Here is a 72,089-nt window from a genome sequence, read left to right on the forward strand (position 1 = left end):
AGGAAGCTGTTAAAAGTTACTTGAAGCACCGGTTTCCAGGTTCACAAACAAACAAAACTCTCTCATACTCAACGCAACTTAATGACGACGACAAACTACCTGCACATGGCGGGTCGGCACTAGCGCTGCTTGCTAAACACCGTTCAGTGCTGCTACATGACGGCAACATTTTAAAACAACTGGTGGCCCATACTTCCCGCCGGCCCATACTATCCGCTTTCCCCCTAACACTTCTATGAATTAATAAAAAATATACCCATTAACGTACTCACATATATCTTAATAGAAAATAACAGCAATAAAACTATATTTTTAACAAAGGTATTGAAACCGCACATCCCGTTCGCACACCCAAGTAGACAATAAAATTAGGAAGCGAGCACCCATGGTGGCGAACGGTTTGGCAGATCAGAACTAAACCTAGAAGGAAAAAAAACACCTATTAGAAGTCACCACCAAAACACAGAGTTAAAAAAAATCACATCTTTCACCAAGACCTTCTCTTGTGATAACATTATTGGCCTGATAAATTAAAAACAACAACAAACTACAGAGTTAACCCAAAATGTGTCATGTGTCTCAGGTGCACCTGGATAAATAATAAAAATTAGGAATAGCCATAATTTAAAAACAATAACAGCCAATTCCACCGGTATTCTTCGGCTAAGGGCGGGCTCCTAATAAAAAACAAGAAATAAATCTAAATGGAATTTCAACTAAATAACAAAATATAAACTATAATAACTGGCAACAATAACAAAATAAATCAATAAACAGATAGCACGGTATCACAGTTGTTTGACGAGGTATATTCAGCTCATCATGGAGGCCAGTTTTCCAGCCGAGCAGGAAAACCCTGGAATCTGATATCTGCGACCACCCATGATGAAAAAGCAGGAAGAGGCAAGAGTACCTCTCCTGGACCTCGTCAGTGAGAAACGTAGAACTTTCGCGTTAGTGGGAAAGTTAATAATGAATTAATATTAAAACTTGAAAAGGTAAAAAGTTACTACAATTACTTCCACTAACGAGCAATGATTTCAGAAGTTTCTTGCCACTCTAAAAAGGATGTGCAGAGCGCTCTGAGACAGTACACTCAGTGCCTTTTGCAGCCACAACGAACATTTACAAGTAATATATAAAGACACATACATGAGCCGGGGAGATAACTAGGCTCAAAACTTTGAACCGGCTCAGTATTACAACTACTTTCTGTAATACTCCGAGGGGACCTTTGTTTCAAGATAAACCGGTATCAATATCATATGGGCTTATTAGTGAAAACTGATGTTTGATTAATTTATGATGCAAGACCACGTCATTTATAAAAGCGGTATCTGCACAGTACCGCAACATGCAACCTCTGCCCGCACCACCGCGTCGCTCTCCCTCGCCCACCTACAAACATCCCTTAGCTCGTAATGACCTGTTTTTGTCATTACGTAATCAGGGCCAAGGTGTTTTGCCATGATAGGGCTTGACCCTCCATCTAACTCTGGAGCGTTATCGTCAGTGATAACTTTGTGTAGTAAATAGTTGTTTTGCCTCATGTAATTTGCAATTTAGAATCTTCATGTGTTGTTTATTGTAATAAATTTAGATATTCCCAAAATTAGATATTCCGAAAAGAGCGAGCCGTGGCGGGCCTCGCGGCCCCGAAAGGGACACGCTCAGTTCATCTATCTCAAAGTATTTTTCAAATTTTCAAAGGGCATTATTTATTGTCTGAACGGTCATGGGGGCTATCACTCGAGGGGCTGCCAAAATCCATTTTTGTCTATATATCTAACTGTCCGCATGGTCTCGAAAAAAAAAACTGACCTACAGACTTGAAATTATGCATCAGCTTTATTATACTACTGGCAACAATGAGTTCAGTAGTAGTGAATGTAATTCCATGGAATTTAGTTGTACTGATCCTATGAATATCCGAAATAGCAATGACAAAATAGCATCAAATAAATAAATTGTAAACAAGTTGTGTACAATAATAAGAGATTTTAACATGTGAAATATTTATTAAAAAATATTATAAATTTATTTATGTGATTAAAAATATTAAGTAACCAGATATAAATGATATTATTGCAATTATTATTATTTATATTATCATTACAACATAAGATAAAGAAGCTAAGATTATTATTACAAAATGAAGATTATACTCACCTTTAAAATATATATCATTTTAAAAATTCTTGATAGTTTTAGAAGATTTTCTACGTTAATTTATATCCTTATAGTAGAGGACACGTAATAGGTGTGTAAACCAAACTCAATACGGAAAAGTAAATAGATTTTTAAATCTTGAGCTAGGTCCAAATTAGTTATGTTTAACCTAAAATAACATAGATTTAAGATATTTACATTAAACGTCACAAGAAAAATTAAATTTCCAAATTAAAAAATCCACAAAAGGACATGAAGGAGAGAACTGAAAGGACATGGATGAAATAATTTTAGAAATTAAATACCTTATTTTACAATTACACACACACTGTGGACCTTATTGAGAAGAAATTGTATCAGCAGCCTCGAATGTTTGCGTAGGTTTATTAGCTTTCAGTCGTGTTTGTGTTTGGTAAGATACTAATTGGAATGCACGCAATCAGCAGACAGGATACACGCACCAATGTGTTCATATATTGTGGCTTTTAAAGAAAGCAAAGTAGTTTACTTTTACTTAATATCTCATAATTAGTACCGTATATTTAATACAGAATATTATCTAATGCAAAGTAATCTAAATGGTTTAATCTTTTGTTGTTATGTATATAGGATTGTTAAACGATCATTACATTATATAAAAATTAGGGGACAATGTTTCAAAGAAGGTGGCTAGAAATATAGTTCATCGAAGCCTCTCATCAACATTTATCATTTGTAGTATAGTGTTACTGATGAGCCATTCCATTTATAGAAATAAACTATTCGGGATTAACCACCACTAAAAGTATTTTAATTGAACTATCAAGCCAATATTCGTATACCAATATTAACTTAAGAATGGTGGTCGTCATTGGTGTATGGAATTGGGAGATACTCTTTATATTAAACTAATTTCGAGTCATTTCAATATAAGTAATACCAAGTAAATATTTCAAATTCACGATTTTTAACGATGAACAGATGATATTAAAACTTAAGTAACTTATTATTCCTTATATATATACTTAAGTAGAATGAGAATCACCCCCATGAGAATTTTGGACGTTCCCTCAGTCAAGACAAACTTATCTACTTACATGGGCGCTTTTCTCCTTTCTTCTGTCTTCAGTTTCCATTCGCATAATAGAATCAGCCATAATTTCTATTTAAGGAATTATCATAATCTATGGAGCATGATGTTAGTAGTCTACTAGAGCATGGTTTTCTTTAACATCGCATCAAAAGTTACGGGCAATGTTTAGAGAATACGTTAAAAGTTGCTGTATTGTAGTTTTTAAGTGTACTTAATTCATAAAAGTAATACATGAAACAAAGTATTTAAATTTAGATTCAAATCTTAACAATTTGTATGCTTAAACAAGAGATATATAATAAACCAAACTAAGTACAACCATCGAAGTTCACTAATAAGACATAATATAATGCTAAATCTCCCACTGCCAGAATTTAATTAGTTGTGACATTAAAATAAAACGTGTAAGAAGTTGTTCGTAGAATATCTTGAATTATTAGTTTATTTTTAATTTAATTTTAATTTTAACCTTATTTTCATATGAAGTTTAAAAAAAAATTGTCTAGATCACTACAATTTTTATATCAGCGTTTCACAAGGATTCACCTGATAAGTCCCTTAGAGCGGAAATGGGGTTTGTTTGAAAACACTTTCAAACATGTAAAATTCCATAAACAACTTGAAAACGTTGATATAAGAATAACGATTTTCTTTGTAAAATTTTAGCTACTATTAAACCGAAATTATGTTAGTAAACTAACTAGACTAACAAAATAAAATTAATATTAAAATTAATTAAATTAATATCTCACTGTTCAATTTAATACTTCTATAGTTTGAACCGCCAAACGACCACAATTAAGTAACGTTAGGAGTTCACACTAGCCATGAAATATAACAAGCAAAAAGGAAATTGATTATTCTAAGCTACGAAAGGTTGAACTTCGGAATAATCTTGTGTTATGTTTCGTGTAATTATTTTGGACTAGGAAATTCAGAATTAGAAGTAATAAGCTTGAAGTAGTTTTTTCCTAGAAATATAAAAATTAACACAGACATTTTTAGTAGTTCCTAGGTAAATTTTATATACTTTTCCGATATTTAGTATTACAAAATACACTTGACTAAAATACAACTGGAAACATTGGGTGGCAGACTAAAATAGCAGGTCAAATTTTTAATGCTACTTCAACTATACAGATATCTCAATATAAAAGGAAAAATTCCTTATTTAATTTGATTTTACGAAAATCCATCTAAAAAGTTGGTACACCTGTAAACAAATGGTCAACAGTAAAATATTTAAAAATATAAAAATATCTAAATTAATTGTGACACTTCAAGTACCGTACATAAACACTATTTTAAAGTTTCGCGGCAAAAGGTTTTAGTGTTTGAAATTTCCGGGAAAGCGTCCACAGTGCTGCAAGCAAGTGAGTTTTCCACCTAAATAACTCTGTCAGTCGTGTTTCTAAATATAGACATTGATAACGCTGTCTGAGGAGTCCGGTTCAGTAGCGTCGTCTGAGTTCGCGCATGCGCACTGAGCGTTCAGGTGCGACACCGGCGGGGAAAGGATTCTCCCGCATTTTCCCCCGTTGCTGTGCACGGCGGAACGGCGTCGCTGTAAATTAACACGAACGCCTTCCGTTTTTACTCAGGACTGTTTCATGCATTGCGGTGATAGCGGCGGCAAAGGTTGAAGGAGTTTCTCTTTCCCAGAATTAGCTAGTCCGCCTAGAATCAAGTTAAACAATTGCTCTTATTTGTTACCTGTTGTGCTATTACCTGGCACTACACACCAGTCTTGGTGTCATATACTCAGAAATTTCAGCCGCAAGAAAATACTGCATTTGAAAGTGATGACTCGTAGGGTACGGGGAAACCTAATGCGAGGGGGCCAAGATGAAATCCTCAATCTGAAGGAAGACTTACTAAATGAAGAGGTAATTGATCAAGCCGTCCATCTGTATTGAATATTAAATACAATATCGGATAAATACACAACTGATGCCATAGTAGATCTAATCCCCCACCTAATGACTTTATTAAATCGGCTTGATAAAACAATAAAAGCAAAAAATGACCTTACAGAAATGAGTGATGAAATCTGTCAACTCAAAAGATGTTTAGAAAATGAAAAGATGAAACAACAAGATTTAGAAGAGTCTCTAGTAATGGATGGTTGGAGCTTGCTAAATTGAAAGAAGAAGTTGACAATCTAGAGAAGCAAAAACACGTTTTGAAGCAAGAAAATGACTCACTAAATAAAAAAATTGTTACATTACAATCCGAACACAATAAATTGGAAATAAATTTTAAACTACTAAATGAAAAAAAAAAAATGCCAAGAATAATGAAACTTCTGAAAATAAGTCGATCTTTCTAACGCCAAGAAGAACATTCAGACAACAAAATGGATCCTCAAAACGATTTACACTTGAAACATCAAATCAGTTTTCTTCTTTGGACAGAGAAAATTCCTCAGCGCAAAAGGGTCGTCAGGACTGTAAGGTTACTACTAAAGCGCAAGTCAATCGATCTGAAAATGCCCCACCACCATCTGTAACACGTGAGACATGTGATCCAAAACACTGTAAAAAAATCGTAGTGTTGACGGACAGCCAGGGGAAGGATATACATCCCTACATTCAAGGCATTGTTAGAGATTATGATGTTTTTGATACTGCATACAGATACGAATATAATAATTAACAGTGTTCCTTATCGTTATGATTTTAACCATCTTAACGATGCAATCTTCTATGCTAACCTGGCAATAGCAAAATTCATCCAAGAATACAAGGGTAAACTCAGATTAACGTATGGCGAGTTGAACTGCATCCTCTACAGAAAACACTACACACGCCACGGACTCCATCTAAACAAGCATGGAAAGAAGGTTCAGAGCTGTGCGATTGCTAAAACTGTCCAGTCACGAGTCCAGTCTTCTGTGTACTCATCTTCAGGACTTTGTCCGGCCTTGCCTGCAGAGGCTTCAAAATCTACCAGCACGACCACCTGCCGCAGAGAGACTGTGGATCTCGACCGCATTGAGCCCTGCCCCGGCCCCGACCCAGTGGGACCGCCCTCTACCACCCTGCCGCTGCCGATGGTCTCCGACTCTTCCACTACGGTGTCAATAGATTCGCTTATGGACTTTCCTCCTCTTGGACTAAGCCCTGTAAATGTGAATAGCTCTCTTACTCTAACAAAAAAATACTCATCGTGCAACCAGCTTAATAATGAAAAAAACTCTTCTTTTTTAAACAATCTGTACTTAACAATCTAAACTTGACTTCATCTTCACAAAAAAAATGCATTTCTTATAAAAAGCAGAATGAACATTTTAGCTTAATCCATTTCAATGCTCGGAGTATTTGTAATAAAATTGATCAAATAAATGTTTTTTTGGACGACACGAATCCCGATATAGTTTGCATCTCTGAAACATGGTTACATGATGATAACTTAAATAATGCTTTTTCATAGTTATAAATTAGTTTCTTTTGAAAATAGAAGAAACCATGTAGGTGGAGGCGTTGCAATTGTACCGAATGACGTTAACACATGGGGGTGGTGACTTCTGAGGTCGTAGTAATAAATACTCGAATTGCAAAGTTTACTTATAAGTTCAATTTAATTAATGAAACTTACAAGCACCACTTTTAGTTGGTATATTAAATGTACGCCTTGCCACGTTGCTGCCAATTAGAGTACAAGAACTAAAAACGTATATCTGATAGGTGGGCCTAAAAGTCGGCCCTGCAGAAAAGTCGAAGTCGACTCGTGGGTCAGCAGGACTACCAGTGCTGAGTGACAGGTCCAGTAAAAGCCCTTAAACATAATCACTCCGAAATAGTCTTCACTCCAACAATATCCATATACATAGCCTACTCATATATTTAATCTCTAGATTACCTAATATTTATTTCAATTAGTTTACATTAGTCAGCCCATTTTTGTTTTGTTTTTATTTATTTTTTTTTTTTGTACTAAGTAAGCACTAGCTTTGAAGTTTTCAACAGTAACATATTTGCAATACAATAACCTAGAACTTTTCTTTAAAGGCAAATATAATAACAATCATTAGTATGATTATTATGGATATAAAATACGTTGTTTAAAATTTTTACAACCACAAGGACATTACCTACTCACAGGCAATAAAGATAAATACATAAATATATACATATTTACAGAATGTCTGTTTAAACTTCCAAGATTAACACAAGAAATTGTTTTCATTCGGGAACGTTATTATTTACGCAGATAAACCCGTAATAAACTATGAAACAGACAAAAGCATCTCCATGCTACAATTTTAATTTACTGTGCTATACATAATTATTACGTGCACTATGAACAGACTATAAGTTAAAATAATCAGCAGGACGAGTATTTGTTTACTAACGTAAATGCATCTTTAAACACATTTCTAGGTCCGATGTAAGCCTGGAACAATAATACCACTAGCCTGATAATAGTAGGTTTCAAACAGGCGTTGAGAAATAACTTAATTGCCCTACTCAGGAAAATGCCGATATGGTCGGTTGTACGGAAAATAATTGAACAGGTCTTGGAACATTTAGCTTGGATATAAAATATTGGTCTTAAACACAAAGCATAATTATTCTGGCACAGGAAAAAATTAATTACGTTTGTTCTTACTTAAACTAATTAATTACAATAATTATAGTAAAGTGTATTGAAGTATTAAGATAGTGTAATTATGTATGCACTTTCACGGCAATGGTAGGTATAAATTTCATGACAACTGCCTTTACATTATTCTGATTAAAACTAAATAATATACAAACATTAGGACATAAAGTTACCGATTCAATTATTTATAGAACAGTTAACGAGTTTAGTAAGGAAATTTATGAGAGACGATGCAATTGTTACGAGATAATATCTCGGCCTAATTATGTACAATTTACAGAAACAATTTGTGGTTACAGTATTTGACACTATTAATACGTATTTACAACTATTTATCTCCGTGAATTATTAAAAGACTAGATTAGTATTAATTTATTACAGATAACTTATTAATTTCCTACGTTTATCGACAGGACTTGACAATCTTACTACGAGGCCCAAGGCTTAGTTTACCGCAGATATTTAATTCTGTAAAAACAAAATTATTAAACCGAAATTTTACTAACTGACATACGCAAGCGACAAAATATTAATGGCATGGTAATGGCTCACCTTAGCCTAACTCCTTTATCCAGGCTCTCAAAATCCAGCGATGCTGAAGGGCTTGATATCGGCTTCACCACGCACTAGCACAGCCAAATCCAGAACTCAAATCCAGTCCGTTGCCGACTTGTCGCACGGCATGAGTCCCACAGAACAGCTGTCGGTGATCAACGGTCATGTCATTGGCGTCCTTATCGCTTACCGTAGCAGCAGTCGAACCTTTATTTGATTGGCATCTAATCAGTGACCGTTCTGTTATTGCAGCAACAATGAATGCGCACTTCTTCATTTGGATGTAAAATTTCGTTATGTAGAGTGATCAGTTCTACATAACAATTTCTCAGGTAAAAGAGAAAAGTACACGTCACAAGGTTTCCTGCTTAAAACAAAAAAAATCAATGTTAGAAAGAAACAGCCACAGAGATGGATAACTCCGGATTTAAAACGTGACCATGAGAACATTCATTTTTTACTCTCCTTATCACGGACACCTGAAATCGAACAAACAATTAATGAGAGGAAACGTGAGTACAAAATTGAGGTTGACAAAGCAAAGCGATCTTTTCATGATAATCGAATCATAGATTCAAAAAATCGTTCAAACTCAATGTGGAAAACAGTCAATGATACCTTGAAATTGAAACCACAAAAAGATAAGGAAAATATTGAACTAAGTGTCAATGACAAACGAATAAGGAATTGCAATGATGTTGCAGAGTATTTTAACAGTTTTGTTTTCAGGACTGGGGCGGCAACCCTTATCACAGCCTAGTGGGGCTTACAACCCTGTGGATGGTATCACTGCACGCTTGAATAATATGTATCTTTCTGAGGTGTCAGTTTCAGAGGTTGAGAGGGCGATGAGACGGCTGAGGAGTACAAATGCCGCTGGAGTGGATGAGATTCCTTTCACAGTGTTAAAGAAAAGTTTTCCTTCTATAAGTGTTGTATTCTCTCACATTTGTAATTCCAGTTTATCTTCAGGTATATTTCCAAACCTCTTAAAAATCAGTAAAATCATTCCAGTCTACAAATCTCATAGTAAACAACTACCAGAAAACTATGGACCGATTTCAATTCTATCGTCCTTCTCAAAAATTCTTGAATCAATTATATAGTCTGTCAAAAACTTGTGGCTTTCCTAGAAATCAACAACATTCTCTCTACTCAGCAGCATGGCTTCCGCCAAGGGAAATCCACTACATCAGCCATCTTCAATTTTATAAACGAACTATCGCTTTCTTTGGACAATAGACTTCATACCCTTGGTGTTTTCTGTGATTTAAGCAAAGCGTTTGATTCCGTTGATCATAATATTTTCCTTGTAACACTAGAAAAATATGGAGTTAGTCACTCTTTTCAATTCATGAAGTCGTATTTGTCTGATAGGAATCAACCGTCCAAATCCACGATGGTCAAAATAAAGTTTTCTCATCATATAGAGCCATTACTTGTGGTGTTCCTCAAGGCTCTATTCTTGGTCCTGTATTATTTCTCATTTATGTAAATGATCTTCCAAAAATTTCAACAGACCTCAAAGTTACGATGTTTGCTGATGATTGTTCTTTTCTTGTTTCCAATTAATCCCCACATTTGGCTATATCGAATTCAAACATCCAGTTTCAAAGTTTAAATAAGTGGTTCAATTTAAATAAACTTAAATTAAACATTAGCAAAACTAATATCATCCAGTTTCATCTAGGGAACACAAACCAGTTTAATATTCAGGGTCTTATCAAACTAGGAAGCGAGGAAGCCAAGCAAGAAACCTCAGTAACATTTCTGGGTTTATATATCGTTAATAGGCTCACATGGAGAGCCACGTGGAACATGTCTGCAAAAGGCTTCGAACCATGGGATTTGCTCTAAACCGTCTCTCCAAGGTCTGTAGCCAAGATGTTCTACGAACAGTATATTTTTCTCATGTTCAATCGATTTTGAGGTACGGGTTAATGTTCTGGGATCCATCCAGTGTAGTAAATTTTAATAGAGTATTTGTCCTCCAGAAATGGTGTTTGCGAATCATCTCAGAACGTAGGAGATTCGAAACTTGTAAACCTCTTTTCGGTGAATTAAAAATACTTACTCTGGCGGGTCTGGTGGAGTATGCTCTTTTGTTAAGGGCAATCCAAAGCTTTTTGTAAGCAATTTATACTACCAGGTATCCGACCAGATCAAGAGGGCTGATATCTGTGGCTGCACATAGTACCAGCGCATTAGAGAGGGGTCCATACCACTTGGGTGCAAAAGCTTTCAATTCATTGCCATTTAATATTAAAAATGAGCAAAATCTACGTTTATTTAAAGAAAAACTAAAGACACACTTTCTTGACAAATGTTTTTGACTGTGTAAGAGATTTTTTAAGTTAGATATAGTTTTTAGTATTTGACGTGTAATGTAAAAATGTATTTTGCATTTACGAATAAAGATCTTGAATCTTGAAAAAGTTTTTCTTCACATGAAATATACAATAAATCTAAGGGTCTATAAAAATCGTAAAGCATCGTTTAATGGAATTTGATGTATACGAATTGTACATACATGAAAAATAATTAATCAGGAATTAACATTCTGTTTAACTTATTAATATAAATAAGTGGCTCTCGGGTGAGGAAAGTTGAATGCCCGGGAGGAACATCTGAAAACTGAAACTCATTATAATAACTAAGGTGGAAGCATGTTACATAATAATCTGTATACACGTGTGTGTGTGTGTGTGTGTGTGTGTGTGTGTGTGTGTGTGTGTGTGTGTGTGTGTGTGTTATATTAATGAAACATAATGATAATAGATAAATTAAAAGTTAACTTTACACCCAGGGTTGACCAAATTAAATATTCATTTCCTAAATCATAAATCGTAAGTAAAGAACAATAAAAGTCTAAGGCAAAAACATGATATTATAGTGTGTGTATCTTTCCTTCAAAATCTATCTATTAACAATCACAGGTAAACATTTTTATTCAGAGTTGGGTAAGGGACTGCTGGCTTGTGTAAAGATCCGACTAAGCTGACATTAAGCACCCACGTCAGTGACAGATTCACTGGTTTTACTAATGATAGCTCATGTCATAGGAAAGCATTGTAATTCTGAAAAATGTGTACTGGAGAATAAACTGCTGGCTTATGTGTAGTTTTCAATGCTCAGAATGTTAATCACCCACATGAATATCAATATTAGTGAAAGACTGACTTTCCTAATAATCAGAGACAGCTGACTTCTGTATATTACTCACTGTTCTAAATGTTAAGCACACACATAAATAATAATTATTAATAGAGACACTAGCTTTACTAATGATAGCTCACGTCACATTTAATCATTGTAACAGTAGATGGTACTAACTGGAGTGAAAGGGAGAAAGCTGACTTCTGTATATTACTCACTGTTCTAAATGTTAAGCACACACATAAATAATAATTATTAATAGAGACACTGGCTTTACTAGTGATAGCTCACGTCACATTTAATCATTGTAACAGTAGATGGTACTAACTGGAGTGAAAGGGAGAAAGCTGACTTCTGTATATTTCTCACTGTTCAAAATGTTAAGCACACACATAAATAATAATTATTAATAGAGACACTTGCTTTACTAATGATAGTTCACGTCACATTTAATCATTGTAACAGTAGATAGTACTAACTGGAGTGTGAGAGAGAAAGCTGACTTCTGTATATTTCTCACTGTTCTAAATGTTAAGCACACACATAAATAATAATTATTAATAGAGACACTGGCTTTACTAGTGATAGCTCACGTCACATTTAATCATTGTAACAGTAGATAGTACTAACTGGAGTGTGAGAGAGAAAGCTGACTTCTGTATATTTACTCACTGTTCAAAATGTTAAGCACACACATAAATAATAATTATTAATAGAGACACTGGCTTTACTAGTGATAGCTCACGTCACATTTAATCATTGTAACAGTAGATGGTACTAACTGGAGTGAAAGGGAGAAAGCTGACTTCTGTATATTTCTCACTGTTCAAAATGTTAAGCACACACATAAATAATAATTATTAATAGAGACACTTGCTTTACTAATGATAGTTCACGTCACATTTAATCATTGTAACAGTAGATAGTACTAACTGGAGTGTGAGAGAGAAAGCTGACTTCTGTATATTACTCACTGTTCAAAATGTTAAGCACACACATAAATAATAATTATTAATAGAGACACTGGCTTTACTAGTGATAGCTCACGTCACATTTAATCATTGTAACAGTAGATGGTACTAACTGGAGTGAAAGGGAGAAAGCTGACTTCTGTATATTTCTCACTGTTCAAAATGTTAAGCACACACATAAATAATAATTATTAATAGAGACACTTGCTTTACTAATGATAGTTCACGTCACATTTAATCATTGTAACAGTAGATAGTACTAACTGGAGTGTGAGAGAGAAAGCTGACTTCTGTATATTTCTCACTGTTCTAAATGTTAAGCACACACATAAATAATAATTATTAATAGAGACACTGGCTTTACTAGTGATAGTTCACGTCACATTTAATCATTGTAACAGTAGATGGTACTAACTGGAGTGAAAGGGAGAAAGCTGACTTCTGTATATTTCTCACTGTTCAAAATGTTAAGCACACACATAAATAATAATTATTAATAGAGACACTTGCTTTACTAATGATAGTTCACGTCACATTTAATCATTGTAACAGTAGATAGTACTAACTGGAGTGTGAGAGAGAAAGCTGACTTCTGTATATTTCTCACTGTTCAAAAACGTTAAGCACACACAAAAATAATAATTATTAATATAGACATTGGCTTTACTAATGATAGCTTACGTCACATTTAATCATTTTAATAGTAGACAGTACTAACTGGAGTGAGATAGAGAGAGAGAGACAGCAGACTTCTGTATATTTCTCACTGTTCTAAATGTTAACCACACACAAAAATAATTATTATTAATAGAGACATTGGCTTTAATAATGATAAGTCACGTCACATTTAATCATTGTAATAGTAGATAACTGGAGTGAGAGAGAGAGACAGTTGACTTCTGTATATTACTCACTGTTCTAAATGTTACAGCAGACACATCAATATTAATTGATAATTGATAAACTCTAGCGTCACTAATTATAACTCATTTCACAGGTAAGCATTTTAATACTGAACAATGCCAAGTGGAGTGATTGCTGTTCTACGTTTAACGTACCTTTTATTATGGATATGTTCTAATTTTAAGTCCTATCCTGGTATAAGAAGAAAGGTTTCGGTTCCATCAATGTGGAATTACCAATCTTATCCATATTTAACTGACATTAAAAAACTCTCGAAACTTTCAACAAGTAAAATGTGCTGGAATATTTGTTTATGCTCAAGTTTGATAAAATTAAAGTATACAGTGCTTCATCAGTAGTGTAATCCGAATAGCAAAGACAAAATTAATATCTAACTTTTACTCTAGATAGCACTAGTGACAAACTAAACATCTAATGCATTGTAAATAGTCTACTATTAAAAACTGTTATAAAAACAACTATAATGAACAGAGCTTTAAATTTCGATAAGGTACTCCTAACTGGTGGTCTTCCTTAAAAATTGTGACATGAAAATTTAACAGTGCCCTAAGGGAAACCTGTGAAATCCACAATAACATGCCCCAAAGATCCATTCTTCACAGACAACAGTCTGTAAACCACCAATTCTTCTATTTTTGGTTTGATTTTTTTTTACGATGGAATAATTGTGAAGTAAACAGGATGTTTTGTTACGTATTGTTACTGATTTTTTGTCTCACTGAACAATTCCAAATGACCGAAAAAATCCTGTTTCCTTCACAAATACTCTATAACTCTATACCGTATAAACTAGTATTTTGAAATTTTGTATGAACTTATGTTCAAATAAGTATTTCCCCTTTATACCGAATATAGGTAAGAGTTAGGTCGGAGTTCTCTCTAAATAGTAATAATCTTCGATTTTCGAAAGTACATTGTTCTTTTATCTAAGGTCCCGACCATAAAAATGTGGCACAACTATAAGTGAGTTTAAACGGAAGTAAGTACACAAATTTTAACCAAAGCACGTTTCTCACCTGTAAGTATGTATATTTATATACATACTTATATATTTGTATATATTATATACGCATTGTATTGTATGATGTTAGTATGTTGTTCGTCGAAACACCAGGGCAAACTCCTCTACATTGGAACTGGAAATATCTAAGACTGGAAATATGTGACAAGGGCTGAATGTAAACGTTTTTTAACCAAAGTAGATTTCCGAGACCCATGTATTTGTATTTTCTTGATCAGGCCAACAAGGCAGACTCAGCTATGGTGATGAAAATTTAAACCCAACCAAAATGCACATATACGTGAAAATATAGTATAAGTTTCAGGTTAAACTCAAATTATTTTAACATTAATTACTAAAATTATACGTACCTGATGTATGTATACGTTTGGAAACTTCCAAAGGATTGCATAATATTACATCATAAGCGTTTTTATTACGTACTATAAGGAGTTCAATTTGGAAAATCGCGTTGGAAGCCGCAGGTTTTCAATGTTGTTTATTTTTTTCGTGTCTATACATTTTAGGTACTCCTAATTTGTTATACAGCATTGCATCTAATTTTTGCCCAAAAATACGGAACGTAAAAAAAGCCCAAGTGCCTTGGATTTAACTGTCTACGACCACAACCAGAATTTTTATTTGCCCAAGTAAGTTAAGCTTGAAATAAAGGCAATATTTAGAGGTCTGGTAGATACTGGAAAAGTATGAGCAAGGGAAGACTCAAAATCCCAATGAGTTAATCAATAATGTAGTTCGGTCTGTAGTAACAAAATAGGTATTTATTAGGATATCTGTTGCCGTAATGAAATATATTGTAAAAATGTGACTGCGCAAAGCTGATATACCCGTAAGTGTCCTTGAAAAAATTAAGAAGGCTACAACTCATTTGAAGAAGTTATAGGACCATTTTTAAAAGCAGGAAGCTGACAAACCAGCGTAAAGCGCAGTAAATTCATGATGATACACAATATTTATCTTACTGAGTCCAACATTTTCTCAATTACGAGTTGTTTAAAAAAGATTTGATGCCACTTACCTCAGTTTCCATAAGGGGGCTAGTAACATTTTTACAGTGTGTTTAAATGTTAAGCTCTAGTGTTTATCACAGGGATTTTTCAGTATTTACTTCTTGGGTTTGTGTGTATTTTCTATATTAAATGGTTTGTTTAAAGATTTCTAAAAAACAAATATATCCAATACAACATATTTCTTAGTTAAAAACTAAGTCAAGAGGTTTCTTAGAAAAGGAAATAAATCATTAGGTGTAATAATTTTTATTAAAAAGTACATAACGTTCATATTATGATCAGGGGCTTCCGCGGTAGCAGCTGGTTCAACGGCATCTACTACAGTCACAATTAATAGTCCTGCAAAACTCTGTATACATAAAAATAATAATAATAGTTTTTTAAATATACTTATAATCTTTTTGTTTCCTAGTATTTTATAAATGATAGCAATAATTATGAATATATACGAAGCATATACGAAGTGCTGATAAGTTTTATCAGTAATCAAATCTATATTTTAAATGTAGATAGGCTTATTGATCTCTCTTAGTTCCAGATGAAGATTAACGCTAATCATATTTATATTTACTGTAGAGTTATATTTCTCTACAGATAGCGCGCGCACGTATGTATGTGTGTGTGTGTGTGTGTGTGTGTGTGTGTGTGTGTGTGCGTGTGTGTGTGTCTCTATGGACGCCCGGGGCTCAAAGTATTAAGGGATGCGTTTGAATGGAGAAAAAGCTTTAATGTCAATGGACTAAGAGCTGAAACTGTTACAGTCGTTATTTAATAAAACGCAGGTAACGAATACGAGCACTCGACAGGCACTTAATAACACAGTGACAATGCCATCGCTTGTTAATCGCCAGGACACTGACACGCTTTACTCCTCACGTCATAATCAATCATACAATTCCGCATAACTGTAGACGATATATTATAATTAATTTTCGCAATGGATAGGATAAATGTGTAGATTTAAAACGTAACATTGGTAATAAAAGTACCTGCTGTATTTGACCGTTGTAACCTATATAGTTTGAGAAGAGTCCATACAAATATATAGAATATTTGTTTTTTACGTAGTTTTTTTAATCCATCACCTGAAAAATAAGTAATTGGAAATTTAAAAAGATTTTCACACGTGTATTTTGTATACTTTAGAATCAATTAGCCAAAAAGTCATAAACTTTTCCAATGCATAATTGGACAACATTGGTTAAACAGGATTCGTATGATCAAAATATTAATTTTTTCCTACATCACGTGACTTTCCACGCACTTAGTTGTAATTCTCGAGATTGGAGACGTGACAAAAAACCGTACTGAGGATTATAATATGTGACACTATGAGATTATGCCATCAGTGCTCGAGCAAGATGTCTGACCACTTTCGTCTATTGTTTAACGTTTGATACTTACAATGGATAATAAGAAAGGATAGTATGATTCCGTAAATTTTACATCGTTATAATGTTGCAAAAATATGAAACTACGTTTCACAAATTGAAATCCATCGTCTTCTTCAGGTTCCACAAACAAATCTGACGTAAGGTTCAACACAAAATATAAAATCTGCAATGTATGGCAACGTCTTTCCACGTCTCTGCTAAAACATGTGTTGTGTTGTACTCTTGATCTGTGCAGAGGACATCGTTTGGATTCATTCTCACCAGTTTTGACGGATATATGTTTAGTTGTCAGGCATACAAAATGTTGTCAACATATAATGCAGTATATTTAACTTTCAGTTTAATCATTTGTCTTTTTTGACACCGGAAAAGAGGATTTGGTTCAGTTCTTTATCCGTAGGTATTCTATTTTAGCCACCAGATCAAATTTTACAAATTCTATTACCCTTTTATTTTATCTTGCTCCATACCAATCAACAAGATGAAAGAAGCAAATTATTCATGTATTGTTAGTAATACAAAATAGTTTACCGCCCAGTGGTCAAAGGCTAGAGTAGAGAACAGCTAAATCTTATAAAAGGATGTAGAGTTTAAGATCCTGTTAGAGAGCAACTAGTCCTAACCATAAACGCTAGAAATTTTAGAGAGCTTGGTGAGTTCATGTTTGCTATTTAGTAGAAAAGTTTTTTTATTAATGTTTTTAGTAAAAAACTTTTAAATTGATTAAATTTTATTAAGATTTCGAAGATTTTTCGTTTATTCGTAGCAGATTTGACAACATTTCCAATATATTTTACATTAAAACAGCTTAAGAAAGTAGAAGCAAACAGTTATAGATTCGGTAATTTTTCATTCGTGGTTTACAGATTCGTTTATTGTCCTTTAAACAGTATTTTCCATTGATTTTCTGTTGGCTCCAAAAGTGGTCTAGAATCGGCATATTCTTACCTACTTATATATATATATATATATATATATATATATATATATATATATATAATGAAATTATAAATTATGACATATTAAATTACATTAATATCTCCCCATATCACGCAGAAATCAAGGTCATACTATACGTCGCATGACAATATTTGCTTTAGTTTATTAAAAGTTTACGTGTATAGCTTTTTTTAATAACTGGATATTCTGCATTAACATTGAAATTCAGGTACAAAATAAATGTTTACAGTCCCCAGGCAGACAGAACACGACAGATTTCAACTATCCTGATAAAACTTGTAATGTCTTGTCTATTTTTTCTCCTGGTATATTGTCTCAACATATGATCGGCATCTCGGTATCTTTTTTTGATAATTATCAGAACAATAAGAAAAAACCACGACAAAATAGTTTATCAGATCAAGGGTGAGATCACACCTTAGTCCTTCTCTGTCAACATCGAGCAGACTAATACACCTAAAAACTCTCCTCCAAGTCATAACATCAGACGGTGTAACATGTATTCTGTCTTCGCCTGGATTTAAAAGCTTGCATTACTTCTCCTTTGATTACTCCAAAATATGCAGAAGAACACTTTATTAGTTTTTGTAAAGGCCCAGCTGACATTATAAAATAAATTCACCTTTAATGCCCCAGAGGAAATTTATATGTCTCAAGTAGCTCAATTCTAAGATCCAGAACTTGCTAATAATGAAGAAAACTATAAATAGGGTATTTGAGCAAGGTGAGGAATCTTACTGCTATAAACAATTCAAGCTTCTTAAGAGATAATACAAGCAACCGACTAGTGAATGTTACCTAAAATGCACTAAATTTGTACAATATACCATATAAAACAATATCAAAGTATTTTGATCTCACCTAAAAAGCTTGAAGATATATGCGACATCAATAATCGAAACCTACGTGTACAATCACAGAAAGCTACAGACATTAGAACTCAGTGAGAACTTTTGCGAACTTTTAAAATCTGTTATATCTAATAAATCATTACCAAGTTTTAATTTATACTTTGGTAGTAACGTATTATGGATACGTTGGTACCACCTACGTCATTGGAAACTTTTAAATACAAAATTTCCCATCTCTCTGTAACTCTTCAGCAAGTTGAAGACAATCTTACTGTTGAAAAACGGAACCTATCCAGAAAACTTGAAGTTCAGTAATGTGGTTCCCATCCTCAAATCTGGCAAAATTTGGCTGATGTAACGAATTATCGTCTAATTGCTATTCAACCTGCATTTGAAAACTTGGAACTTGTCAGGATTTCCTTCATTATTATAATTGTCAACGAGCAGCATGGGTTCCTATATGGGAAGTCAATATCAACTAATTTGAGTCTGCTGTAGAATTAAATCGTCGCGGCTTTTGACAAGATCAATCACGAACTTCTTATGTATGGTATAGTGCTAAAGAGTATCATCAAATCATCTCTATCCTTCTTGATTTCACGAAGGCCTATGACAGAATCAATAAAAAACTCCTTATTTAGGTATGCTAAAGAGGTATGGTATGCTTGCTACTCAACTGGTTCTGCAGTTGTCCTCTGGTCATCGCAATAGCATCCTTCGACTGATGAGGGTTTGTAACGAGGTGCCAAGGAAAAAAGAACTGTATGCGTCTCTTCATCAGTCGTTTTGAAGCTATATATAGTTGTTTATTGAATTATTGAATGTTTAGAATGAATGGAAGGTTGTATACTTTTTTTGTTTCTACAATTAAGTGATAGATATAACTACAATACACATTTCATCACTAGTTGTTGCATTGTTATACTTTACTAAATAATATTACTGCATTGTTGACATTTTTATCCTTAAAGTCGTAAGCATTCCAAAATATTGCATACAAATACACAAACGATAACAATATTGTTACAGATAAGCTATTAATATAATATTAAATATAAATAAAAAAGTATATGTTACGACATTATAGGTATAGTCAAATGTTTCATGTAGAAAGCTATTATCATAAAATACCGCTTTGGAAGTAAAGTGGTAATTTAATAAAGGTACAGAGATTTTATATTTCATCAGGGGATAATTTATGACACCGATAGCAGTGTGGCTTAGTTTTAATGTTTTCCCCAGCTTATTAACTTTCAGATTTAACCCAAGCATCAGCCCAATTTATTCTTCTGCTTCTGCCGAAATTATTTTGTTTCAGTACGTTTAACTGAACTTCCCATTCATGTTTACTGACTGTGATGTTGGTTCTTTCCCAATGTTTAGCCATTAGATCTTTACAGAAGTATATCATTCATAATCTAACCTTTCATAAATATAAAATTAAAAGTTAGGTTTTAATTGTCTCGCTAAATAACAAACTTACAGTTGTATAAATATTTGTGAAAGTGTTAATACAAGTATTCCAGAAGATCTTTTAATTAAAACTTATTAGCGAAATCCCATTCTATGCGCAAATACAGTCGTTATTATCTAGATCCAGGAGGATTAAATCTGGATTATTCTTAGTTCATAGCACATGTTTAAGGGTTATTTACACGGACAACTAGGCTATTCTTATTACAATTTTGAAACTACATTTATTAAAACTATTTCAAACGTCTTAACAGACCGAAATCCTCAGTTCGTGAACTATCAATATACTAAAGGAGTAATTTTGGTTTTAATTATTTTAATCAAACATAGGGAGATTCGGAAATTAATGAATGTTAGAAATTTCCTTAGGTGTAATAATTTTGTAATGAATTTAAAAGAAGTGGAATGTATTGCTTTCAAATCTTAAACTATAAAATTTCCAACTTACATTTTCTTTCTAATATATCTGTGGCATAAGAATAATCCAATTCTTAGCGAATATTCAACAGTTATGCATGTCTTAAGGAAAATAGCAAATTAAGCTTTTATATTAAAACAAAGATATATATTTAAATTATTTCCAACTCCAGTAACTGAAAATTTTATTAAATTAAATATTTAGTAATTTTATTAAATAATCTGTGCGTATATTACTGAATAACTGCTATGCACTTCTGCCTACATGATGTCGTGTTCAGGCTTAGAATACACTACATACACTACACAAACTATAGTTAATAATTACCAGTAGATTAAAGTTGCAGAACATCATAGATCTATATTCTAGTATCTTTTTGAAAATCTTATAATCAAATCCTGCTAACATTCTTGTGCTTTTTTGGACCTTTTTATAGGATAAGAGAGATAAAACCTTAAACAGTTCAACAAAGATGAATTCAACGAATTACCAAAACATTTTATAGAACAGTTGATACCGTCTTCGACACTTTCCGATACAGAATTCATTGAACTTGTAAATTCTTTTGCAGAAAGAACGAATAATGGAGGGCTGTTTTTTCATCATAAAGCACGAAATGTATTGGATTGTTTATTTAACTTAATTACGAAAGATATTGAAAAGAAATTCAAAAAGAAACAAACAGAGAGTTTTCATCGATATTTTATGAAATTGTTTAAATACTGTACGTTTTTCGAATACAATCAAGACTTAATTGTTGAATTCCTTAGGATTTTTTGTGAGAATCAAGATTTATCAACAAAATTCATTAAAGAGCACTATCAGATTTTTCTTATAAAATATCACTATATTTTGCGTGAAACAAAAGGTATTACTATGGATAATATTCCATGTGATTCTGATGAAGAGAGACACCAACTATGGTTATCAAAAGAGTACTATGAAGTGGGGAACTAATGATAATCTTCTATTCTACAAAATTGATAGTAACACAGTCTTTATCTTTAATAGTCTTCTTTCCAGTAACAACCAAGTGTAATTTATCATGTTTATTCAATTCTTTAATCTTTTTTTCATCCAAAACAGTCAAAAGTCTGTTCGGTAAGTGTACTTTATAATCTTCCAACTCGGCAATTATTGTAAACCCGAATTTATCTTTTATTTTCTCCAAATTCAAAATTTTGTATTTCTTATTTTCTTCTAATTCATTCAACTTCTTATATTCTTTAAACTTGAATTCACCAACCGCGTTCAACTCTTTCAAGAACTCCATTTAGATAAAAAAAATTTAAAGACGGAAAAAATGAAATTTGCTAACAATCACTCGAGAAGTCGAGGGAATTGCCAACATCTTCATTGTTTGACGAGGTTCTTCATTTACTTTCTCCAAATGTACTATAAAATCATCGAGGATTTCTGGCTTAAAATCGTAGACAAATTCAACATCCAGATAATGAAAAAATACAGGTAATATCTTTTCATAATAAACGTGTGTATCGATACCCACAAACCTAATGTATTCTTTGAAAAGGAAAATAATTTTGTCAATGGTTCTAAGAGATAAGTAAAAATTTTTATTCTGTTTTCTAAATTCTGTAACAAATTGTGTTTGCTTCTTGTCTCCATATTGTAATTTTCTAAGCAGGTTATTCAAATGTGTTAATTAATTTCGAAATTTCTTAGGTTTAGGTCTTTCATACAAAATTAAATTACAACCTCTACAAACTAAATATCTTTTATCAATAATTTCTCCACTATTACAACACTTGTAACAGTTGGCATTATACTCTTCCATTTATATAGAAAGATTTTTTGTTATAAATGGAGATTATGGAACTAAGTCTGCCGAGATATAAATTTTTCAGCGCAAAAGTTTTGGTTTATATTTCAACTACCGAGATAAAAAGAAATAATTTTATGTTATTATTCAACTATTTAGGATATTTTGTCTATGATTACAAAGATTATTATGGAAGAAATCGAGATTTTTCATCAGCGAAAGAGTATATTTTTGAAGTTTTAGAAGGAATGAAAGAGAACAATATGAACATCATCAATTATTGTTAAAGACATACAAAATGAGTGTTGTTAGTGTGCGTGTTTTTGCGTTATCTACTTAACTTCTAAGAAATTGGGAATGGGAGAAGAAGAAAGGTATCATATGTTTTATTTCAATCAACTCTAGATTTGTAACGTCGCGTTCCACGATGACCTTGGTTTGCTCACGCCGTGAACAATGACCTTGCTTTGCTCACACCACAATGACCTTGGTTTGCTCACGCCGTGTGCGACAATGAAATCACTGTAAAACACTTAATTCTGTATTACAAATGAACACTATTTTCACACAATGTTTTTATCACAGTTTAGAATGTCTACACAAATTCACAATCTTCTTGCAATTTTTCCTTTCTTCGAGTCGCAAATATAAAAGTAACTTATAAAATATAATAACACTATGAATGGCAACGCCCAGTGGAACACTTCACTTCACTTTTAACAAGAAACACAGAACATCACACAATCTTCTTACTTCATATAAGGTCCATTTCTTCTTTCTTCAACTTGCAAATACATTAGAATCTTCTAAATGATGATATATCTTGTTAAATTTCGTTAAAATAGAGGAGGATCACACATGGCTAGCTAATACGTGGCCAACGCCCAGCAAGAGATGAAGACGAGATGTAGTGTTACCAACATGTTAAAATGAAATGTCTCAATTCCCTAGAACTGGTATAGTTTCCAATGTATATTAAATAAGTGAAAATCAATATTTCTTTCAAACCTTGTTGTTCAAAAACTACTTAACCGATATTAATGAAATTTGGTACACATAATATAGTAAATACTTAACTCTTTCGACTTAACTTATCCATAAGGGTGAAATCATCCCCTATTTCTTAATATTCATAAAAAAATATAAAAAAATTATCAGAAAAATCTGAAACTTCAAAAACAAGCGAGTTCAACTTAAAATTTCATGAAAATAACAAAATGTTCAAAATCTACCCCAATCATCCCTTATCTTTAAACTCTTATATCTAGAGAACTATTGTAGCTTTTTTGATGACATTTGGTATATAGGATCAGTAAATATTAAAGTATTTTTTTAAAATCACCACTTCCGGTCCATGACCTTGAAATAGTTTTTTTCCTAATATCATGCCTATTTTTCAAAATTTTTTAATGCAATTTAAAATGAATACTTTTATCAATGTCTTTAACAATTCTGTAAAGTTTTAAAATTATCCGATGAATAATAGTGAAAATAACGCGATTTTTACTAAATTTCTCTAATATCGTTCTTAATCACATCATAGGCTAAAAATTTCTCAGAAACCACAACCACATAACAAATCGCGTTTGTAACAGCTTTTTGAAAATCCATATTGATAATTATATCGTTCTTTGAACCAGAAATATTTGTCAAATTCTTTGTTGTATCAATGACATAAATAGGTCTATTCGCTAAAAATTCTTTAGGATTGTAATACATTTCCTTATTATTACAGTAAACTTTCTTAAAATCTTGATACATCTGATACATGATTCTGAAAAGACCTCCTGAAATGTTTAAATTTTGTAATTCATCTGGATAATAAGAATCGTTCAATTTTACTCTGATATTTTTTACATTCAAACTATCAAACTTTGAAGGATTTTTTTCTTGATTATTCTGTCTATCTGTTTGAAAACCTATAATAACGAACTTGGGATTGAAGATATTTCTATAAATATTTGTGATATCGAACGAATAAGTTGTTCCGGAAATACCTTTTTGTTCAATACATTGCCAATCTAGAAAATTAAACATAATGTTTTGACTTTTTGTAATTTCATCAATCAACCTAATTTTACTCGTGGTTTTATAATCAATCATTGGAACTCTAATAAAAAAAATCTGTAATTGTTATTTTTCCATCAACAGGCATAACATTTCCAGTTGCAGTCTTCAGAATCACATCATCGTCTTCTGCTCTTATAAAACTTAGATAAAATCCTCCTTTATAGATCGGAATAGTAACATTTTCAAAAAATCCTAATCCAAAATGAGATAAATTTCCAGCTGCTTCAAAAACACCAAATTTAAAATCTGATTCAAAACTGTTTGAAAATACATCACTTTTTGAATACGAAATAGTTCCTTTAATTGTGCTTGATTGGCCACAGTTTTCGACTTCTTCTATCAATTTATTGTGTTTTCTTACTTCAATCTTAGAAAATAAAAACGGTATAAAATTATCGATTAATCTAACATTATCAGTTCCAAGATATGCTTGACCATCTTGTTTTGTTAAAGTTCCAGAAATATAAAACTGGAAGTTAGACGAGCAAAAATTATCTCCAAAATCAATATTAAACTCTGTTCTTTTATTCGGTTTATTCAAATGTTGTTTACTAATTGGATAGAAATTTTTAAACTCCGCCCTTTCAATATCACTAGCATACTTTCTGTAGTCAGCCATTTATATAGAAAAAATTTCAAGATTTTTTCACGAAAATTTTAATCATGTTTAAGTCGATAAGAATAGATTTTAGTCATTTTTTAATGATCTACTTCGTCATATTCAGGATTCTCTTCCTTAAATTTTGCAATTTCGGCCACATATTTCAATAAAATCTGCACAGGATAGTAACCGCTATCTATAATATTGTTCCAATCAACTGTATCTTTATTTTCATCCAAAAACTTTATACTCAAGTGTTGATAGAGACAAAGAACAGACATATGATCTTTTAATTGATAATGTATATTTTCTTGAATGAACTCTGATGATAAAGTTTGATATTTAGCAATGTTATACCAATTCAATTTGTTTACGTATAATCTCATCATATCTTTGGATAATTAATATTTTTGAGAAATATCATCCCAATGTTCTTTTTTCAAATATCTTTCGTGTTGCATTATAAAAAGATCGAAAGCACTGTAATGTCCCGCCATCTCTATTTATTAAGAAAAAATTTCAAAATCAAGTTTTTATAAATTGGCTCTTTTTAGCGTTACATTCAGCACATTTTCCAGATATTCTCTTAACTCCATTTATGTTTGCATAGTATTTTATATCATTTGTTGCAGTTTTTTCTTTACATCTCACACAGTATATGAGCGCCATTTATATAAGGAAAATTAGTCATCATAGCCGCCTAATCCATTAAATCTGTTATCAATATTTTCAAAAGTTTTATTAACATCTTCCTCGAACTTATTAATTTTTTCTTCTAGTTTATTTACTTTATCGAGTTTATCATCTATTCCTTCAAGTAATTCACCATTACTTTTTATTTTATCACGAACATTATCTTGATATGTATGAAAATCTTCCTGAATTTTTCGAACTAGTTCTTTAACTTCATTTTGATACGCAATAACACCTTGCGCAATTTCTCTCAACTGCTCATTAACAGAATCTGTAAATGAATTATAATATTGCTCAAATTGTATAACTTTTTCATTAATTTCACCAACATCGTCTACTGATCTTTTACTACTTTCTTCAAGTTTTTCATAGACTTCTAACTTGTCCTAGACTTCTGTTGTAAAATTTTTAACATGCTGTTTATGATTCTCATAATTTTGTTTTAGTTCATTAAACATTTTAAAATGATCTTCTAATTGAATCATTACAACAACATCAAATGGATTAATTCCTTTACTAACACTGCTAAGTCTTTTTCCTTTAAAAACTAAGGCATTTTTAACATTCGGATCATGTACATCAACAATATCGATGTTTTCTGATAATTTTAGAGGTTTTAAAATTTGTTCTTTAACAACAACGTCATGTTTGTCAATACCAGGTCGAACACCGACAATTCTTTTCTTTTTAGCTAAACTAACATAATTCTTTTCAACTTTGATCGCTTCAGTAATTTTATCAGCTTTTTTGATATGAGACATTAAATTGGTAAATAATTTTTTTACACCATCATCAACTTTTTTTCCAATGTTTTTATTTTATCAGCAACTTCATTTGAACTCATGAAATTTGCAAGTTTGTTATCATATTCTGCTTTAAAATCTTCAATCTCAACAGCAAACATATCTGAATCTGGAAGGTTTTGTAATAAATTTTCTAACTTGTTATCAAACTCATTTCTCAAACTATCAAAATTCAAACTATTATCTACATTTTGAATACTTTCTGTTTTAATTTGTGTTCCAAATACATCAAAAATATTTTGTGAATCATATTTATTAAGTAATAATTTGTTAACAACTTCTTTAAAATCTTTACCATCAGTCAACTCATTCAAAACAAAAACACATAAATGACCACAAATTGGGGGATCTTTATAATCTTGAATCTGAGAATTATTGTAGTAGACGCTTGATCTTTTCAAATATTTAATCAATTCTATAGGTGGTTTGTCCTCAATTCTTCCATATGAATCAAAATAACATGCATTCTTATCATTTTTATAATAACAAATCCAATGCGTTCCATTTCCCATAATCGAGTCTAAATTCACAATTCCACATTCAAATTTCTTAACTTTTTCAGGTAATGTATCTCTCATGAAGATTCCTCTAAAATGTTTAATATTTTTGCAGATTTCTTCCAATTCCCCGAATGTTAAAGGTTTAAATTTTTTTTCAATGTATGATTTCACGTAATTCAAAGTTTTTTCATCTAATCCAGATCCTGTAACATCTTCCAACTCTTTATCTAACCAATTTAAAATGTTTCGAACAATAGGAATCACATCTTTTTTAACGATTGGAGCAGCTTTACGAACATAAGGAACAACATTTTTAACAACTGGAATATGTTGTGACAACATGTAGGTTGTGATTCCTGACTTAGGCGTGCCACAACGCTTTAGTAAGATTTGTTTATTTTAACTTAGTTTGTAATTATGTATTAGGTTAGTTCTTTACCTGAAGAAGAGATCAGATTGCAGATCTCGAAACGTAGTGTTACTGTTTTCTTGTTTCACTGAACGATGGCAAATCTTTCAAAAGTCCACCATTTTTTAGTTCTTTCAACTGATTATAAGAAAATTCTATTCTGGTTCCTTTATTGTTTTTCTTATGTTTTTCGAGTTTATTGTATTGTCTATTTGTTAAAAATATCTTATCTTCACCATTTTTTAGTTGATCTATTTTAAATTAAATACTAACGGGTATTTTTTTCTTAAAAGCGGATTTTATTTTTTTCTTTCTGATTTTTGCTGAAATTTACGTTCACCTCCATTTATATAGTTAAAATTTCAAGTTCTCTTCGATTCCCATTCCTAGTTTTCTCTTCAAAAACATTGCTCCAGCTGTTGGAAGCGCAACAAATCTTTCACCTAAACTAGCATCTTTTGTTAAAAATCTATCCATTGCCTTATCTTGCAAAACTTTATCTGCTATATGTCTGGAATTTGTGTCTCTATGTTTTTCATAAAAAATATCGTGTTCCATTGCAGCTTGATCTAATTTATTCACACCAGGATCTCCTCTTTTTAGTCTTTTTTCGAGTTTTGTGCCAGGCCCCAGATACTGATAAGTTGGTACGTGTAATTCAAAAGGTAAATTTTTGATAAAATCATTCAAAAGTCCGCTACCCTCAATCATAGATGAACTTATTGCGGGCAAAATTCGTTTTAAATATTTAATTCCATCAGGTTTTTCAATCACCTCATCAAGTTTGTTCGAAATAAAATCTTTAATCGCTTTCTTTTCGTTCAAAAAATTGTTGTTTCCAGCCTTTTCTTGAGCATAAATATAATTAATAATTCCATCGAGTTTTGTCAAATCGTCGATATATCTGTATTCAATCTTATTATCACTGTATTTTCTTACACCTGATCCTTCGATTCGTTTTTCCCAAATTGGTTTAATTAATTTCATTTATTTTTTACCTCTACTTGACTTAGGCTTCTTAGTAGATGGATCATTATTTTTGTAAATTGAGTCAGATTCCCATAAAATTTCTGTATACTTTTTCAAATCTTCTTCAGAATATAAATTATCTTTTGGAGCGTTATGGTCTGTTAATAATCTCTATAAACCTTGAGTTCCTTCATATTTTTTTTCATTAATAATGATATCATTATGTTCAAAATTCACGGGCAAATTTCCAATCATAAAACTGTTCTTTTTTTATCCCAATACAAACCAAATTTATCATATTTTACTCTAGGAAAGAATTTTCTACCAATTGGACCAACTATTATATCCATTGTTCTAGGACTTATTGGTTCAACTATTGTAGATTCTTCAATGATTCGAGGTGTTGAAGATGGTAATTTTGGCAATTCAAACTCTTCTACTTCAGATTCTGGAATCGAAATATCAGCAAATTGTCGTACAACTGGAACCAAATTCATCAAATTTTGATTATCGCTTAAAACGTTTTCAATTTTACCTTCAACATTTTTAATTGCAGAAGTTACAGGTTGATTAATTTTTTGAATAAATTCTTGTTCTTTTTCATCAATTCGAATCTGTTCTTTAAATTCTTTGATTAATTTCTTTTCGATTTGATCAAGTTTTTTCGCTTCTTCAGAAGTTACGTTCATCATTTAATTAGAAAAATTTTGAAACGTGAACGTGGAACGTAAAACGTGAACGTGGAACGTAAAACGTGAACGTGGAACGTAAAAACGTGGAACGTAAAAACGTGAACGTGGAACGTAAAAACGTGAACGTGGAACGTGAACGTGAAACGTGGAACGTAAAAACGTGAACAGATTTACCGTTTTTCAGTTGTTTTCATAATGTAAATAAAAAGTAAAGATAATGTAAAAATAATTGTAACAAATATTTTATCAAGTATATTTGTGAGACCACTGAGCAGCATTTATATTAGAAAATTTATTCATATATTTACCATTTTTAGGCTTCAAATTTAGATTAATAGTTAAAAATCCATAGTCTTCTTTCCAAATTTTATCACATAATTCATTAAAGTGGTTAAAACTCATATCAGATCCCACATAATTATTGTAAATATTTCTCGAATAGTGATCATCTTGCTTAAAAACACACAACATATTCAAATTATTTCTAATAACTTGTTTATCAACCTTTAAAAAGCATTGGGAAAGATAGATACAAGATATGTTTTTGTGACGAGACATTACGAAATATTCCTTAATAACGTCCTGATTTCCCAAAATACTATCATCAAAAACGATTAACGAATTGGGTTTACATTCGCTTAACGGAACTATGTCCTCAGAAGCATTATAAAAATGTGATATTTCTTTGCTTAAGTTCTTTTCAATATTTTTGAATCTTTGTTGTAATTTTTTGTATCCGTCTTGTTCTAAAGATTTACTAAAAACATACAAATTGGAATAAGGAATCAACCTATTGTAGATAAATTTTAATAATAAAGTTGTTTTTCCACATCCACTTGAACCAACAATTAACAATCTGATTGGTTGATCTTTCTTATTTTCTTCAAACGTTTGAAGTTTTATCTGATCTTTTTGCTTTAAAAATTTCTCCATTTAAATAGCGAAAATGAAGCTGTTCAAGTTGACTTCAGAAAGCTCTAAATTAGTTTTAAACTTAGAACATCCTATTCATTTAGAGGAAGAATCAAATTATTTTATCGGTTTAAGCGGTTTTTATTCTGACAATTTTGTAATAAATATTAGTGAAAGTTCTCCTTATTGTATAGGATTTAGTGAGAAGAACATAACAAAATGTTATGGTTTAAACAAAGGATATTATACCTTCGATCAAATAAAAAATTCCCTTAAAAATTATCTGAAAACATTCAAACAATCAGATAAATCTTTAAACTTTGACGAAAACAAGTTTGAAATGCAAAAAAATTATCTCTATAATAAAATTCAAATAAAATCACCAGTAAGAATAATGTTTTCAGCAATTATAGTAGATTTATTAGGGTTTGTTCAAGAAACTATTGAGCCAAATCAGGTATATTTAGGAAATAAAACGCCAAAATTTAGACCGTTTGATGTAATTGAAGTGCACTGCAATCTCGTTGAACCTAGTTTTTAAAATCTTACCGAACATTTACACAAAGAATCTGAAATTTTCTACACTTTTTTCCCAAATGTTGCTTATGGATAAAAAATCAGTGAAAAACCGAATGAAATCGATTATATTCCAATTAGAAAAAATATTAAAAGAATTCAAAAAATCGTTCTAACTATACAAGACTCTGAGGGAAATTTATTAAATAATGAGAGTAAAACAACAATATATATAAGATTGAAAAAGGAATAAAAATGAGTTGATGATGACAAAATTCAATATTTTTACATAAAAAACAAGGGGCTATTCGAATGGCCCCTTAACAATCTTCATCCTGACACTGTTTTTTATCAATGAATCTGGCCTTTATTCTCGAAATAAAAATTACTAGTTAAATTTCTTTTCTATCTAAATGGAGTCAGTTGTAGACCTACTCAATAATCAACTTAGATTTGAAAACAAACATATCTTTACAATTGTGGATGATAATAATGAATTTTGGTTCAAAGCAAAAGATGTAGCAGAAATATTAGAATTTAAAAATACGAATAATTGACTATGTTAAAGAGAAGTACAGAAAAACATTTACAAACAAAGGGGGTAAAGAATCGTTACTACCTTCAAATTTTAAAGAAAACACTATTTTCATTAATGAACCGGGAATATATTCTTTAATATTAAAATCTAAAATGAAGAAAGCAGAATTATTTCAAGACTGGGTTTTAGAAGAAGTATTACCCTCCATTAGAAAATTTGGTGAGTACAAACTTGAAAACAAGATTAAATATTTAGAGGATGAAGTAAAACACTTGCAAATTAAAGATGAAATCAAAACGGAAAAATCGCAAAACAAAGTGTAAAAATTGACTTAATGAAACCAGACCTTGTTTGTAAAGATTTTTATAAGAAAAAACACCATGTTTTTGTATTAATTAAGAAGAATCACATGTGGGAATATCCTTATTACGTTATCAGAGCTCAAAAGAGAGAAATACCGAAAAGATTGAAAGAACTTGAAATTGATTACCCAGAAATGGAAATTTTATTAAGATATGGAGATCCAAATAGTATAAATTTCTACAACCAAATAAAAGAATCTTTGAATATTTTATACAACGGAAATCATTTTAGTACAAATGTGGCAGAATCTCGACTGATTTATAGAATATCTAAATTACACGATGAAAATGTTACTACATTTTATTAAAAACTCTTGACTTATGATATTTGGTTTGTAAATGTTTAGCATAACTAGGTAACCATTGAAGAACTCTTCCACATTCGCAATGAGTCGGTTTATTTTGACTTTTTCGAATAATTCCTATAGCACAATCTTTACAATATGTATGTTTTTTATCTTTACTATAATGCCAGTTATTAAATTCAGAAATATCCTTAATTTCTTTACAAACACAACATTTTTTCTCTTCTAACGTTAATTTTTCTATTTTATCATATAATTCTCTGTTGTATTTACTACGACAATCTTTACACGTAGACCCTATTCCTCCTTTTTTAGTCTTATTTTTATGAAATTCTTCAAAATATTTTTATTCTTGACAAATTGTACACTTTCTTTTTTGAGCCTCCATTTATACAGAAAAAATTACAGCTTTGACTTTTTCAATTCATATTCGTAAAAACTTCCAGTTATTTCTTCATTATTTAAATCTTTTATACTATAAGTTACAGGATCTGTGTTATTAATTTGATAAATCACAAAGATTTCTCTTGACCAATTGTCCTTATATTTGTTTGAAAATGTTTGTTTTTTACTAACAATTCTTACATGATCATTGACTTTAAATTTAGTTTTCGTGTGAATTTCTGGTGGAACATACTTAAAAACCGTCTCTAATAACTCCTTTTCAACATCCTTATCCACGTCTTTGGGCTTCATTTTGATCGTGCTGTGAACTGTATCGTTATATTTGTTTACGATTTTTTGAAGAATATCGATCCATTTAAAGGTTTTATTAATCTCAAAAATTACTTTTATTCTCTCATTTTGAGTTCTGTTATATCTCTCTACAATACTTGATTTCTCTTCGTTTTCAGTATGATAAATCTTAATGTTGTATTTTCTCAAAACATCATTAAATTCTTTATTTTTAAACTCTAAACCCTTATCTGTATGAAGTAGGTTTGGAGGTTTGTGATTGATCCTTATGGCATCTTTTACTATATCTTCGAAAGCTTTTGAAACATCCTTGCCGTTTTTTCTTTTGATAGCTCTTGACCAAGCATATTTTGAGAAAGTATCAATAACATTTAACATTATACTCGAATCCATCATTTTGATCTGAATAGTTAGACATTATTACTAAATCTGCTGCCCATAAATCATTTATTCCTAAAGTTATAATTTTTCTCTTTTTAAACTTTTTTCGTACTGGTGCATGAATTTCTCTAGCTTCAATCTCTATTTCTTCTTTATTCTTCAATTCTTTCTTTACTTGTTTTTCATAAGGATTCTTTATAAATTTACTCTTATTTGTCTTACATTTTGAACATTTTGCTGCAATTCTATGCAATCCGTTTTGAGTTTGAACAATTTTAGAATCTATATTTTTCGTTTTCTTTTTACATTTGTGACAGTGAATTAAATCATCTTCCATTTATATATCAAAGTTTCCAAGTTTATTTAATTCGCCTAATATATCAGATTTTGCTTCATTTTTACAGCCATACGGTACTGTATCGATCTTATTTTCTAGGACAATTCTCTTATCATCTTTAGCGTTCAGTGCCAACTTGTTTATAGTAACGGTGTACAACTCATGTTTATAACTTTTGATGACTGTCATCTCTCTAAATTCTTCTTTATCTTCGAACAAACATCTCTTCAAGTTTTCGATATTTATTGTTTTACTTACAACGCTTCTCTTAATTCCTTTGCACCTAACTGGCTTTTTGTCAAGATATTTGTACGAGTACATTTTTGATCTCAATCCACAAAATTCTTCTAAAACTTCGCTATTTAACTCATCTTTGAATTTCCCTATTACCTTCTTATTTTTAGTAGTGAAACATTCATGATCTTTTGGATAATCGCTCGTATCAAAGTCGTCTATATTTTCTTTAATAATTTTAAAAGGATCTCGTTTCAATTCTAGGAAATAACTGTCTGTATTCATGTAACACAGATTCAAATCTGGGTCAAACTTCTTTAATTTATCGTAATAAAACTCGTACATTAGCAATTTTGATAGGTCAAGAACTGAAAATCCTATGTAGATTGGCTTGTTAAATTTAACCTTTTGTTTGTACATGTGACTCGCTATACAGTTGTCGTCAAAGATATTAAAGCATTTGAAGTTTGTTTTCTTAGCTTGTTTCATTGAAAACTCTTCATTTCCTAGTTTGATATCACATCTATTTCACACATTTTCCATAGATTTTCCAAAAACAGAGTTGTTCATGAGCTTGTAAAAATCTTTCTCAAAGTCACTCGTAGCTTTGGTTCTCATGTTTGTGTTAAAATCAATGTACTTTTTCATAAAAGGCTTCTGATCGAATGCAATAACCCTATTCACATGTTTCAACACCATCCCTTGTTCGAGGTAAAATTTCAAATTTCTTGAATGAACAACGTATTCAGTTTTATCCAGTAAAGTTGTGCAAAGTTTGTTTTTATAATATTCGGGAGCAAGAGGCAAATCCTTGTGATGTTCATGTAAATTTGTTGGATATCCTAGATCAACTTCGAGAATATAGCCATAATCTTCGTCGCCAGTGAGTTCCAAAATTGTTTCTTGCCACTCTTCTTTTGTATATGTTTTAGGATTCATCCACTTGATATCACTAAACGGCAGTTTTTGCATAAGACCATAACCATAAAGGTTGTTTGCATCGACATAAAGTAAATAGTTTTCGGGCTTTGTCTTATCGAAATCTTTCAAATATTTGTTATTTGCTTTCACATATCGCTTAATACATTGAGAAATACCTCCACGAATACCTTTTTCAATCATTAAATACATATTATAATCACTAATCAATTGTAATTCTATTTTCGTTAATTTTAACATAGCGTCCCATGCGAGACTTGGAGCAGTTAGATAATGAGCTGGATCAAGTTTGTAACAATTTAGACAAATGTTTCTGAAATTTTCAAATATATCAGCGAGCAATAGTACATCTTGGATATTGTACAAATCACAGTAATTTCCAAGATTTTTATCTTTTAATTTGTTCCAAACGCTCAAGTAGTATTGATAATCTTTCTCAGATATGCTCTCATCTGTCAAAAGTGAATAGAAATCTTCAATTTTCAGCTGTTCTGTGTAATCAAGTTTTTCAATACTATCGATAAATTCGTAAGGAAATATGCCTTTTCCAGACAATATTTTAAAAATCTCGACTTCGTCATTTGGTTTTCTTTCTAGAATTGCGTTCAGACCATCTTGTATGAAATGATTTGTATGTTTGAAGTCTTCTTTCTTGAGGTTTTTAGCTAACTTTTCAATAGACGATGCCATGAATCTAAATGTGTCTACGAAAGAAAACTTGATAAATTTTCTAGGTTTATCATTATCAAACTCATACCCATATCCTGAATTTACTGAATAATTTATATATTTTTCATCTGTGTTTGCGATCAAATCAACATTTCCATATTGTTTAGCCAATTCTTTTATGTACAAATGAGTATCGTAATTTGACATATTGTGACAGAAAACTGGAATATTTTGAGGAAATTTTAGATTCAAGTTACAAGATAAATGAGCTGAACCTCTAAATTTACCTGTTAAATGACAATGATCTCTTACTTTTAATCTTTTTTCATCATCAAAACCTTCTGTTTCACAGATATGACAAACTTTTGAGTTTTGATAGGAAATTTCTTCTTCTTCAGTTAATTTCATAGGCTTCATGTTCCTTGAATTATATTTTTTAGCTATGTATTTCGATAATTTATTAAGCTCTTCAAACAATTTTGCAGGAACATTAGGCAAATCGTCTTCATTTTTGGCTCGATAACATATCGGTTTATACATGCGATTGGTCACATTCGACACTAAATATAGAGTAAAACCATAAGGAATGTGCTTCTGAATCTTGGTTGTAGTCGATCTTTGTGGATTGTTCTTGCATGTTGGAATTTTTTCTAATATACTCTCAAAATCCATATAAATAACGTACGGATGGCTAAACTTTTTTTGATAATTAGTAAATTTAGTTGTTTGACCTGAAAACGGCATAATTGGCTTACAAACTTCATGTTGCTTGCAAATTTCTAAATGATCTGTTAAATCTCCAGATTTGTAGAAATGGCTTAAACACCTTCTACATAGAATATTTTTATTTTTAAGTTTGGATGTTTGAGAACTCACTAACCTACTTAAATCGGTTATCAAAACAAAATGAGATTTGTCTTCTTGTTTTACATACAGTAGATCAATATTTAATTCTGCATCATATTTTTCAGAAATTTGTAACGGAACAACCTTAATACTTTCATCAAAACTGTAGACATTGATAGACATTTTTGAATATTTGTACTTGGAATTGTAACTTCGTTTCTCAAATAATTGTATATCTTTCAAAGACATTGGGTACTCAAAGCCCGAAAATATCTCGTCATTTACAAATTTTTCATATTGTTTTGCTCTGTCAACATGAGTCTCGGGTTTTTCAATAGCACATCGGATAGAATAAATAAAGCAATAATCATCTTTATTTTTGATATTTATACAAGCTTTTTTATCTTTGATTTTCTTTGGTAAATCGATATATGATCCAGCATTCATCATTTCGTGTTTGTTAAGGCTCAAAACTAGTTGTATGCAGCGTTTAAATGTCCATCCTGAACCCCTATTTGGATGATTTGTCTGTTCTCGATGTGATAATTTATTAAATTGCTTAGTAATAAAGTCATTTACGTCAAAGATTTCATCTGCTTTTATAGTAAAGTACATTGGACACGTTTGTGTTTCACCGTTCACTAAAGTTCTTTCGTATTCACATTCCAAAGAGAGATATCATTTCATATTTTTAACATTTTCTTGAAATTTCTCGATTAAACTTTTAATTTCTGACCGCATAATTGAAAGATATTTGTAAATTGACATAAAATTTTCGCTCAAATTCGTTAAAATATATTGCTTGAAAAGACCTTGCATAGAGGATAAAACTTCAACATCTATGATATTTTCAGGTTTTTCGTTAAGAGTTTTATCAATGTTTTCAATGAATTCAGACTTGGTTTTATCGTTAGTACCGATAGCCAACTTTTCAGCTATTGAATGAATTTTTTCATCATTAAATAGATTGAGATCTTTCTTTTCCTTTTTAAAATGTCTCTTCAACTCTCGTAATTTCTCAATATTATACATGTTTTCGTGATCGGCAATTTGATTTTCTCTAGCCCATTGTCTTAAATAATTTAGTTAATTATCGTAAATTTGCTTGTTTTTTTCGTGACTTTTAGAATTATAATGGCGATCATAGTTTTTTCTTAAAATTTCTTTTTTGCAGAACGGACATGATATTTTTTCGCGCTCCATTTATATAGAAAAAATTTATTTATCTAAATGGTGATTGTAAACCAACGATTGTGCCTCTCACGGCGTGATATCACTAACGGATATGACGCGGGCGAAGCGATTATCGTGATGGTCGGTCTGGAGTGACTGTCATTGATACTGCGCATTCTTTCGGAACTAAAATGTCGGTAATGCAGATTGCTTTAAAGAATAAAAATTTTGTTTCCGTTAACTATTACAACATTTTCTTTTTTTAAATGTCAGATAATTTTACCTATTTTAAATATGTGTACATTTTGTTACTTGTAATTTTCAAATTATATTTTTAAATTATTTTCTTAAATTTTACTTCTCGATTGGATGTTGTAGTTTCTTGCTCAGTATAAATGATCGTGAATTCGGTTTGGTCGACTAGGAAGTTTCTTCTGAACTGTTTCAATGCGAGTGGCCATAGCGGAGAAACACCAAGTTCAGAAGTATTCAGTACGTATTCCGGAACCATTTCTCTATCCGTATGTCGCTCTTCTCTCTCTCTCTAGCCTGAATATAGATCCTAGCCTATAAACGGCAGATGTGATCGTGTCATAGGCATAAAAAGAGAGGGAGAGAGAAAGAAAAAGAGGGAGGAGAAAAGGTCGACCGAGAAATGGTTTTGCACTTTTTGACTTTGAATTTTTTCTATCTGCGAAGATTTTTCGTTTATTCGTAGCAGACATTTCAAATAGATTGATTTGACTAGACAGCTTAAGAAAGTAGAAGCAAACAGCTATAGATTCGGTAATTTTTCATTCGTGGTTTACAGATTCGTTTATTGTCCTTTAAACAGTATTTTCCATTGATTTTCTGTTGGCTCCAAAAGTGGTGTAGAATCGGCATATTCTTACCTACTTATATATATACTAGCAGACCCGACAGACGTTGGCTTGTACACACGTCTTTAATTCGAAAATTTTAAACTTTGATTAATTTTTAACAATCTGGGCTGTTTTGATAAAAATGTCTATCAAAAAGTTATTACAATATCTAACTTGGAACATTACATGTACATTTAATCACACTTCGACCAACCGATAGTGTGTGAGTATAACATGAGTGAAGTGAAATGTAGAGGATGTTTTAAATGAAAACTTAAACTTATTTAAACTGAACGTCAAAAAGTTAAAACAAACTATTTTATAACAGGTATATTTTTTCAATTTACAACTTAATTTATCATAATGCCATTGAATGTACAATATTTTTTGTTAATCCTTCAGGAGTATACACAAACAAACTAGATGGTTTTCCGATAGGGCTGAAGTAAAGCGGCCACCATCACAATCGAATTATTGATATTTCTGATTAGCCTATCTAAACTACCGAATTTCATTATCTTTATATATTTATATTTCTTGAGTGCGTGTGTATGAGTCTGAACTACTCCTAAACAGGTGGACCATCTTGGAATGTTTTACATTGGATCCAGCAGAATGCGCTACGATCACAGTTTCAAATGTTTTTCTATTGTAATTCCAGGTTTTCCCGACAGTTTGTTCTGCTAACAAATTTGTGTGTTGTTTTGTAACATCGTATAATTATTGTGTGAGTGCTAACTGTAATAATACATTATTAGAGATTGAAGATGTTTGAAGTGCATAAAAAACTATAGTTATTTATTGAAGTTATTGAATTCATTTTGCAAATTTATTGAAGAGAGTATATTGGTCGCATAACCTCAAACAATCTAAGTAGCATACAAACCAAAAGGTTGTGTTTCTATTTGTGAATAACTATTGATAACAGTTTAGATATCTAAGTTTTTTTTAATATAATTTGTTGTAATTTACAATTTTAATCTGTAGTTAAAATTGGTCACATAAGTTCAAATTAAGTAGCATACAAATCACATGTGTGAATGAATAACTATTGTTAATAGTGTTAAATTTGTTTGTGTATACTCCTGAAGGATTAACAAAAAATATTGTACATTCAATGGCATTACGATAAATTAAGTTGTAAATTAAAAAAATATACCTGTAATAAAATTAGTTATTTAAAATTACAGCATAATATTGGAACTGGCCAACAGAATTTAATTTAAAACCAATTCCTACACTAATAACAATTTAGTTATTCAAACATGTGATTTGTATGCTACTTAATTTGAACTTATGTGAACAATTTTGTCTGCAGATTAAAAATGTAAATTAGAACAATTTTTTTAAATCCAATTAGTTTAAAACTTGATTATCTAAACTGTTAACAACAGTTATTCACACATAGAAACAACCTTTTGATTTGTATGCTACTTAGGTTATTTGAGGTTATGCGACCAATATACCCACTTCAATAAATTTGCAAAATGAGTTCAATAACTTCAATAAATAACTATAGTTTTTTATGCACTTGAAACATCTTCAATCTGTATTAATGTATTATTACAATTAGCACTAACACAATAATTACATGATGTTACAAAACAACACACAAATTTGATAGCAGCACAAACTGTCGGGAAAACCTTGAATTAAAATAGAAAAACATTATGGCAGTGTTGTAATATTATAATTTGTACATAGAATAATGGTGAAACTTCATCTTTGCAATCTGCATTACACTACTGATCAAGCACTTTATAATAACGTAATATTTTCTACAATTTAAATGTAAGAAAATTTTTCTGCCTCTTTGCTGAACTTAAGCTGAAAGTGTTAACAGCTGTTAAGTAACAGTTCACTTTGTATTACGTGTCGTAGCGCAGTCTGGCGGATCCAATGTAAAATATTCCAAGATCAACCACAATTTATTTGTAAATAAAAAAATAATTAAATAAACAATTTAAATTGGACCGAATTGTGAATCTAAACCATTCTCGGATCCACCTAAAGACACACAAAAAGTTTCATTAAAATCGGTCCACCCGTTTAGGAGTTCAGCCCCATACACACGCACACAAGAAATACATTTATATAAAGATATAGTTATTTTTACTATAGTAAAATGCAATTAAATCTAAGCCCTGTTTGAAATTAAATATAAATAAAAATAATATTTGGTTATCCAGCAGTAAAGTTTTATTCTATGACTACATTACTTCTTTTTATTCTATATTTTGTATTTCAGATAAATTTTAAATCACTTTTCTTAATGAAAGAAACCACTATGAATATATAAATTTCGTAATGGCTTTCTGCAGATGTCTGTACTCAAACAGGCGTTATTTAAGTTAAAACAGATTTCAACTTTTTTATTGTAATTTGATAATAAAAGAACAGCAGAGATTGGTTTCAATGTAACAGTTTTTAATTTATAAATAAAAAACTAGATGAAAGAAATGTGTAGGTTATTGTAGAGAATATTGCAAACATTATAAGGATCTGCAGGCAATTTAAGTTACAATATCAGAAAAAATGCTTGGAGAAGTTTTATTACAGGTCTATATACAGGTATATTAAGAGAAAGGAAAGGCCAACTTACGTAGTCATCACAAACAATAGGATACTAAAGATTCGCACATTTCTCCATATCACATTCCATGTTTGTTTTCTAATAGAGGCGCTATGGTTTATTATTTCCACTATATTTCCGGTGCCGTAATTGAAATACCGATCAACAACTAGGTCTATGAAGCTAGTTCGGGGAAAAAGTCTCTACTTCTGACAAGGGTAGAACCCAAATTAATTTTTCCTCCAATTTAAGGGTTGGAATGAAAACTTCCTGATTTTTATTTTTACTTAGACCAAGTTTCATGATAGATCTTTCTGTTTCATGTAAGACTACACTCAAGATAATGTGTTGACAACCTCAAGAAAGATAATCTACTTCTAGGAAGGTCTAAGGAAGGAATGACAAATCCCAACTTCTGGATATACCTTACATTTCAATAGATTCAATTCCTAATTGTGAAGCGCGTTACTTTTTTTTACAATTTGGAAAAAAGTAACTCCAGATGTTACACGTGTACTAATGGTGAAAAAACTCGTAGTTGTCCTATATCTGTAATATACATCTCTGAAACGCTAATAGTATGAAGATTTCTTAAAAAACCAGAGCTACCTGCGGATTGATCCAATCTTTGTAAGCATTTTCTCGCAGAACAACAAAGGTCTACAGTGACATAACATTTTATAAAACATCTCCCTCATGTATAAAATTATGGTCTTTCATCTCTCCAAATCTCCTAAACTAATTGGAAATATCAATCTTCAGGTTTACTTCAACTGGTTTAAATTTTACACCCCCGGTAGTGTTTAAAATTATTTACAAAAGAGGCAAAATATAGTTATGAATATCACCTATTTAAGATATACATTTTGAAAAAAGTATTTTTATTATATTAAAAAATATTTAAATCATAATATAATAGCATTTAAGTTTACATACAATCATATGCAACATCGTACATTTATTATTACTTTAAGTAGATTGCTAGGGTTCATCTGAATGATTGCATAAAGACCAGAGATGATGGGATTGCTGAATGTTGGCTATGATACATTCGGTAGGGCATTAAACTATCGTACACAAGTGTACATTATCGTACTGCTAACTCAGAACATCGTCCCTACAATCACTATTAGTTAGTACTCCACCCTTATCATATGTTTTTTTTTTCATCTAACATAGTTAGGTAGGGTACAAGTAATAATACCGCTCTGCTCCTATGTGTATAATATAGTGGTCAGGTTCAGTGAACTATCATACACCAGTGTACATTAGGGTATTGTTAACTTAGAACACCGTCCCTACAATCACTATTAGTTAGTACTCCACCCTCAGCATATGTTTTTTGTCATCTAACATAGTTAGGTAGGGTACAAGTAATAATACCGCTCTGCTCCTATGGGTATAGTATAGTGGACAGGTTCAGTGAACTATCGTACACCAGTGTACATTACCGTACTGCTAACTCAGAACATCGTCCCTACAATCACTATTAGTTAGTACTCCACCCTTAGCATATGTTTTTTTTTCATCTAACATAGTTAGGTAGGGTACAAGTAATAATACCGCTCTGCTCCTATGGGTATAATATAGTGGACAGGTTCAGTGAACTATCGTACACCAGTGTACATTAGCGTATTGTTAACTTAGAACACCGTCCCTTCGTAATAACTATTAGTTACTGTTCCATCCGTAGCAGATGTTTCTTCCATATAACTCAGTTAGGTGAAGTACAAATAATAACGCTGTTCTGTTTCTATGGGAATGATATTACGCTGCTGTATAATCAATCTAGTGACAGTCACATAAAATATAAATATCAAGTTAGGATATAAAATTGTGACGCATTCTACATTAAACTATGCAGTTATACAATGAATGAAGTGCTCCTACAAGCGTAAGAGGCTGATATAAGAATTACTCACAGTTTTGCTCAACCTAAGATCTTATTAACCATGAGCACTGCAAAACATGCACACGATACATCATACATGACTACTTTCATTACATAAATAGCATATAAAGTGTTTTAACAAGAAACATATGGAGTTCAAGTGTTATTGAATTCCTGGGAGCTATTCAATCAAATACATCGGACGTTGTATAAGTGTGTAGTGTAACAATAAAGATAAAATGAGTGAATATATATCTTGTCCGAGTAGCGCTGTAATACGATGAAGGTGAGTGTTTTTTCTACTTTGTGCGTGGTAAATGTATCCAGGAAGTTTATATCTCCTGGCTGAATCGTCTTATTTAAGTGTTTGGGTTTCGGGATATTGGTTTTTGGTATTGTTTTGGTCGGTAAGTATCCTCAGTCTTGTCCCTTTGCATTATTTACAACACACAACAGTGCATTTCTTTCTGAAGACGAATATTTAATAACACCTTTGTGAAAATTTAATTTATACGAAAATGATTATAAAAAACTCTTTAATATAACTTATTCCTTTGACCGGAGTAAAGTACGTCACTTCTCTACAAGCCCTAATCTCCAAAGTGTTCCCTGTCAACGAGTTTATAGGAACGGAGTCTACGAATAAAACCTAAATAAGTTAAAAATAAATCTCTTAGGTTATTAGGCTTTACCCTTCACTTTTGTATTACTTCTTTATCCCTGTTATACAGGGTGATTCATGAAGTTCTCCCCCACTTCTACAGCACATTGTACTAGTAAAAATAATGAAAAAAAATGTTATATAAACATAGGTCCGAAAAAACGCTTCGTTAGCGAGTTACAGCTAGCGAAAGATTTCGCCTGAATTCCTGGGTAAAGAGTAAAATAAAGCCATACTGAACTTTTGGAAAGGGTTAATTAAGTAAGAAATATCGTGGATTCTTATGTATTTTTACTTGATAAAGCTAATAAAATAGGTTTCAGAACTGTACCTGTAGTAGTTTTGAGGGATTCAGGGTTGAATGCAAAAAATTGGGGCACGAAACAATGTTTTTTTTAAGTTTGATGTACAATAACTTTGTTAAATTGGTAATAAATACATAAAATCAACAGACATTAATTGTAGAGAAATTTAATTCTGAGAAAATTGATATAATCAAAGTCTAAAAATAAAACAGAAATAAGTACCAAAAAAATTGATTTTATTCAGTATAATACATTACTAGCTGTAAAGAAATACCATACGGTATTTAGTTAAAATAAAAACAAAAAACAAAATGTTTGTTCCTTAATGATGAGATAAATTGAGAAAACAAGATTAACTGTTAAATAAATTTGTTTGTAAATAAAAAAATATCATGTTTTATTATGTTGTATTTTTTTTTAATAGAAATTTACATCAAATGTTCGAAAATAAATGAAGCAAACATTTTTCCCATTATTGTTTACTAATCATCGAAATGCAGTTTTTTGTTTTATTAATTTCTAAGTTGGTAACGCACGAATAACAGCTGATCAACAATGGTATTCTGTACTGTTACGTTAGAACTGTGTATTAGTGGTGTTTTGCAAGCTACAGCAGGAGATCGGGTTCTGTGAATCGTGTTATTAAATGCAATTTTTCTGTGAGTTATAATTCGATTGATTCAGCGAAAAAATGCCTTACTTATTTACATCAGAGGAATACGCTGATATGGTTTTTATTTTGGGTTACTGTAATGGTAATGCTAGAGCTGCTGTAGAAGAATATGAACTACGTTACCCTAATAGGAGGATTCCAGATACCAAAAACAATTTCAGGAACTTTTCGTACTCTTCGGGAAACAGGATCATACCAAGTACTAGAGAACCAATTATGAACGAGCTGTCCCAACTTGATGATGATATTGTTATTAATGCTGTTCATCGCAGTCCAGGTGTAAGTACACGACGTATTTCTAGGCGGATAGGAGTTTCGCAGTCAACGGTGTGTGGAGGTCACTTAATCGAAACAAATTTTATCCGTTTCATAAAACAAAAGGTTCAACATCTACAGCTAGGGGATGGTCCGCTTCGCTTGGAGTTTTGCAACTTTTTGAATATTAATAATCAACTCTACAAGCGTATTTTGTTTACGGATGAGGCACAATTCACTCGGGATGGTGTCAATAACTTGCACAATGAACACTCATGGGCAGAAGAAAATCCACATGAGGTAGTGGAACAGAACTTTCAACACCGATTTAGCGTCAATGTCTGGTGTGGCCTTTTTCACAATCGGCTGATTGGATCTTTCATATTACCTGGACGCCTAAATGCTGAGTTCTATTTGCATTTCCTTCAAGAAGAGTTGCCGCAGCTGGTAGAGAATGTTCCTTTACATCTCAGACAAAATTTGTACTTCCAGCATGACGGAGCACCTCCCCACTTTTCACGTGCCGTTTCTGCTTACTTAAATCATCAATTTTCCTGGACACTGGATTGGTCGTGGAGGGTCTCACCCTTGGCCACCAAGATCACCAGATCTATCTCCATTGGATTATTGCATCTGGGGATGGATGAAAGACATTGTATACAAGACAAAAGTGAATTCTCGTGATGAACTAATTGCCCGTATTATGGATTCGGCTGTGCAGATACAGGGAAGTCCTGAAAAAATTAAGAAACGCAAACAAAAGCAATACACAAACGTGCTGCAAAATGTATTGATAATGATGGCCTCATTTTTCGAACATCTATTATAAAAAGGTGCGTACGGTTGGCCCAACCTGATTAATTTTTTGCTTAAAAACTAGTAATGTATTATACTGAATAAAATCGATTTTTTTGGTACTTATTTCTGTTTTATTTTAGACTTTGATTATATCAATTTTCTCAGAATTAAATTCTCTACAAATAATGTCTGTTGATTTTATGTATTTATTACCAATTTAACAAAGTTATTGTACATCAAACTTAAAAAAACATTGTTTCGTGCCCCAATTTTTTTGCATTTAACCTGAATCCCTCAAAAACTACTACAGGTACAGTTCTGAAAACCTATTTTATTAGCTTTATCAGGTAAAAATACATAAGAATCCACGATATTTCTTACTTAATTAACCTTTCCAAAAGTTCAGTATGGCTTTATTTTACTCTTTACCCAGGAATTCAGGCGAAATCTTTCGCTAGCTGTAACTCGCTAACGAAGCGTTTTCGGACCTATGTTTATATAACATTTTTTCATTATTTTTACTAGTACAATGTGCTGTAGAAGTGGGGGGAGAACTTCATGAATCACCCTGTATAAATGGGCCTTCTTATCAAAATTCTACAGCATTTGGTTGATTAGTTCTTAAATTATTCGTAGATGAATCGTTTAAGGAAAAGGACGGAACTGTGATGATTAAAGTTCCAAACCACTAACGTATCTTAGTGCACGCATGTAATGGGCAATAAATGTACTAAGAAATTTATAAGTAATGTACGTGGCATGAAATTTCAGTAGTTACTAACTTTGGACTCGTAAAGGACGAAACCCAAAAGCGGAAGCATAGCCATATCTTACTGACCACCTCAGATAACACAAATCGCTATTAAGCTTAGTGATATTCAGCTAATGGCTTCTCAGGTGATAATCCATCTATGAGGCATTAAAATTAGATAATGTAACAGTTTGTTACATACCACCTGTTATTATACAAACAAAGTGGTTTGTAAAGAACATAGCGGGATCTAACAGAGACAAGACTTTGCAATTTGCTGTCTGTGCACAGTAATCACAGCTAGAGTGACTTATTCGAGTAACATACAAAAGTAAGAAAGAAAGAAAGAAAGAAACACTTCTTTATTGAGGCGAAATTAGGGCCACACGGTCCTTTCTTACATTTAACCTCTTAAAAAATTAATCTTAATAATGCAAATTAAAGCTAATAAACTATAACTTACGGTATTCCATTCTCTCTTCCATTCACACAGTCACGATTCAAAGAGTAGCCCCGCCGCCCGCCACGATCATCCGGTCCAGGTATTTTCGTCTCAGCTCCGCCACAAACCGTTTTCGGCTCTCAATTTGTTTGACAGGATATGGTAAGGAGTTCCATAATCTACAGGCGGTAACGGTGAAGGATCGGTTATAGGTTTTGGTTCTGTGTATTGGAATTCTGAGACTTAGTGCACCAGACCGATTTTCTCTTGCGCCACTCCCCGCCAAAAATTGAAAGTTTTCAGATAAATATTTTGGTGAATCCGTATTAATAATAGAGTGCAACAATGACAAAATTCGAATCGATCTTGAATCAGCTAATTTTAGAATTGATGATTGAATAAAATATGGTGTAACATGATCCCTTCGACGTAAATCAAACAGAATGCGAATGCAGTAATTTTGTGCTCTTTGCAGTTTAGTGCTAAGGGCTACAGTCATGTCATTGATTACAGAGTTGCAGTAGTTAAAGTAAGGAAACACAAGTGACTTGATCAACAGAAGTTTAATGTGAAATGGTAGAAGTCCTTGCATTCGTTTCAGTGTGTGCACAGCAGCGAACACCCTGTTACAGGTGTACACCACTGCATCGGTCCATCCAAGTGTGTTGCTTATGATTAGTCCTAGACTTTTTACCCTTTCAACGTATGGTAAAAGTTTTCCGTCTACAGTTATTGTCGGTGTATTCTGTAGGTCAATGGAGTTGGCAAGTCGTTCATTGATGACAGACAATCATGGGTTGGGTTTTATCCGGGTTAAGTTTAAGTCCATTTTTTAAAGCCCATTGAACAAGTCGTTGTATGTCTTCATTCATCCACTTCACAGTCTGGTTTATGTCGATAATGTTAAAGTGTGAGTAGATTTGTAAGTCATCAGCATAACAGTGAAATTTGCAATGTCGCAATACAGTGTTAATGTCATTTATGTACAAAATAAAAAGTAGTGGGCCAAGTATTGATCCTTGCGGAACTCCGCAGGTCACAGTTCTGAAATCAGACATTGAGTTGTCATTGCACACACACTGCTTTCTGTCCCTCAGATATGATTTTATCCATGCTAAAGCATTTTCAGAGAAACCTAAATTTTTAAGCTTTTTAAATAGAATATTATGAATGATTGTATTGAAGGCCTTGCTGAAATCGAATAGAACTAGTAAGGTATAAAGACCTCGATCCATGGCTAATCGAATGTCATCAGTTATTTTCAGAAGTGCAGTTTCTGTACTATGGTTTTGGCGAAAGCCAGACTGAAAAACATTAATAATATTATTTTTAGACAAGAAATCTGATATTTGGGAATGTACTATTCGCTCAAGGCCTTTCGAGAGAGCTGGTAAGATACTAATTGGTCGGCAGTCTTGGGGTTCAGATGGAGATTTAATTTTATTTAGTGGACGAACTAAGGCGGACTTCCATTGTGTGGGGAAAACACCTGTTGTGAGAGATTTATTATAAATTGCTGTAATGACAGGGAGAATAGCAAAAAGAATTTTCTTAACTAATAAGATTGATATGTTGTATACGCCTGATTGCTTTAAGGACATCTACCTCTAATACTGGATTTAAACGAAACTGGCTGTCTGAGGGAATATTATGGGTTTGTTGACTCAATTCATCTAAATGGGTTTGAACAACAGCGGTGATAGATTTTTGAGAAAATGATGAAAAAGACTCGTTTAGATCATTAAGTGAAATATTAATAGAGGCAGGAGAGGGTTGCTTACCAAAACCAAGCTTCTTGACATTACTCCATAACGCAGTTGTCGATTGATTTCTGTCTGAAAACATTCCATTTAAGTATCGAAGACAGGAATTTCTAATTTGTTGTTTGACTTGGTTACGAAGATGGCGGTACCGTATCATTAAGTTGACATCTCTAGAGCGCCGAGCCCTCCGAAACAAGGCATCTCTTTCGGCCATTAGACCGAGAATATTCTCGGTAATCCAGGGAACGGGTCGTTTCTTATTAATTCGCTTGGTAACAAGAGGGGCATGTTCGTCATACAGCTTTAATATAAGAGAATTTAAAGAGTCAACCATCTCATCAACAGTCTCCTTATTCTGCACGGAATGCCATGGGTATGAATAAACATCCGCAAAAAATGCAATTTCATTCATATTTCTGTATGATCTGTTAGTTATAAATTTTTCTTTGGGTTTGGGAACTTTTAATGAAAGGGCACAGAAAATTAAATCATGATGGGAAATTGCCGGAATTGGAAGCTGCCCATGGTGTAATGATTCCTCAGGGTCCGAGACTACCATAAGATCTAGCCAGGTGGCGGTTTCGGCAGTGTGGTGCGTGGCGTTCAGTGGTAGTATAGTCAGGTTGCAGGATTGAAACATCCTAGTGAGCTGTATAGTGTTGTGATTGTTAGGTTTCAGAAGATCCGTATTAAAGTCACCCATAATCAAGACACGGACATAGCCCGGGAGAAGGCGCAAGAGAGTATCCTCAAAGTCATCCATATGCCCCACCATAGGCGGACGGTAACATAATCCTAAGAGAAGTACCTCTGAAACAGACACATTAATTTCTAAAAACATAAATTCCGGTTTAGCCGAATATTCCTGCGGTGTAGAGTACAAGTGCTTAACCCCAAAATTTTCTTTTATAAATACACACACACCCCCACCAATTTTGGACAATCTATCATTTCTGAAAATTAAATAACCCGGAAGTGCTACCTCACCGTCAGGAATACTCGGCTTTAACCAAGACTCAGATATAGTAATGACATCAAACATCTGATTCATAAAAATAGTTCTAACTTCATCTATATGACATCTAAGCGATTGAGCGTTCAGATGAGCTGCTTTAAATTGTTTGAGATAGGGAGACATACTATTGATAAGGAGTTGGGCCGTGGTGATGGGTTGCGTGATAAGGTGGTTAGGAGGGGTGCGGGGGGGAGCAATGGGAGGGGAGGACAAACCGGTCGCGGAGTGTGAGCGGAGTCGTTCGGGCCTGCTATCCTAGACCCACGGCCGCCCAGACACGGCGTCGGCACGGGGGCGCGGACACTCTCATTACCGTGGCTACACACAGACACACATACACACACAACAAGCACAAAATATTCATACAATTTACAAACATTCTATAATATATGTGGCCATATGCAGGGCACAACTTCATTGCCAACCTTGGCCACTAGCCCTCCGGCTCCAGAGTAAAATAAAAACAAGTACCGTAATTTTTAACCGAACAAATAATTTAAATAAAAATAACAACTTATAGCTTAAAATTATCCGCTAAATGATAACGATATAAATATTAAACAAAACCATTCTATTATTTAAACCATTCTATGTTAAATAAGCAAAACCTGATATACTAATATATACTAATATATATACTAATATACTAATATATAAAAGTACATGTTAGACAAATGTTTTAAATTCTATACAGCATCTATGTTGTAACATGAGCGTTTATAAGCAACTGTAGATTTACGATATTTGAAAAACTAGACATAAAAATCAAATTGTAAGTAATCTTTAAGCTGTCGTTCCGCTATCCGTTATATTGTCTATATTTTCAGTTTATTATTTTCCAAACTTAACTTTGATAGTACATTAAAGGACGTTATAACTTTGTTTTTGACTAAAATTTCACAAATCTTGTTACTTTTATAGGCGTCCAGTAAAAAATATTAGTGCAGGTAACACTCGTTCCTTTGTTTACCATTTTCGAGTGTTACTCTCGCGAAGTGCCGGGACATGTTGTACACGGCCCCAGCACTTAGCCGCCGGAACTGCAGACAGTGTGTCACGTGACCACCGCGTGTGTGCTCCTCATCAGTTCTGAACCACTTTGGTTCCATCCGGTTGTTTACCAGCTGCAACTTCTTGACCCAGACAAAAAATCTTACGGTAATATACGATATTGGTCAAAATTAGAATTATTATTTCATTATATAACCCAATTTCAGCGAAGAAACGATAAGGAAAGGGAGTGATTTACAATCCATACTTAAAAGAATAGAAAATACTCTCGATAACACTATTTAATTGTAGCATTTTTAAACGTTACCATGGGGAAATACGCAATAGCTTATTATAATACTAAAGTCATCATATAGTGATTGCTACAATAAAATCATTAATGGAACAACTTTTCAAAATACCAGGGAAGCATATTTTGTTTAATGCTGAATTAACTGCTGCTATGTAACTACTTCTGTAAAAACAAATATATCTATATTTATGCATTCTCTAGTCTCCATATCTCACTGACTTAAAAATTGTATATATAGTCATATATACATATATATATATATATATATATATATATATATATATATATATATATATATATATAATGTTATTAATTCTTGGTTTGGGTTCTTTTGGTTTGTTTGTTTGTTCAATTTATCAGTGTGTTTCTTATGAAGGATTCTGGGAACCCTAAATTTAAATTGAACGCTGGTTTTCCAGATTTATAAACTTTGACCTACTTTAAGAGTATATAATATATTTTTGTTTCAGAAAAAAATTCCGGTGACACTACAACCTTGATCTCTCGCTTGCGCAAACAAAACTATTAATTTTACGATTCTATTATTTTGTATTTGTCCGTTTCTTTCACATGTATGTTTAAATAACCAAAAAAATATACTGTAGAAGGACCAAAGACGTTTACATTAAATACATCTGAATAAGCGGCAATAAGATTCATGAGTGCAAACTTCTATTTTTCTAGGACATGACGAAAAGTAATTTAAGCCCCTGATTGTTTTGTTGAAAACAATGAAAATGTTTTTGTTTTTGTGAATAAAATATCATCCGTCTAGGTAATTGAGAAATTGATACGCAATATTTACATCTTCCCAAGAGTTATAACTCCATTTCAACCCTAATAGATGTTTGATCCTGAAGGAAGTGTTTTTTGTTTCTATTTAAGTCATAAATGTGCCTAATAATTAATTGGAACTTTCGGGAGATTTGAGAAGTGAGTTAGTGATTTTACTTTTACGTAAGTAATACGAGAGACTTCTTTGTGCATTACCTAATATAATACCTTTATCCTTAACCATTAAACATTTAGCGTCGTATTATTTGGTATTATTTATGGTGCATGAATTGTTCTAATAACAATAATATGATATAGATTAAATAACAATATATGTGATAATTCGTTTAATACAGATTTATTTGTTGCTAGTGCTGACTTCACAGTGGGTTACCTAATAATAAAACAAGTACGTATATATTCACTCTGGTTGAGTTAATGTTTTTAGGGCCGCCCAGTCAAATTAATATATTATGGCACTCAGTAAAAGTTAATAGATCCATTTTAAGATAATTATTATGTTTTTAACAAATTATTGACTCTTTTCCAGTATCTATAGTCCGCATAGTTGTTGTAAAATCTAGAAATATTGATACTTACAACGCTTTATAACAATTTTCATCACAATCCTGAAGTAACTGATAGTTGGCCAAGTGCTGAGGTAGTCAAAAATTATCAAATCTGCTTCAGTTCCTGTAATCACATTGACAACCCTGTTTGCTCTATGAAAACCTGTATGTTAGCTCTTGAGTTGTATCAAACAATAACTGACAAGTGATCTAGTGAGTTGTTAGTATTGATTCAGATCTGGTAATCATGTTGCCAGTTTTGTGAATCCTGAAATACTTGTTGCTCTATTCACAGCTTTCATTGAGTAATTTATTCTGTATATATAATACATTTTGTGCTATTTTGAGTACAGGAATGTAGTTTTTGAATGCCTCTAAGCAGCCCTTATATTTGGTAGGAATACTTGATTACATTAGTTAATACGTGTATATGTAAATTTGAATATATTCAAATATATGTTTTTTTTAAACCCATATATTTTACATATATATTTCGGCTCATTAATCACTTTAAATTAATTAATTTGTAAACACTATTGATATTTTCCGACTGATAATAATGAATGTTAATTATACATAAAAATTAACCTCCGAAAGCAAAAATTGTATAAATTAAATACTTTTTTTAACTACACTCTGTGTGGGCAGGGACTGTCCCATGCTCTCACTTGCTCTTTGTTAGCGGTCCTCAGTTTACTTAACAAATACAAAGTCTTCATTTTGGCGTTGTATTACCAACGCGTTTTGTTGTATTTTGTTTTCATTAAAGCCATCTCTGAAAGAAACACATTTTATCAAAATGACAAATTCTATTTCGCGATCATAAACGTGGTGTAGTATAATCTGTATTTTGTTCTGAAAGAGTCATTACTGAAAAAAAACTTATTGCTATATCAATAAAATGTTTTGTAATGCAGTTGCTATTATTTTAACAAGATACACAAAAACCCACGGTATGGTAACATTTTAGGAGCAGAGTATAAACTATTTATCACAAATTGCTTGAATATACATGTACTTAAAGACAGTACTGCAAATTCATCACATTTCTAAGCTTCTTGCAATAATATTTTTTTCCGATTACCCAATTCTTAAGGTTTTTACCGTTTAATTTTGTTTTTCAACATACAACATATATATATACAAACAATACAGCATTTATTCATTATTAGAAACTGAAAGCATGTACTTACTTTGTTGTCCTGTTTTGTTACCTTTCTTTCATCCGTATTGTAATATTTCAATTTAATGTACTTGACTAATTGAATTGTGGTGAAAATATCATTTACATAATGATCAATATTGCATGAAACACTGTAATTTCGAGTTTAAGGTAACACGTTTTACTGTTAGAATGTAAGAGATTATTGTCAGCTGAACAACTCTCATCGAATACTTAATCGCCTGCATATAGCGATTTCGTATTCATCCACAACAAACGCGAGCCACATTGTAATCCAACCAACACTTCTCCCAGGGGAGCTACAAACACTGATTTGTCCCGTTGCCCCTTAGTGATATAATATGCACGGAAACTGTTATTTAACATTGCTGGCTAAAAAGCTAATTTTATATTTTTAAAAGTTTTGATTGATTTGTTAAATTAACTTAAATCATTGTTGAAACTATCTAAGCCTATATAATTTAATATCGAAAATAATGAAAACATGTACAGTTCGTATTCAAAACTGTTGTCTTTCGTTGTAAACATAAAAAGTAAAAAATGTCGTTTGGATTAACCGTATTTAAGCTCTTGGCTTAATTATTCATATAAAAGTGACTTGCTGTCTATCTATACAGTTTATCTATGTATGTATGTACACACAATAAAACTACCTTTAAAATTCCACCTTGGACCTAATCCAATGCCTGGCCCATGAAATCACCCCTTTTTTACTTACCAACTCCTTCGTCTCTGCCCTTAAGAAAGAAGTGTATCGTCTACTGACAGCACGGTCCTCACCGCTTATTATCGTTTCATTTATTATCTTACCGTTATCCCGTTCATACAGTTTATTATTATCCAATACATTATTGTATTGTAATAAATTATAATTTTGCATGTGCTATTATAATTTATCAACGATTTTCTAAGTTATTATTTAAAATATTTATCATTATTGTCACTGTTATCAAATGTTTAAATTGGTTGTTTTTGTCTATATTATAGGTATGTATTTCTAGTTGTTTATTTATAATACACTCACTATATCGAGTACATTATATGCACTAAGTCAAATATTGCAATGTTATATTCCTTATTTTTTATAGTTGTTAACTAGCTAAATCACCTATGTACTGCAAATTGTTTTGTAATGGATTTCGCGCTGGTAAATAGATACATACATGATAAATGTAAATAATACATAAATAAGGAGAACTTAGATAGCCCCGTAGGCCATATTGTTAAAATATTGTTGATTATAAAGATTATTCAGTAAACTTTGACAGCAAGCTGTACTTTTTTAAGAAGTTGAAAAATAATAATTCCGTATTTGGATGAGCAATTTTTTATTTAAATGCATACAAGTATAATAAAATATTTTATACTTGATATAAAATATACTATACCAGATTGTTAAAAGCTATATATATATTTAAAGTTTATAGTTAATAACTATTATATGTTTACTTGCTTTTTTGAATTGTTTACTTGATAAAGTATATTTAGTCATTTCTTCTCTTTACCCCAGATTATATATAGCCTACCAGTAAATGCATAACGCCATCTCCGAATTAATGTAAATGTATGTATAATCTTTCAGTGACATATCTATTAGGGAGACCTTTTCATTTATATATTACGTGAGAAATTATTATAAAATACAAGATGAACATATATAAATAGATATAAAAATATCTGTGCATTTCTACTCGAATTTTACGGTTGTATTGATGAACTCCAGAAGTCCAGAAGTGTTTTAGCAAGTGTAACATGTAAGTAAGAGTTAGTTGCCAGTAGTAGAGCGGGAAGCCAGCTCGCTCAGTAGGACAGACCACATCATCATTATAGACATTAAGGTTAGCCGCAGAGTTTTTATTTGTTTTACGATCCTGGAGTGGTGCCACATTGCAGTAATAATTCAGCTGTTTGTGTAACTAACGCTTGATGTTAATGTAGTCTGCCCTTATCCAACCACCTATAAAACTCTTTGAATTAATTTACTAGTCTTTGTTTTATACTTTCTATAGAGCCACGCAATAGAATAGTCCAGGCGGCGAGAGCCAATTTACACTGTATAAGCTACACAACCTGACTTTTTAAAGTTGATAGAGGAACGTTTCAAGCAAGACAAATATTAGGAATTATTCCAAAGATTGTCAGCTACACTGGTTTAATGGAGTTAAAATATAAAACCAACTTTTATTTATAATTATATTTGTACAGTACTAGCAATTACCCAAGGCTTCAAAAGCCATTTCCTATTGAAAAATGGGGCGTAGTCCAGAGGGATGTTTGAAATAGGAATAGACCTATAAGTTAACCAGATGCCCTAAAATATCCATGTAAATTTTCCGTACAAGTTTTACGTGATTGAATAAAACACTCACATGAACATACGGACAGACACCGTTAGATTTGTATAATAGTGTAGCCCTCTATAATTATATCATTGACAGACAACTAAATAAAGAGACTGGGCCACCAAATTCAGGGTAAGTATGACGGTTGATATATCAAGTTAAGTTATCCTACAAAGTTGCTATTCAGGGTTTGTAAGAAAACTTATAATAGCTTACTTATATAAGTGTTCGTCTTTACTAACAATTACTTATGTGAAAACTGTAAAGGATACAGATAAATTCTAAGAGCACATGTGCAACAATCTTTTATTTTGTTTATAATTATTAGTTTAAGTTTTATGCTTAAGTTCTGCAAGATCTGGTTCATGGTTAATTTAAAATGACAGTTTTATTTATACATGATGTTTCATAGCAATAGCTAACAACAAAAGAGGACAGTTTTCCGATAAATTATGTACACATTATATACCACTTATGCACTATGCTTCTTCAATATTAAAATATGTAAGCTAAGAGAGTTTGAAAAAATATATAATTTAATTCAACAAATCAAACACCTTAGCAATATATAAAATTAACTGCTGAGCATGTAATGTTAAATTACTGTTTCCATGTATGTTGTCTCACTAAGGACAAAGGCACAAATCAGTGTTTGTAGCTCCCCAAGGAGAGGTGTTGGTTGGATTACTATGTGGTTGGTTTTTGCTGTAGATCATTACAAAACAACGTAAATACTTAAAAGCACCGTTTAAATCCATGATAGATGTTCTGACTGACAATAATCTCTTGCATTCTAACAGAGAAACATGTTACTTATTTGCGCTGTAACAAATGCGTTTGCTACTTTTTTTTAAATCCGATATTGCAGTGTTTAGTGCAGGTTATATCACTAGGAATATGATACTTGTTATAAACTCCTTTATATTTTTACTGGAAAAAACCTCATAAATAAAGAAGCTATCAAGTGTATTAAATTTAATATTCCGCTATAGATGGAAGACATAAATTGTTACAGTACAGTTACTGAAATTAAAATGTCGAGCTCAGATAAAAAAATATTTTGAGGTGAATATTTTATACTCTTCTCCTAAAATTGTACATACTATGATTTTTTGTTTAATATTGTTAAAATAATAGCAGCTGCATAACAACAATGTTTACTGATGTAACGAAAGTTTGTTTTTACAGATTCTTAATAAGTAATGATTCTTTAAGCAAAAAATGCAAATATAACTATGACGCGTTTATGATCGCGGAATAGAATTTATCATTGTGATAAAAGTTTTTTTTTTCAGAAATGTATTTAATGAAAACAAAATACAACAAGACGCGTTGATAATACAACACGAAAATGAAGATTTTATCTTAGGAAGTATTGTTTCCTAAGTAAACTGAGGAACGCTAATAAAGAACAACTAAGAGCGTGGGGCAGTCCTAGCCCACGCAGGGTGCAGTTTTTATAATATTTTTCGTACAATGATTAATTGCACAATTGTACTTAATAAATATATAATTAACTAGATTATTTATCAATATAGCCAAACCCTTTCTAGCAGATTCGTTATAAATTAAATATATAAAATAATGACTCTTTTCACTTTAATTTTCAAATTATTATAACTTTTAGAATCTTAACATACAGTTTGTCACTATGGTAAAAAACCGTTTCTCTCATATAATAGTTTTAGTTAAATCAAAATACAACAAGACGTTCCAGTAATACAACAAGGAAATGAAGACGATGTGAGATGGCTGTTGAAGGAACTATTGTGTTTCTTATGTAAATTGAGGTACGTTAATAAAGAGCAAGAAAACCCGTGCTGAGTGCAGCGTCCCACTCTCTGTTTTTGTTTTTTATTTCCTTTATTGTAACCAGAAAAGTTTTCAGAAGTATTTAAATAATGTTTGCTTGAGCGAATTGCTGGTTTTCTTTTATTTATATCAGTTATAATAAGTCAGAGTAGTTCTATAGAGCTATATAAAAAAGAATTTAAAGGGATTAGATGGACCAAGTTACTATGTGAAATACGTGTGGTTTCACAATCTTGAATTTAAAAAGGTGTGTGACGTAACTCTTAAACTATTTAATGTATGAGGAATGAAATAAGAATCTGGTAAAAGGGAGTTGTTCAAAATACAGTACAGTATCATTTTAAATTTCTGTTTAATTTGTAATGTAAAAACCGACAAATTTGTCAGTTTAATTCGTAAGTAAATTATTTTTGTTTAAATATTTGTCTGCAGTTCCGGCTGCTAAGTGCTGAGAACCGTGTGCGACATGTTCCGGCACTTGGTACTAGATGTGGTTCGAGTAAACTGAATACCACTTGATTATTTAAAAACTAAATCGATCTGGCTGCTAAGTGCTGTGAACCGTGTGCGACATGTTCCGGTACTTGGTACTAGATGTGGTTCGAGTAAATTGAATACAGCTTAAATAATCAAAACTAAATCGATCTGGCTGCTAAGTGCTGGGAACCGTGTGCGACATGTTCCGGCACTTGGTACTAGATGTAGTTCGAGTAAATTGAATACCACTTGATTATTTAAAAACTAAATCGATCTTGCTGCTAAGTGCAGGGAACCGTGTGCGACATGTTCCGGCACTTGGTACTAGATGTGGTTCGAGTAAACTGAATACCACTTAAATAGTCACAAATTAAATCGATCTTGCTGCTAAGTGCTGGGAACCGTGTGCGACATGTTCCGGCACTTGGTACTAGATGTGGTTCGAGTAAACTGAATACCACTTAAATAGTCACAAATTAAATCGATCTGGCTGCTAAGTGCTGGGAACCATGTGCGACATGTTCTGGCACTTGGTACTAGATTTAGTTAGAGTAAATTGAATACCACTTGGTTAATCAAAAACTACATCACTCCTTAACTATTATTATTCATACTGTGGGTTAAATAGGGAGAAGTATCAACTCACAAAAGGAAGAGATTTAAGGTACATAGCTAGTACAACAGTATTGCTATTTCGAGGAGTAGGTTTTCAATGAAGCTAATCTCTGTTTCTTAATTTTAATGTGTGAGAAATCATTATCCTAATTCTAACCGAATGCTGTAAAATTTTCTTTCCTTTTTCCAAGTATATTTTAGTACTAAATGTATTAAGAAACGTAGAGCTGCGAGAGAAAAGTGCCATTTGTGTGGATTGTTTCCAGTTATATATCACAACAGAAGCTGGTACTCGCGATATATCACACGTCAAGGAAGTTATAACAAAATCCTGGGAGTGAAAATACCAGAATTTATTGTATGTTCTTACATATACTAGCGTCCCATGAGCACGATAGTTCTTACAGTGACTGTAGCATTTGATTGCTATTTAATTCTAACACGTAAAGAATATTATTAAAAGTAGATGGCAGAAAATCATCCAAAAATTGAGTTTTCAGGTCATTTTCTTTACATACCAAAAAAAGTTCGTACGGAAACTTCATTAAAAAAATTGAAATGTTTTCATTTTATCACCCTACTGAGAAGACTCGTTCGCGTAAAAGCTTGGCCGAGGCAAAATGTCGTGATAAAAGAGTTCAGGGCCATTACTCTCGACAACTTGAGGGATGACATCACTTTTTACTGCATCATTTATATTTAAACGAACCATCAGACACAAAAGCTTTTAAGTTTTAATAGATTATGTTATTCCTTGCCTACTATATTTTAAATGGACTGTTAGAATCATGCATAACAGTCATATCACCTCAGAAAATTATATATTGAAAGTTATTATCTGATTTATTATCCAGATCAATTACATGTTATGTTCTTGTTGTAGAGATTAGAAGTAAAAAAACTTGCCTTAGATACGTTTTGACAACTTTACTAAAGACTTTATACGATAACACTGACTATCCTCTGTCTTTTAAATTACATATTGGTTGCAGTGAGTCTGAAAAATTCTTAGCACATTTAAACTCTTATTTATATATTAGATCAATAAAAGCTTTCACACCGTCGTTTCCAAAAAGGTAGCCTATACTTATAATTCTTAAAAATATCAATCGCAAAGGTTTCTTAATAGTGTCGTAGTGTTATTTTTGTAATAATTTGTAAAACATCACTGTTAGTAAAACACTAAGAAAAACTGACAGCATTAGGTTTTACTCATTTATAGATCTTTCTTTATCTATTCATGGGTTTGAATTAGTTCAATAAACTCAATCACCACTTGAATGTTCAACTATAACATGCGACTAAATAGTTCAAAGTTTTTGCTACAAACTTGTGAATAAATCGTTCCACAAGCTGCACTTGCTTTCTTAATCGCCTTCATCTGTTCTTTATTAAAGTAATGAGCTATACGGTCTAAAACTTTTATCTTTTTATTCTGTAAAAACTATCAAACACTTGTTCGTAAAAACGATGATGACATTGACTACGAGACTTAGGTAGTTTTACTTTATAAAAATGTTCATATATGTTCAAATATTTCTTTCCTGGTTCCTTATTTATATTGCTTATTGTTAGGCCTGTTTAATTGTATAACTAATTCTTGCAGTGATTATTGTTCTTTCAGGTGGTTGTGTTCAAGATTCCGATTGCAAATATCTGTAAACTTCTTCAGCACCTTCAGTCTCCCAGGAATAGTCTTTAAATGCCCATTACTTCGATCCAAAGACAACTGAGTTGATTAGAAAATAAATATAAGAAATGGAAAAGAGTTAGTCACAATGTAACAAACGACGTTTTTGATAATATATTGAGTTGGGTTTTCAAACGGCTAAACTGAAAATGGTATGTTACATTTTCTACATTATACAGTTTTCTAAAATATTTTAAGTGCGTGAATATAAAATAATGGGATAAATTATAGTATGTGTGAATATTTTACAATAAGAAATTAATTGAATATTGTAAATAAATAATAACATACTCAAACTTTCGCATTTTCATATCTAATCATAAAAGATACAAAAATATACCTATCACCGAATCATATTATATATGAGCTTACACACATAAAAAAAAAGATTTCTCACTTATGAATATGAAATATGTTCCAAAGTTAGGATCGCCGTTTTAAGGCAATTTCGTAAGAATTCATTTATAAGTAATAATATTACTAACAAAATATAATATGTGTTAAAGGTATGTTCTTAAATGAAAAGTGATAGAGTCTGGTACAAGACAAGAAGCCAATTAAGTTTAGTTAGAGACACAGGTTAGCCAACGGCACAAACAAGATTATTAAGTACGTGACGTGGGTGAACTAGTTGGTAGTGACACAGATTTACGCTATTCTTACCTTATATAATACAACACAATAGAAGAGTTGGTTCACCTTCTCATGTAAAGTTCTCTTTGTCCATGCGGAGTAGTAGTTTCAACAAAACCACCAGCCTCTGTTTCAATTCGTATTGTATATTTATTGCTTTATGAGGTACAGTGTAAACTATTAAATACGACGTAACAGTAAGTTTCTTGATTAAAATAAAACGTAATATTATGGTTATTTCTACTGACAATATACCTGTATTACGTTACATTAGGTCTACCAACCACAGCTTTCGTTCAGTTCTTAATAATTTTTAGTACTCTTACTCTTTTAAGGGTTAATGTTCTAAAGGTTTTACTTTTTCTAAAATAATATCAATTATTCGGCGTTAAAGCAAAAATCACAATCAAGCTTAATTTTAACGAGTATTGTTTATAACAAGTTTAGTTTGAATAAGAATCTATATCTGATATATTATTAATGCGGAAATTCACGTTTCTAAAACTCTACGATATCATCTAAACAATATGATTCTCAAAAAAACTATTGGTATTCATAATTCTTTTGATAAAACCTGCTGAGCAGTGCGCTTGAACTTGGCCCTTAGTTTTTTTTCTATTATGCTTGTATATTAGTTAATACATTATTTAATCATGTCGTGGCCAATACTAAATATGCAGTTAAAGAAAAAAAATATGAATTTAAACATCTAAATTATTTAAAACTACCACTGTTGTTATAACATTTTTAACTGTTAAGGTAGCATAATTGCAAGTTGATTTGCTTGCAATCTAGGATTTTATAAATACCTTTACAAATCTATTACTCGTCCTTATGTTTGGTCTGACAATTTAGAAAGCGTCTTGGACTGTAGTGATAAGGATAATCTATCATACTTCATTCTTATGATAAGGACTTTAGTGTTTCATCCCGGAGCAATGTAAATTTGTTAAAAATGGAGGTAATTTTTTACAGAATTTTTAATTTAAGAGTAATGACATTGTTGGATGAAAACGCCTATTTTCCAGTGAAAGTAGCCAATTTATCAATGAAAACTATTTCTATTAGAATAGCTCATCTGCAAAATTCAAGCGTAATTGTGAAATACTTTTTATATTTGTTATGATTAGTTCAGGATAATAACAACACTCCTTAATACCTTGAGGCAAAATTTCAACAGTTGGATGTTACTGTCCTGCAATACTGAGATTTTCTACCTGAAATTCCCGCAATAGAATGTTTTTTGACACAATTAATGAGCCACTACATTACTGCAGCTTCCTCTTTATATGTGCCAAGATACTCTTTATGATTCATAGTTAGAAAATAAGGGTATTATCTGGTTGATGGAATATTATCAAATTAATTAAATGCCAACAAGAAGCGGTTATTTAATACCAATAATTGTGAAATATTATTTAACTTAATCCTGTAATATATCCTCGCTTGGAATATCAATTTCTGACGTAACTGGGTGATACGTCCAAAGATGTATTATCCTGAAAAATGTGTGGAAATTTTACAGAATTTTGCCCTAAGAAGGGTTACCCTAGGGAGGTTTAAATGTTTATAATTTATAAAAATATAAAAAATGAGCCACCTAACACCACGTTTGTCCCGTTAGCTATAATATAGTATATCTTTTATAGTGGTGTGTATCGTGTTATACAGACAATATACAAAAACTATACATAAAAACAAAATAAAAATATATTTTTCCAAAATAATTAATTAAGTTTACGAAATGATTCTCTTAATACAAAACACAAACAATACGTTTTTATTTCGTTGAATTATTTATGTTATAATTTAGCTTTTACATTTAAAACAGCTGTAAAACTTGCCCCCTTACAATACATATGTAGGTTAACTAATGTTCAAGTATTTACATAACTGATATCAAACAAAATATACAAGTAACTACAAAAGACAAGAAATTCCATTCGTCCATATCCTTGTTGGGATTTACAAGTAGACAAATATTGGCAATTGTTCCAGTTTCTGTGCTCGTTGTTGTGTCTGGTTCTTGTCTCATCCAATGACTCCTGTCTCTGCTGATATTGGTGTAGAGACGTAATATAGGTAGCTATAATGTGCAGTTTCTTGCACTTTTTATTTATACAAACAATTTTCTCAGCTCTTTCATAACATTTTTTCTTCATGATCAGAATCATATTTTAGACATCAACGTAGGGACTAGGAATGTGATTTATATTCTCCAATAACTAAATCGTACCACTAACATTTAATAAATACACTTTCTCAGCTATAACAATATTGTCTACTTTATAGCCAGTGCATGGCGTTAAACAGTCTTGTATATTTCTTGCCAAGAATAATTTATTACATTACCGCTAATTCAGACTTAACAATTAAATTACATTAAATCGAATCTTTACATTGATTAATAAACTAGCATAAGGTATCTTCATTTCATAATGTCTATGAATATTTAAGTCGTTTACTTGCGAATACATTTTTTACCAATTTTGATTACATTAGATAAATAAAAACATGTAGAGGTATGCTGTAAAGATTGTGAATACCGTAGGAAAAAATGAACAAATAGATCAGGCTTTTCTGTATCCTTTTAACAGCACTACAATAATTAGATTCTAAGAATTTATATTTCTTAAATAATACTCGTATATTTAATCATACGAATACAATAATAAGGGTTGATTCATTGCACTCCTACATAAATATACTACATAAGTTACAAAGCATACAGAGTACTGGAAAGAGCGATGTAAACACCTGAGTGGTATTAAAAATAATGTTAAGTAATGCAATTTTGACTACATTTCCTAAAGTTAATACTTAAGACAAATGAACTGGATAGGACTCATTAGAATTAAAAATATTCTTGCTACGAAAGATTACCATATGAGTGACGAGAATCACTTGAGGTTGCATATCAGTGCATAATACATGCTGGAGGGACCAATAGTCGAAATTAGAATTTTTACTGTTTTTAATTAAAAAGTAAAGCTTATATTGGCAGCCGCATTTAAATAAGGTTGTTGTAAATATTTTTTATTTTTGTATGTTTTAATATATAGTTTTTGTTTGTCTTTTGTCAAGGAATAATATCTGATAATGTTGGCATAGAGTTCTGGGACAGTCTGTATATTCTGTAGATTTTTATTGACATTATGAGATTTACTACTGTTAGAAATGATCTCTTACAAGATTAACCAAGCGATCTATTACCTAGATTGGATAAAAGAAACCATAGTGAATTCCACCCTGTCGAACTCACGTGTTGAAAATCGTTATTTTCCTCAATGAGAGAATATCAATATAAAGTGCTGTTGTTATGTTGTAGCAGCAGGGAAGCTGAGATGCATTCCACGTAAATCTGTTTTCATTAAACAAGATTAGAGCGTATCGAGGGATTTTGAAGTGCATGAAAGCTCTTATCAAATGTTTATCAACGTAATTAAAACAATGTAGGAGTACGCATCGTCACGTGTCGTGTAATACGCTTCTAATACTTCTAATACGCTATAAATACAGTTTCCTGCTACATTTAAACATACACATAAAACCTTCGTCAATATATCTTGGCACGCGATGCATTCACCTTTTTGTTCATTAAGTTGGGTTTATATATGTGTTTAAATAATAAAATTCTACAAACCAATTCACCATAAAATAATGTTAGAATTCAGAGTTTCCTCATATGGAAATGAAGCTTTCTGCAAAATTTTAAGTGTAGGTCCGTTCACTCTTAAGATATCGTGCAGACGTATAGAAAAGCATCTTTCCAGGCACACGAGTGCTAGGCTTCGCTAATGCACAGCCAATTTAATGTTAAATCGCTGATACATGGCTTCTTTGTTTTTATTTAATACACTGGAAATATCATATTTATAAACTGTAATTAATCTATCCTCCTTAATGAAGGAGGGAATTTTAAACATTAAATATATTTACTATTTTATCTATAAAAGTTTTATATTTTTAGGTGTAAAACTTCAGTTAAGGGTAATTCTCGAATTTTATTTTCTAACATGGCTTAGTTAAAAGTTCTGGTGGGAGGTGATGTTCTCATATAGGCTGGATCCGTAGAAAACCCGTGCTCTGACGCCTCGGTTCACACTTTTAAGTGACGCGCTGTTATATGACACAGTTAATGTAATCCACAACTTCAGCTCTTACCGCTATGCGCCTATAAATATGCAAGTCAGCTCAGTTAATATGTTTGCGTAACAGTAATCTGCATTGCAAACTAAATCCCTTCATAACGGTCTTAAAAAATGCCAGTGAAAATCTACATAGTTTGGGAACATTATATGCTTTTCTAATTCTTTGTTTGAAAATTATTTTTGACGATGAAAGGATTGTGAAGGAAACAGGATTTTTTTCCGGACATTTGCCATCGTTTAGTGAAACAAGAAATCAAAATCAGTAACACTAAGTTTCGAGATCTGCAATCAGAAGAAGAGATCAGATTGCAGATCTCGAAACGTAGTGTTACTGATTTCTTGTTTTACTAAACGATGGCAAATGTCCGGAAAAATCCTGTTTCCTTTTCTAATTATTACATCCTCGTACATTGAGTGATTAGTATTTGTAAAAATTTGCCCAATAAAACACACAACATATAAAATCAAGTTTCACTTAATATAATAATAAGAATAACATATGAGTCAGTAAAAAAGAAAAACAGACGTACATTTGCGATTATGCCAGATCCTTACATGCAGGCATTATTAGAGAAAATTAGAAGAGTAGTTAGAAAATACAGTATTAGAACCGCGATTAAAACTTTTTTTTTTTGAAATATGGAATACCATTAAAGGTAGAATGAAAGAACCCAAAGTAAAAACAAAACAGAGGCTAACAGAATTTGCACAAGTTCAAGTAAAAATTTGTGCAACATTGTTATAAACACAAACGTATGAATTGGGACGGAACCAACATATACATCCGGAACCTTGTTTATTTAACAGGATATTAATCGTGGCCCTATAAATTTAATGTGCAGACCAACCAATTATAAAAAATTCATTATATACTAAGCTGATTTGCTTGCCAATTTTGAAAAATTAACTAACAATTTATTAAATCTAAAACACCAAACACATTAGAGATTATTACTCGTAATAAAATGATGCAGAATCAGAGTATAGTTTTCAAAAGTTATTGTATAATGAACCAATAATAAAAAGACCCAACTCCGTTTCTTGTTTTGAAGCCACATTGTTTCTTTCGTGACGATCACAAATTATGTAGTCAGTTCTCTGGTTGTTCGATTGATATAGACATATTGTGGCCTTTATTATTTATTTCAGTTTTTACACATAGTGCTTTTAGAATATTTTTAGAAATAGTGTGGATGGGTTTGACACACATTTGTTGTTATTACTAATTTATGCACAGTGTGTGATATTTGTCTTTCAATGGGACTCAAAAAACTGGTAAAAGATGAACTGCGACTGAGGAAAGCCTGTGTTTGATATTTGTATTCAGACGTATTTACGAGGATTTTGAGATTGTGATATGGGTAGACAGTTGTTATAGAAAATCCTTTCAAATAAGCAGGGGAACTGACAAAATATCAAAGTTACCAGTATTTCCTTCCTCTCACCATGAACATAAAGTTTACACTATCATTAAACAGTAACGCCCATTGTCCTAAATATCATAGTTTCTTGACTCTTCCTCTCCTTAATGATTATATATTTATTCACCTCCTATATTCAGAACTTCCTAAACTGCGTAATCTGTTAAATCATTCAGCCTTTCCACGACAATAATTTTAGCGTCGTTTCCATCGTGGACCATGCCAGTCATGTGTGCAACGTTCCTTCCTGTAGACACATGCTATAGCCTACATGTTCTTCTTTGTATAGGTGGCAGGGTCGAGTCAAATAATTTTTACACTAGCAGTGATAACGAAAGCTGAAACGAGGTATATAATATTTACAATATATCCAGTACAGTAGGGTTTTATTTTTAATACTCAGTATAAGACTCTTTGATATCAGTAGAAATAGTTCAGACAGGCCCGTTTTACCGAATAGACACGGTAGACACGTGCCTAGGGCGCTAGGCAATTGGCATTTTCGGGGGGGGGGGGCGCAAAAAATGGAAACACAAATTGCCGTGGTTGTATCTGCATACACCATCATCAAACTGACTATTTCTAGGCTGTCTTGAGCTAAGTGAATTTGATCGTTTTATCGCGAAACACATAGTAAAACATTGTAACAAAGACAAAGGTAGTGTATCATGCCTTTCGTCTAACATTTGCAATCATAGACTCCACACCTGACGTGTCGTACACAGACCAGTTGGCTGTTGTACTTCGATATGTTTCATTGCCCAATGCTTGCGCAAACGAACGCCTGATACAACTCTTACCAAGTGTATGCCACGAATCTGGAAGTTTGGAATAAGCAACTCTCAGTTTACTTCAGAAACTTGAGCTGGATGTCGATAACTGTCGTAGACAAAGTTACGACAATGCATCAAACATGTCGGGCTTATACTCAGGTCTTCAGGCAAGGATTAACAGCAAAAATGATCTTGCTGACTATGTACTATGTGCAGCTCATTCACTAAACCTTGCTGGTGTTTTGCTGCCGAGAAGGCGTGTCCAGATAACACACAATATTTTTTTACATTCGTACAAGGGCTGTATGCTTTTTTCTCGGCATCCACTTACAGGTGGAACATCCTAAAAAGGCATATTAAAAAGAGTAACGAAGGAAAATCAAAGAAAAATCAGAGAAAGCTAATGGTAAAACCCCTGAGTGACACATGATGGTCTGCTAGGGGCAGACGCTCTTCGAGCATTACAAATAAGTTAACATTAATTAAAAGATGCTCTTGATGAGCTAAATAAAGGCGATACTCAGACACCAGAAACACAATGCACAGCCGTTGGGTTTCTAAACAACACTTGTAAAATTCCAAATCACGTTATTAACTGTGATCTGGGACGAAATTCTCAAGACAGGTGATAAAACAAGGAACAAGTTTGACTCTTCAAAATCAAGATTTAGACCTATTTGGTGCTATAAAGGAACTTGAAACACTATTCTCGTTTTTGAGTGAAAAGTGAGATTTATTTGATGATGAGAAGAAGCTGTATGCGATAAAGTTAGAAAAAGAAAGTTATTGCCCGATAAAGAGGAGGACAGATCCATGGAAGAATCGAGAAAGATTTCACACCGGGGTGTTTATTGCCATTGTTGAAAACATAGCTTCGCAGCTCAAAAGAAGGGAGGCCTATAAAAATCACAATATTTAAGATCTTACAAAATCTAGAAGAGAAAAATTCCAAAGAGGTGGCTTGTAAAGCTAAACTGTTAGGAGAAGTATACAAGAACGATATTGATGGACAAGACTTTTCCCAGGAATGTAACCATTTCAAACAATACATGGTTTTGGAGAACCTTTCTAAGATTAAAGAAATGTACGCCTACATAAAATCAAACAGATTAGAGAACACTTTCCCCAATTTAGAGGTCGCTCTCAGGATATTTCTAACCTTACCTTTGACGAACTGCACAGCTGAACGTAGCTTTTCAGCTTTGAAAAGAGTGAAGTCAGAAATTAGATCGTCATTGGTTGATAAAAAGCTTAATGACTTGTTGTTGCTGTGTACCCAAAAAGACATTACTTTAAAATTAGACTAACAAACATTATTGACGACTTTGTAACACGGAAAACCAGAAAAAAGCTATTCTATGAATCTTTAGTCAGTCTAGTGGTAAGCCAACAAACGAAAAATAATCCAAAGAGAATGGGATTAAACGAATACTATAAATAATGTAAATACTTGTGTAAATACAAATGTAAAGAAGGGAAGGTGGGTGGTCTGTGATGCCGTGAGGTAAGTTACACGCATTCACACCAGAGGCCAGTAGATACCTCACGGCTACCGTTGCTAGTTCGAGACACGGCGGGTCCATAGGTGGTGGATAATGGGAAGGCACTCGAAAAGAATCAGGATAATTTGTAAAGGAGAGTTAAGGGACATTAAGTAAATCCCGCCGAACCAAAACTGGCATTTCAGACTAAATATAAATTTACGGGGTATCGTAGGGCTGGTGGGGGGTCGTAGTCAACTGGCAGGGGTATAAAAAGGGGCGCAACTCTTCGTTGTGCCTAGGACGCTGGCAGGGTGTAAAACGGGCCTGAGTTCAGAGCGTTTCTATTCCAAATAAATATAAACTGGTGAGCTGATCCAGTAACCATTAAACCTACAGTGCGATCTAACGACCGTCTCTCTTTGGTAGAGTCATCGTGTTGTCTCGTCTATCTGTCTTTCCGCTGTCCAGGAACGTCCTTAAGACCCCCAAGCAGTAAGTTGTATCGTCAATACCATCGGAGATGACCTGGTCCGGTCGCGATCACTCACAGTCTCACACTTTGTTTGTTCTCTCTTTGGAAGAGTAGTGCCGTCTTTCGGTCTTAATGCCCTTTTTTCTCGTATTCAGAAGTTATACCGTCTGAGTCGATCTGAGAATAACAACATGCTCCTTTTGCGGTCACTCACAAAGGATTAGCCCTTTGTTCTCGTTTATAATAGAAGTCTCGTCTTAGGTCTCGATGCCCCTTTCCCGTACTTGCTTGTAGAGCAGTGCCGTTCTGGGTCCTGATTATCTATTTGTTTTATTCGTTTGTAATAGAAGTGACGCCCCAGGTCCCGATACTCTTTGAGAACGTGGTTTCCGAAGTAGTACTGCGCTGGACTTCCTCGTGTGCGATGAACAGATGGATCCCCTCTAAACTTTTTTCCTACCCCGATGCCAGTAACTATTCCTTAGTGACAACAGAAAGGTGTTGCAAGTGACCCGTTCTTCCATGGATCCCACTGCAGTCCTGGAAGCTTTTGAAGAACTGGAAGCACCCCCCTCGGATGAAGCTTGGCAAGAAGCTATATCAGCGTCAGTGAGTTGCTGCTATCCATATTAAATTAATATCGTTATTACATTAAAATATTTTTGTCTCCGGGACGGGTGCTCTCTCTATTTCCAAACTATACACGAGGGTCGTATTATGTTTGGTTATTCTGCAAAGTACATTAATATTTGTATGTAAATACTGTGCTATATGTTATGGATAAAATATATAATATTGTTCTTACAATCCACCAAAAAGTTATTTTGCCCTGGGAAAAGCAAGGCTATAAGGATTTGAATACATCATTTCTATTATACATATACTTACATTACATTAATTCGACGGTAAAGGGTAATGTTTCCAAATTACAAGGGGAGATTAACAGAAAACGTCACGGTTAGATGAGGTGTTTAGGGTCGCTTAATGAAAGAGTAATTCTCTTGATGTGGCTCACTTACCTCTTTAACAAGACAAACATATGGTGACACTAAATATGAACATTGTGATGGTATTTATTATAAATTAAGCGATAATGTGCAATATTGAGTGTTAACCGATAGCAACAGAGAGAGGTGATGTGTTACGGGCGAGTTAATTACACCTCTATCATTCATTTAATGTGTCTTTCGGTACTAACCATTAGCAAACATTTATTAGACACTAAACAGAAGAGTTTGGTAAATTCGTTACTCACAGAACAAGGCTAATATGGTTACCATAAATTACTATAAGGACATACCAAAATTTAATAATACTTCTTAATAAAATCCTATTATCCACATTTTTTTAAAAAAGGCCTCCTTTATCTTATTTAAAATCTATAAAAATGCATGAACTGCTAATAAGTGTAATTGCACAACTGTAGCCCTACATTAACACCCATACATTAAAAATTGCATGTTTTCTGGAAACAGTACTTTTAAAAGTTATTTTATCTTCGTGTTTCTTGTTTTGTACTTATTCTTAAATTAGGCTATAGATATGAGTAAATCATCTTGCCAAGTGTGAAGATTTCTTATTTAATAAGATTACAAAGAATAAAATTTTCAGAATGAAGTTCAAAAATATTTATAAAATTAATAATTTAAAACATTACAAATTGTTTATTACAATGTTTTTTTAATCAAAAACTTTTTTTAAACGTTTAATATTACCCAAGACAAACTCAACTCAATGGATATTGAACTGCGTTTTACTTCATGAAGCAAAAATCAATAGAATTATTCCTTATTGAAGGAGAAACCTATATGCCAAATATCACATCCTCAGTACTTTGCTATTAATAGTTACCGCACAGTCGGGCAGACAGATATACAAAACTATGCTCCAAATACGTGATGATTAACGTTCTTACCTTCGACCAAGAGTAGCCCCTGTATCAAGTTTCAAATTTCTAGGGTCTTTCTATCGCATAGTCTGACAATTACACGATTTCAAGAAGGCCGTGTATGGTCTGCAATAATGTGAGAATAGGGTTCCTTTACGTTGCATAAACATTCCGAAAATGAATAAGAAATGGAATAATAATTGGAATCGTAATATTCGGAATACTTCAGACTCTAATATCCTCAATAGTGATTTCTTTTAATTTACCTAATACTTTCACCTGGACTACCTGATACAACACAGCTATTTATAACAAATAATTAGGACTGGAAGTTATCATCAAATGAAGTGGATGAAGCCATTATTATACATTGTAATGAAGGACTTTTGCAAGTACCTTGCTGTACTTTGTTTTGTTTAGTATTAAATATATTCATGCTTGCTCATAACCAGGTTTGTCGATACTTTAAGACGAGTATATTCAAATCCTTAAAACATATGTCTATTTTGAAACAAATAACGATGGTAAATATTCGAAATCCTTTTATTCTATCAAATTCATGAATCTTCCGTAATAAATTTAAAATTAAGAATTTATTAAGAAGTAAATTTGTTGTGCAAAATATTCAATAGATGGATTTTGTGTAACTGTTTTTGGTAAATTGCGTATCGTTTCGTTGAATCGAATTTACTTTAAAGATTTATTATGTCTTCTTTTTTCAACCAATATCCCATCCATCTAAATCGAGTTCTCCCCACTCACAATGCACATTGTAGGTCTTCCCTCAATATAACAATACAATTATAATTTATGTACATTACTGTTTTCCGTTGTTAGTACATTTTATTATGGCTCAAGAAGCAAATCAAGAAACAATTAAAATGAGAAAGATTTATTATAGTGACAGCTTATTAATGTGTTATAGAATGCCATTGGAGAACAACATAATTTTGTTAAATATACAAGGTGGTAAAAATGATTTTAAATTTTGTATGTAAAAGTGTTAAAAAATAATGAAAATGGTAACGTTTTTACTTTTATCCCTAATGTTTTCCGACACGTTTTTTTTAATATATAGACGAATACAACCTGTTAAAAGTTTAGTAATATAACAAAACAATAATAGATAATTTGGAAGCCTTTGTAGAATCTAAGGCATGTGGGATAAAGTTGGATTTATGTAGGATACTAGCGTGACGCATTGTTAAACGTTGAGTTAACAGGTGATGTATGTGTTAAGGTGGGTCGACACTTGACAGTGTGGTTCAGTCTGTTAACACCTAGTTAAAACACCTCTCCGGTCTCTACACTTGGGTCTCGGTTTGTATAAAAACAGACACCCTGACCATTCCTCTCAACATATTTACTGAATAAACTTCAACTTAATTCCAATAACGCTTTCCACAAAATATCAAAATATTATTCTTGGACAGTTATACTGTTAAAATATGCATTTTTCTGTTTCCGTATTCATTATCATGGCTATAAAAGGGATTTTAAATTGGATCA

Source organism: Homalodisca vitripennis, chromosome 4 (assembly GCF_021130785.1).
Source record: "Homalodisca vitripennis isolate AUS2020 chromosome 4, UT_GWSS_2.1, whole genome shotgun sequence".
NCBI classification, from domain to species: domain Eukaryota; kingdom Metazoa; phylum Arthropoda; class Insecta; order Hemiptera; family Cicadellidae; genus Homalodisca; species Homalodisca vitripennis.